Source organism: Stigmatopora nigra, unplaced genomic scaffold (genome assembly GCF_051989575.1).
Source record: "Stigmatopora nigra isolate UIUO_SnigA unplaced genomic scaffold, RoL_Snig_1.1 HiC_scaffold_25, whole genome shotgun sequence".
Lineage (NCBI taxonomy): Eukaryota > Metazoa > Chordata > Actinopteri > Syngnathiformes > Syngnathidae > Stigmatopora > Stigmatopora nigra.
In genome coordinates this window covers 2,730,050-2,790,997 of record NW_027551604.1, presented here as the reverse complement: position 1 = coordinate 2,790,997, position 60,948 = coordinate 2,730,050, and the positions used below count along the sequence as shown (strand labels likewise).

Here is a 60,948-nt window from a genome sequence, read left to right as displayed (position 1 = left end):
GGCTTTTTCTTCAAAAAAACGACATAGTATAGTAAGGCTTTTTCTCTGAAAAAACGACATAGTATAGTAAGGCTTAAAAATGACTTAGTAAATAGTCAAGTGACGACAGGAAAAAGTGTAGCCAAATTGTGGGCTAGTGGTTAACTCACCTGCCTCTTGTCGGGGAGACCTGGGTTCGATTCCCGGTTGGGACACATTTTCACTTAGTTTGTTGTTTCTGTAGACTTCTTGTCAAGACACTCAAATGATTACGATCGGAGCTGTGGTCACTTGGTGGCGTAGTGGTTAACTCACTTGTCTCCCCTCTGGGAGAACTGGGTTCGATTCCCGGTCGAGACACTTTTTCACTTAGTTGTTTCTGTGGACTTTTTCTCAAGAAACTCAAATGATTGCAAAGAGATCGGTGTTCACTTGGTGGAGTAGTGGTTTACTCACCTGTCTCCCGTCTAGAAGACCTGGGTTCGAATCCCGGTCAAAACACTTTTTCACTTAGTTGTTTCTTTGGACTTCTTCTCAAGAAACTCAAATGAATACAAAGAAAAGTGTAGTCTCTTGGTTGGCGCAGAGGTTAGATCACAGGACTCCAGTCAGGGAGATCTGGGTTCGAGTCCCACTGCCGCCATTTGGCTGATCAAGACACCAAGTAGTCTGGAAAATGGAACAAGAAGAAAAGAAAAAAGATAAAAACCTTTTTAATTTATATGAAACATTTAGTCATACTTTTCAGTAAAAGGTTATATTCCGAACTGCCTTCCGCTGGTCAGTCGGCAATCGGCGACACTGGGGATCGATCCTTCAGTCTCTCCGGTCAAAGGTGAGTGAGCAACCCACTCCACCAACTCGACATAATATCGTACGGCAGTAGGTAGTCAGTCGGTTATTAAAATAGCCTTAAAATCGTTAATTTTAAGATTTCTCTCGTATAAGCCGCCGCGTGATTCACAATTTTCACTTTTGAACGGAAAATCTTGAGAAAAATGTGGAATTTCTGAGATACTGTATGAATCGAACTGATCTAGTTTGTTATTTTATCACATTTTATGCAAGATTCAGTTGATTATTTTCTTAAATTGCATTCATAAACATCAAAATAAATGTTGCTTACTGTTTTTTCTAATCTTTTGTAACCGTATCGACCCCATTGCGTTATGACCTTTCGTCTTTGTCACCTTGCAAGTTTTGTGCAAATTAAGTCTAATTTATGCACATATAAGCCGTACCCTTGATCCAGTCATCATTTTTTTGAGTAACAAATACGGCTTAAATATGAGTAAATATTGTACAGTGTTCCCTCACTACTTCGAGCTTCAGCTATCGCGGACTCAGAGCTTCACAGATTTTTTTCAAGAAAAAAACAAATAATAAATTTAAAGATATTAAGTTAAAATTATAAATTACATCATTTTACAAGAGGTGGAAAAAAATATTCAATAAGAATTAGTAATTGCATCAAAGAAATGGTCAAAAACATGGTGAGAGTCCAGGAATCGCATTGATGACGTCATGGCTGTTTACAGGCGCATTTTCAACCCCCAAAAAAACAATGTTCACAACTCCCAATAACGATGTTTTTTACGTGCAAAAAAAACTGCAGAAGATCCTCCATACGGACTACTATGATGTTTTTGCTTGGTGGTGCTTTTGTGCACGTGTTATACGTTTCTTTAAGCATTTTTGAAGGGCCTACTTCGCGGAAACGCAGCTATTGCTAGTGGTCCCGGTCCCCATTAACCGCGATAAGCGAGGGAACACTGTAATACAATTTTTTTTTCTAAACTATAAGTCAAGTAACCACACTGTAGTCCATCAATTGCCTGGCCACATGTAGGGACGTGTCCAGAAGGAATAAATGGAAGTAAAGAAAAGCCATCAATGGACCTTTTGTGTGTGGCCTCTGAATGCTAGCAAATGGAAAGAAAAGTCATCGTAACAGCCTGAGAAATGGCCGCCACACTCCCGAATCAAAGTGGTTTTTACAAGTGGAAAGCTTCAATGTTGTCCACCACCAACCACTTCGACTTGATTGAGCTCAGAACGTGAATCAAACCCTCGACCGACACGTGTCTGTCAATTTGAGCTGTTGGATGTTCGGTAGAAATGTTGAAAGTGGCCGTTTGTTGGCTGTGTGTTCGATTTTTTTTGTGGGATTTATGTGAAAAAAATGATTTGAAATGATGGCTGTTTTGTTGCGTTTAATGAGCGAGTCATATATGGAAAAAGATGGGAATGAAATGAGTAGAAATAACGACGTTTTGACATGATGAACACAAATGACTGAAGTTTATTCTTGTGTAAAATAAATTTAAGAGGAGAGATGAAAATGTGAACAATGCGTTTGTAACACCAAATGTCCTCAAAAGTTGGATTTTTTTGCAATTCATGGCCACATAGATTTAAATAAATAGGACATGGTCATTTTTTTTCAAGGAAAATTATATACTATTTATCCGACTTTTATATTTTTTGATAACACCATTTTTGCTAATGAGGGTCTAGCGGGCAGGTAGAGAATAGAGTAGAAACAATGAGTAGATGGCGAAAAAACAGTGCGCCCCCTAGCGGAAAAATGTTGAATGGCATCGACATTTTTTTTTTGAATTTTTTTAATGCATTTTTTCACTTTCAAATGATCCTGTAGGCCTGATCGAACCTCCTTGTGGGCCGTATGTTGGACACCGATGATCTATTCAACGTCAAAAATACAGTGCTGCCCTAGCGGACTATTATTGAATTGCATTGAATTTTAAAAAAATAAATCTATGTATTTTATGCATTTTTTCACTTTCAAATGATCCTGTAGGCCTGATCAAACCTCCTTGCAGGCCGTATGTTTGACACCCTTGATCTATTCAACGTCAGAAATACAGTGTGCCCCTAGCGAAATATATGTGAATTGAAATGAATTTAAAAAAAACATATCTTTATTGCATTTTTTCACGTTCGAATGATTCTGTAGGCCTGATCGAACCTCCTTGCGGGCCGTATGTTGGAGACCGATTATCTATTTAACGTAAAAAATACAGTGCTCCCCTAGCGGACAATTATTATATTGCATTGAATATAAGAAATGCAACCTATGTCTTTTTATGCATTTTTTCCACTTTCAAATGATCCTGTAGGCCTGATCGAACCTCCTTGTGGGCCGTATATTGGACACCGATGATCTATTCAACGTCAAAAATACAGTGCGCCCCTAGCGGACAATTATTGAATTGCATTTAATTTTAAAAAATGCAACCTGTCTTTTATGCATTTTTTACACTTTCAAATGATCCTGTAGGCCTGATCGAACCTTATGTTTAACACCCCTGATCTATTCAACCCCAAAAATATGTATTAAAACATTTCTACAGTTGGCTGGCAACCATTCTATCGAGTTTTGCTTATCAATTGAAAAATGCTTCAACTCACTCACCTCTGACCCAAATGAAGATAAAGCATATAAAAGGATGAATTCTATTTCTGGCCATAACAAAAGCTTCCAATAGTGTTGGAGTTTATTCGATTCATTGAATAAGAAAGCAACTAACAAGCTGAAGAGTGCTTTTTAATCAAGCCGAGAGCTTTCCGAGCCCTGAATTAACGAGCGGAGGTAGTAATCCTGCACTCCCACGCCGTCGCGTCGACTCTGCTCTTCAGCAAACGATTTCACCGTCGCCTGCTTATTAGCGACGAGAGCGTCGAAGGTTAGCGTAAACTTGCCTATGATGGATCTGGAAAAGCTGGCGGCCAAGCGCCACTTCTCATTGGCCACGCTACGGGTCGCCTTGGAACTTCACGCTCCATTTGTACTTAAATACACTCTATTTAATTTGATGCGCCCACCTTGACGCCATGCCTTGCTCGGAGGCATTTAGGAGGGCTCTACCATGGCGGGATTTGGGTCAAAATGTCTGTGTTGGGAATTAAAAAGGACATTGTGTTGTTTTTTTTTTAAGTAAGTTGCAATTTTACTCGGGTAAAATCACATGGAAATCAATCCCAGGTTCACAGTTTGTGTGGGTTTCCACCAAGTACTCCGGTTTTCTCCCACATCAACTTTTTATCCAATGTCTTTATAGTGACAAAATGACAAGTTTTTTTTTTTAAATGACAAGTTTTTACATTGTAATCATTTAGAAAACGAATAAGCCACATCCCAACTAATAAGCCACACACCAACAAATAAGCCACGCCTCAACAAATAAGCCACACCTCAACAAATAAGCCACACCCCAACGAATAAGCCACCCCCCGACAAATAAGCCACACCCCAACAAATAGACAGCCTCAACAAATAAGCCACACCCCAACAAATAAGCCACACCTCAACAAATAAGCCACACCCCAACGAATAAGCCATCCCCCAACAAATAAGCCACCCCCCGACAAATAAGCCACACCCCAATGAATAAGGCACTCCCCAACAAATAAGCCACGCTCCAATGAATAAACCACACCCTACAGATAAGCCACGCCCAACACACAAGCCACACCCAAATAATAAGCCACACCCGAATAACTCACACCCGATGAATAAGCCACACTCCAACAAATAAACCACGCCCCAACAAATAAACCACACCCCAAAAAATGACCCACACCCCAACAATAAGCCACACCCCAACAATTAAGCCACGCCTTAACAAATAAGACACACCCCAACAAATAAACCACACCCCAACGAATAAACCACACCCCAACGAAGAACCCACACCCCAACGAATAAGCCACACCCCAACAAATAAGCCACACCCCAACAAATAACCCACACCCCAACAAATAAGCCACACCCCAACGAATAACCCACACCCCTACAAATAAGCCATACCCCAACAAATAAGCCACACCCCAACAAATAGCCAACACCTCAACAAAAAGCCACACCCCAACAAATAAGCCACGCCCCACAATTAAGCCACACCCCATTTAGTGGGTCCAAGCTTCAACTGTATTGCCATGTTATGATCTTATCCTCAACAACTTTAATCACAAAAACACAATTAAAATCTGCTCGTTTTTGTCCGATTAATCTCTTAATTCAAATAAAAACACCTAAATTTTAAGTCCAACTTTACAAAAGCTAGCTTTAAGCGATAAAACAAGCAAAAGTCCAATTAGACAAGTTCAAATTGGCTTGAATTGAACATCGGCGCTAATTAGTTTTGGCACCATTAAAGTTCCATTCCTGGGTTGACATGTTCGGAATTGATAACGAGGCTAGACTCAGCATGCCGGTCAACAGGTCCGAGCCACAAAAAAAATAATAAACATGAAATAGTTTGGAGGAGAAGTACGCCATTAAGGGAAAACAACAAGGCGCTTCAGACCGACGGGATGCCGCTACTTTCCTTCACTTAATAATGCCGCATCTTATTTTCCATGCAGATAGCCACCGAGCGTGAAATCAATTTAAAAGCACACAAGTGTGCGAACAATCTCCACCGCGCTGGAATATCTGAATTTCAATATTTTCTCATTCTATAAAACATTCACGCGCTCAGTAATTTAATTTTAGTCGGGGCTTCCTGACATTTTTTTTTTGTGGGGGGTTAGGTTACGCGGGAAAATCAAATTAAATTGGGGAATTGCTTAAACCACCGTGTGAGGCATTAAAAATAGATGATCATAAATCAAAATCATAGGCACCATTCATAATTCCAGATGCTATTTTGAATAATTAAAGCTTTAGAGGCTTAAGAGGCAGTTTTATTGTAATTAAAATAGGCGATTTTATGAGTATATATTATGAACACATGGAGTGCCATTGACGAGCTTAGCCGCCTCCCACTTTAAATCGATTGGACGTCGACTGGTGATAAACTTTCCCATTTCAATTAGATAAAATACGGTAATGAAAATGGAGGTTTTATTGATTAGCGTTAGCCACAATTTGACCTCGTACACGAACATAAAACAAACCAAGACGTAAATAAGCTAAATAACCAAATGATTAATTGTGTTTCTGCCTTTTAAATATAATATATACTATAAAATATATTGTAAAAGTGGCAGATAGTGAAAATAAAACAAATTCCAAGCAAATTCCTAACCTAAAGACCAACTCTAACCTATAAATCTGCAATGAAGTATTTATTGAAAATTAGGCCTAATAATAATAAATATAAACCCTAAAATATACCTACTTAAGTTGTAATTGTCCACACAAAACTAAAGAAGAGCTGAAAATCAGGGTGTGTACACCACAAACAACAACAACAACATAAAGGGCGTATAATATTTACCCCCAAAAATATGAAATAATGAGGAATGCTGGGAAATATGAAAATGTCAATGTCAATGAACTAGACAGAGCTAAGAAAACAAGGTAATATTGTCATGCTTTAAGAATGATATGCACACATCTGCCTTTTCAATATATAAATATAGCATGTCAGTAAGCAATGTACCCAAACCCCAAAACTAGGAAAAATTTAGTGTGTCAGTTAGTCTTTACATGGACAATTTAAGTTTTTGAAGAATTCTTGAGAACCATTTCATTGCAGTTAGCCTACACGGCAAATCTTTAAAGTATTTAAAGTAAAAATATTTAAAGTAATTTATTGCAGCAACCTTTGACTTTGATACAGTAGCAAAAAATATATTTATTTTGAAGTGTAACTTTGCATAGTTTGAGATGTATTATACAATGTGTGGGAAAGCGCTGTTTTTTTTGAAAGATTGTTGAGGTTTTTTTCCAGTATTTTTATTAAGTACATTATTTTTGTAAAACCGATCTATTTTTTTTACCTATTTTGGCTCTAATCCGGATCGTCTTGGTCAGTATATAAATATAGCGTGTCAGTAAGCAATGTACCCAAAAAAGACAATCTGTCAGCGTCATACAGCGACATCTACAGAATCTTGAATTTAGTGCATACAAATTGGCCACTTCGTACATTTTGTAGAACATTTTCGACTTTTAAGTGCGCCCTATATGAGTAAATAAGTACTGAATTGCAATTTTATAGATTCTTATCCCTTATCAAGCTAATTGCAATCATTAATGAGGGGACGTGAGTTAACGTTTTTCAATACAGTGTTCCCTCGCTACTTCGCGGTTCAGCTACCGCGGACTCAAAGCTTCGCAGATTTTTTTGGGGGAAAAAAAATACAAATATTACATTGAAACAACATATTTTACAGTTTTTTTTTGTTATAACATGAATTTCACTCTCTCTACCCGTATTCTATATGGTGTACTGTATACAGGGGGGTAAAAAAATTAAAAAATAAAATAAAATAAATAAAATAATAATCTTAAATTTAAAAAAAATGGAATAAAATTCAAATTAAGCATTTTTGAAGGGGAATCCCTACTTCGCGGAAATTCACTTATCGCGGGTGGTCCCGGTCCCCATTAACCGCGATAACCGAGGGAACACTGTACTTCCACAACAATCAGATTTTCCACTTGAGCTCAAATCAGACGAGAAACTGTTTACCAAGAGTTATTGGCGCAAAAAAAAAAGATTTCCTGCAGTACATCGTTGATCACTCAATCCAAGTAGTACGCCTTCAAGGCTTTTTGTTCCTTTTCCCGTCTGATTGGCTCACGGTTTGTGGATTGAACAAAGCTTTACGGTGCAAATGCTGAACTTTGCGTCGCTATGCTATAAGCAGTAAAGTTAATTGGCAATACACAAGGAGAATTGCGTGCTTATTGCCGAAAAGACAAAACAATTAAAATCGGATGAAGGCTTTTCTGTTTCTAATTGTATAATGTTGCAGAATGTAACATTATGGGGCTAATTCCGCTATTTCTAAACTGCTATACGCCATCTTGTACTGCCGGAAAATAAAATGCACTTTTTTTTCCAATTTAATTTGCTTCATCATCCGTTAATTATGCGCCACAGTAATCTTTGCGATTTTGGTTATGCAATGTATTATAATTGGCGTTGCAATTTTAATATTATTGTATTGATGACTGCATGAAAGCTCCTATGGATTCATTTTTTAATGTAATGTGTTAAGTGGATATTCACAGAATTATTCTAAAATGCATCTGGTTTAAAAGTTTATTAGCAACTGACGTTCTATACATTTAAAGTGGTTGTTTTTTTTAGTGTGACTGGACGTTTGGTCGCCAGTCTTTTGGTCGCCGGTCAAATGGTGACAGAGTTTACTGTTGAAACCAGCTCTCAAAATTATATTCATGAGAGAGAGTTTAATATCTAAGTACTGTTTAATATCTAAGTACTGTTCAATATCTAAGTACTGTTCAATATCTAAGTACTGTTTAATATCTAAGTACTGTTTAATATCTAAGTACTGTTTAATATCTAGTAGTGTTTAATATCTAAGTAGTGTTAATATCTAAGTAGTGTTTAATATCTAAGTAGTGTTTAATATCTAAGTAGTGTTTAACATCTAAGTAGTGTTTAATATCTAAGTAGTGTTCAATATCTAAGTACTGTTTAATATCTAAGTATTGTTTAATGTCTAAGTACTGTTTAATATCTAAGTACTATTGAAAGCAGCTCTCAAAATTATATTCATGAGAATTTAATATGCAAATATCTACTGTTTTCAACAGTACTTACATATTAAACAGTACTTAAATATTAAACTGTACTTAGATATTAAACTCTCTCTCTCATGAATATAATTTTGAGAGTTGATTTCAACAGTAAACTCTCTGTCACCATATGAACGGCGACCAAAAGACCGGCGACCAAACGTCCGAGCACCTTTATTTTAGTGCAAATATGGAAGATGGACAATCCATTATTTAATGGGCAGAAAGTGTGAGGACGGGATATCAAAACTAACCAATAGGAAAGGTGCTTTACATTTTGACTAGAGCGGATCCAAATTGCAAACGTAAAAATATTTCTTTAAAAACAACAAAACAGTTCTCTTGCCACTAGGCAAAACAAAAGAAAGTAAGAAAACAAAACTACAATAAAATGAAGAAGACGTTGACATAACATGGAGGACAACCTCATAAAGACTGAACTGACAACGGGAACTTCTTCGTGTGGGGGTGACGAGGAATTGAGAAACAGGTGGGCGACAGACACGAGAGACACCTGACAGGTGACATGAATAAGTAATCAAAATGGCAAGAAAACAAATCATGGCGCATCAAGTAATCAAACCAAAAATAACACCAAACAATTCACAAATTGTGACAACAGAAAGGAACAGTATTGTCAGTTTCTGGTTTTATTAAACATTAGTATTAGTACATTTTGGATATTACTAGTAGATGTAACTCTAATGTACAATTTATTCATTTTCTGAACCGTTTTATCCTCACAAGGGGTGCTGGAGCCTATCCTAGATGACTTCAAGTATAAGGCAAAGGACAACCTGGATTAGTGGTCAACCAATCACGCTCATACTAATATGTAGGGTCAATTTAGAACACTGGTGTCAAAGTGGTGGCCCGGGGGCCAAATCTGGCCCGCCACATCATTTTCTGTGGCCCAGGAAAGTAAATGAGTGCCGACTTTTTGTTTTAAAATCAAATTAAAATGAAGATTATAGATGTATATTATATTTCCTGATTTTCTCCCTTTTAAATCAATAATTGTCATTTTTTAATCATTTTTTTCTGTGTTTTTAGTTCAAAAATTATTTTGTAAAATCTAAAAATATATTTAAAAAAGCTAAAATAAACATTGTTTTAGATCTATAAAAAAACTGAATATTCAGGGATTTTAATCCAGTTCTTTTAATCCATTTATAAAAAAAATCTAAATATGGTCTAAAAGATGAACCAACCTGGATTCGAGCCCAGAACCGCAGAACAATGAAGCCGACATGCTTACCACTCATCAAATATACAAAGTAAAGATTTTGCATTTCAAAACTTAGCTATACATTACAATGTGTAGTACAATTGTACTTCATCTGTAAACTCGTGACAGCGACTATTAAAAATATTAATCTTAGCTCCACACCATTATAATCCTCTGCAACTTCTTCAATATCCTTCACGTATACCGGCCATTTTTCTTCGAGTGTGGCAATCCGATTGCGTGACAATAAGCGGCACAGCTTGTTGACAGAGGCCGAGCATCGACTGCATTGTCTAGCGGATATCTAATAGCCTGAACAAATGACCTTTCCGCCAAAAGCGGCCCTGCAGAGTGATATAACCAACCGCATGTGCATTTGTGCATTTCTCAAATAGCCAGGCGGCCATTAAAAGTTGCACAAACAACATTTTCAAGTGGAACTTTTTACAGCTGTAAAAGACTGGATTACAGACGCTCCCCTAATTACGAACGAGTTACGTTCCGAGTGCTTGTTCATGAGTTGAAATTGTTCATAAGTTGAAATTGTTCATAAGTTGAAATTGTTCACAAGTTGAAATTGTTCACAAGTTGAAATTGTTCACAAGTTGAAATTGTTCATAAGTTGAAATTGTTCATAAGTTGAAATTGTTCCCAAGTTGAAATTGTTCCCAAGTTGAAAGTGTTCGTAAATTGTTCAAAAGTTGAAATTGTTCATAAGTTGAAATTGTTCACAAGATGAAATTGTTCACAAGATGAAATTGTTCATAAGTTGAAATTGTTCATAAGTTGAAATTGTTCATAAGTTGAAATTGTTCACAAGTTGAAATTGTTCATAAGTTGAAATTGTTCATAAGTTGAAATTGTTCATAAGTTGAAATTGTTCACAAGTTGAAATTGTTAATAAATTCAAATTGGTTATAAGTTGAAATTGTTCATATAGTTGAAATTGTTAAAGTTGAAATTGTTCTTAAGTTGAAATTGTTCATATAGTTGAAATTGTTAATAAGTTGAAATTGTTCATTAGTTTAAATTGTTCTTAAGTTGAAATTGTTTATAAGTTGAAATTGTTCATAAGTTGAAATTGTTCATAAGTTGAAATTGTTCAAAAGTTGAAATTCTTCACAAGTTGAAATTGTTCAAATTGAAGTTCATTCAGTGCTATATTTTGTATTATAATTTATGTTTAAGGCCTATATAAGTATATTGAAGGTTTATACGAGTGCATTTGTATGTTTAAGGCTTGCATAAGTAACCAGCATTGGTTTGTACTGAAAAAAACATTTGATAAAATGGAGAATACATACAGTACTGTATACATACATTAGAGAGATTTCCACATAATCGCAATTTGCACACATGTTCGTATGTGCCGTTTGTTCGTAACTTGAATGTTCGTAAGTAGAGGAGCGTCTGTATTCCAAAGCTAACGCACTGCAGGCTAATGTTGACGCTGCGGGTGACCTTCAACGGCACATTTTTACTTCCATCGAATGCCCGACTCGTGTCAACACGATTGACCCGGCGACCCTGACACGCCGCATTTTCACTTTGAATCGTCCGGGTGCGAATCAGAGAGCGTTAGTCTCCTCCATCTTATCATCAGCTGCTAAGTGATGGAATATAGAGGTCAGGGCGTATACGGGCAAAGACGTGACTTGTTTCCACGTCGGGGGATAATAAGCAGCCTGCCATGGAGGGCTTCACGTCGACAGCCCCTCGCCTACTCCCGTTCCGATCATGAGAGGGGATCAGACCAACATTTTTTTTTTATTCCTTCCCCCATAAGAGGAGGGGAGGTGAATTTAACGTGCCTTTCGGAAAGCTATTTCCCAGAGCTCACCTCACGATTTCGTCCCGAGGTCGTTTTTGCACTCCACTACCAAAGAAAATAAAATATATTACTAACTTATTAAGGTTTTCTGCTTGTTCCAAGGCTGAGTTGTAGAGTTTAGGGTTTTTTTTTTCATTATGTTGACTACTACTCATCTATTATGTTGGATTTTACTTGGGGTACTTAATTATTCATTATCTATTGATTATTTATTGGTCTGTTGTTATTTGTGCAGCTTTAAATGTCATTATAATTGTATAAGACAATAAAAGCATTCAATTCAATGGACTACTTATTTAATCTTTAATTATTGATTACATAGCTGTTTGTTTAGTTGTTTGTTTGTTGTTGTTATTTATGCATTTATTTAGACTACAAATGTATGTATGCACTTATTAAGACTACAAATTTATTACTTTGTTATTTATATTATATTTATTTGTATTTCTTGTTTAGTGATTATTTATTTGTCAGTTTGTTGTGGTTATTTGTGCACTATATGGTGAAAACTTTAAATCTCATTATACTTGTATATCGACAATAAAAGCATTCAATTCAATTTATTTTATTTAATTCAATTCAATGGACTACTTATTTAATATTTAATTATTGATTACATAGATGTTTGTTCAGTTGTTTGTTTGTTGTTGTTATTTATGCACTTATTTAGACTACAAATGAATGTATGCACTTATTATGACTACAAATTTATTACTTTGTTATTTATATTATATTTATTTGTATTTATTGTTTATTGATTATGTATTTGTCAGTTTGTTGTTATTTATGCACTATATGGTGAAAGCTTTAAATCTCATTATACTTGTATATCGACAATAAAAGCATTCAATTCAATTTATTTAATTTAATTCAATTCAATGGACTACTTATTTAATATTTAATTATTGATTACATAGCTGTTTGTTTAGTTGTTTGTTTGTTGTTGTTATTTATGCACTTATTTAGACTACAAATGTATGTATGCACTTATTAAGACTACAAATTTATTACTTTGTTATTTATATTATATTTATTTGTATTTCTTGTTTATTGATTATTTATTTGTCAGTTTCTTGTTATTTATGCACTATATGGTGAAAGCTTTAAATCTCATTATACTTGTGTATCGACAATAAAAGCATTCAATTCAATTTATTTTATTTAATTCAATTCAATGGACTACTTATTTAATCCTTGTTTATTGATTATGTATATGTTTGTTTGTTGTTGTTATTTGTGCACTTCCCTATTTATTTTGTTGACTACTCATTATGTAGAATTATTCTAACTATAAATGTATTGATCAATTATGTATTATTTCTTGTTTATTGATTATTTGTATGATTGTTTGTTATCTTTTGTGCACTTTATGGTGAAAACCTTAAATCTCTATTCTTGTATAAAGACAATAAAAGCATTCAATTCAATAACAATGGATTGAATTGACATTTTCAATTACTATAAATTGATTTGAATGCATTTATTGTCATTATAAAAAGGATAAAAATTGAAAGCTTTACCACAAAGTGCACAAACAACAACAACAACAAACAGACAAATTAATAACCAACAAATAAATAAACAATAAATCAATGGATCTTTTTACAGCAAAACCGACAACAACAACAAACAGACAAATTAATAACCAACAAATAAATAAACAATAAATCAATGGATCTTTTTACAACAAAACCGACAACAACAAAAATCAAAGTACGCCAAAAACAAGCCTATTTCAAAAACACTCCGAAAAAACTTTCTCCAATACAACATATTTTCCCTAAAAATCACATTCTATCAAAGTTAATCAACACCCAGGGAACGATTTAAAAAGGAGATAAACTCTAAAAGTACATATTGATTCAAGTCGAAACAGTGCAATTTTCTTTCTCCATTAAAAAACTGCAGTTTCTGTCCTTTGAATGTTTCTCCAATACAGTGTTCCCTCGGTTATCGCGGTTAATGGGGACCTGGACCACCCGCGATAAATGAATTTCCGCGAAGTAGGGATTCCCCTTAAAAAATGCTTAATTTGAATTTAATTCAATTTTTTTTAAATTTTTTTTAATTTATTCATATATTTTTTACTGCCCTGTATACAGTACACCATATAGAATACAGGTAGAGAGAGTGAAATTCATGTTATAACAAAAAAAACTTTAAAATATGTTGTTTCAATGTAATATTTGTATTTTTTCCCGCCAAAAATCCGCAAAGCTCTGAATCCGCGGTAGCTGAACCGCGAAGTAGCGAGGGAACACTGTAAACCCTCAAAGAACATATTGATTCAAGTGCATTTTTCTTACATAATATAATCTCCATTAAAAAAACCTGCAGTTTCTGTCCTTTCCCTTTGAATGTTTCTCCAATACTTCAACAAACCCAAAAGTCCAGAACCCATCGCCATATGCAAATCAAAGACCCCTCAATCCATTCCCTACAAGTTCTTTGAATAGTATTCACCTCTCCCAGACATCACAAAGACACCCGATGCATGTCTTTCGTCAGCTTCTACATCTGTTACTCTCTACACCACATCTGCTTTATGGCCGCGAGGGTGTAAGAGCACTTCTACTTGCATCGCGTGGCATGCCGGTGACACACGGTGACCACCCCCCACCTTCATCTGCCTCGGGAGTTAATTATGGATGCTTCTCCACATGGGGTCTCCAACCTGTGTGATGCTTGGACATTTTAATGGTCCTTATCGCTGAAAAATACTAGACTTGAAACTGTAGTACAGGCGAGTACTACTAAAGTGGTGTATTTGAATGTTTTTTTTAAAGTAATTGGGCCTAGCTTGTGGCTAACACTCAATTAGATATTTTTCTTCGACAGTTTACTTTTTTTTAGGTGATAGCTATCTGAAAAACTGTATTTTCCGACTGTTGTTCTCCCGTTTTTTATTGTTAATGCATGTTGTACTTGGTTTTTGATGAAAAATTGTCCTCCGAAAAATCTGACATGTATTTTTTGGGGTTTTTCGTTGTCTTTGTGAATTGTTTGGCTAGTGCGACTTATACTCAGGTGATACTTATAGTATAGTACAGTAATCCCTTGAATATCGAAAATAATGGACCAATGGCCACAAGAAGACAAATATATAAAAAAATTGATTTATATCAAGGGGGGAGGAACTATTTTTACAGTTTGAAGTAGCTACATTTTTAAATATATACCAAGTATTTAAATATTAACACATTACAGGCGTTTGACATGCTTATAGCTGTAATATTTAATCAGTATACAGTTTGATAATTGTACTTGTGTACTTGTTTATTTGACATGCTTATAGATGTAATATCTAATAAGTGTACACTTTGATAATTGTACTTGTGTACTTGTTTTTTGACATGCTTATAGATGTAATATTTAATAAGTATACAGTTTGATAATTGTACTTGTGTACTTGTTTTTTGACATGCTTATAGATGTAATATTTAATAAGTATACACTTTGATAATTGTACTTGTGTACTTGTTTTTTGACATGCTTATAGATGTAATAGTTAATAAGTATACACTTTGATAATTGTACTTGTGTACTTGTTTTTTGACATGCTTCTAGATGTAATATTTAATAAGTATATACAGTTTGATAATTGTACTTGTGTACTTGTTTTTTGACATGCTTATAGTTGTAATATTTATTAAGTATACACTTTGATAATTGTACTTGTGTACTTGTTTTTTGACATGCTCATAGCTGTAATATTTAATAAGTATACAGTTTGATAATTGTACTTGTGTACTTGTTTATTTGACATGCTTATAGATGTAATATCTAATAAGTGTACACTTTGATAATTGTACTTGTGTACTTGTTTTTTGACATGCTTATAGATGTAATATTTAATGAATATACACTTTGATAATTGTACTTGTGTACTTGTACTGAGATAGTTATAATAGGGGAGATCCAACTTAGTAGTTTTTCGTTTATCGCGGCCATGTCTGGTCTACATTAACCACGATATTCGAGGGATTACTGTATAGAAAATGAGGTCATATATATTAAAATATTCATAAAATTTACGTATATATTGATTTAGTAGATAAATATAGTCATGCTCTGTGTTTTCATGTTCAATTATGCCATTTGGTACATTTAAATAGCATTAAAATGAGGGTGTTAAATGCTTTGGTGGTTTATGTGATTTGGGTAGTCATGCTTTTGAAGCAATATCTTATTGGTTAAAACTGGTTAAAACTGAATTTAATGACACATTGTGTTCAAACTAAAACAGTGAGACTATATGTATATATTTTTTAAATTTTTGTATTTGTATGTTTATTTTTATATATACCGCTTTACTTTCTACACTATTTTTAAACTCAATTTTATTTGATAGATTGCTGGTAGCGGGTTCGGGTTACAGTTGATTCACTTTGTATTGGTATATATATATATACTGTATAGATTTATGAGTCTATATCTGTCCAATTAATTTGATCTGGGAGAGGTTGGCAGCCCAAATGGATTGATTTTCTACCCCCCATCTATGGCTCTCAATGAGTTAATATCCACTGCTTATGAAAAACTTTTTTCCCCCTTGGAAAAGACAAGTCCCAATCCCCACCTCCGTTTAAAAGAGCGACTGCCAGAGGGACTTGATTCCTATTCATCTTTCCTTTTTTATATTCATGGAGGGAATCAACAAAGTGTTTGTTTGGAATGCAACAGGGGAGATTGAACACAAGGAATAACAAAGCAAAATTAGGCCACAGTTACGTGAGGGCAAAACAGACTCAATTCAAAGACAATCCATTTTCTTAGGGTACCCATTAAGATCTGGGTTTTTTTCTGATGGACTGGTCTACCCAAGTGATACCTACCGTATTTTCACGACTATAAGGCGCACTTAAAAGTCTTACATTTTCTCCAAAATAGACAGTGCGCCTTATAATCCAGTGCGCCTTATATAGGGAGAAAAAAAACAAAACCAAAAAATGAAAAACCACCACTGTCGGATATTAAAAAAACACAAACGCCTGAACTGAAACAATACTGTTAAATATGCAGATGCTACCTTAGTTTACAAAATCTTCCATCATATAGCTCCTCCCCCACTGCACGATTTTATACAAAAAAATCCAAAACATCAACAATGGCTGGCTCTAGAGGTGACTGTAAAGTACTGAGTGCTTCATACCTGGAAGTCAATAGCAATTACCGTATATTCACGACTATAAGGCGCACTTAAAAGTCTTAAATTTTCTCCAAAATAGACAGTGCGCCTTATAATCCAGTGCGGCTCTTATATGGAAAAAAACAGAAAACCAAAACCGAAAAGCCACCACTGTCGAATATTTAAAAAACACAAACACCTGAACAGAAACAATACTGTTAAATATGCAGATGCCATCTTAGTTTACAAAATCTTCCATCATATAGCTCCTCCCCCACTGCAAGATTTTATACAAAAAAATCCAAAACATCAACAATGGCTGGCTCTAGAGGTGACTGTGAAGTAGTGAGTGCTTCATACCTGCAAGTCAATAGCAATTACCGTATTTTCACGACTATAAGGCGCACTTAAAAGTCTTAAATTTTCTCCAAAATAAACAGCGCGCCTTATAATACAGTGCACCTTATAATGCGCCTTATATATGGAAAAAATGTCATTCATTGAGGGTGCGCCTTATAATACAGTGCACCTTATAATACAGTGCGCCTTATATATGGAAAAAATGTCATTCATTGAGGGTGCGCCTTATAATGTGGTGCGGCTTATAGTCGTGAAAATACGGTATATATCTTTTAAAGAAAAAAACACAAGAACCATTGGTCAATTTTGCGAAATATTAACTGGCTGGAAGAACTGATAAATAAACGCAAGCTATTTCAAGTTCATTACGAAAAAGAAAACTATTCTTTCACATTGTTTTTCAGTGTGAATGATAGCGAAAACAATCTAAAAAGCTTTTCTGACTACTTCAGACCTTCAAAGTAAGATTGCTGTATTGTCTAATAGTACGTTTGGAGTGCAAAAAAAAGACAATTTATTAAACGACTGAAAGCTATTTTACGTTCAATTGAATAAACAAATCTCTCAAGATGAAACACTGACGATGGTTTGTCTGTGATTCTACTCGGTCGGAGATTGATTGATCTGGCGAGACTTTTGTATTTAATCAAAGCACAGCGACGTAATGCTAAAAAAAAAATAGGAAATATATTTTTTTCAGCCCAGATGAAATAAAAAGCTTTATCAATCACAATCAGACAGAGTTTAGTAAGACTGCCACTTCAATTTACTGGATGGAATTTAAAAAAGGAGAGGAAAGAAAATGACTCTGTTTTGATCGACTAATGTGAAGCCGAGTAACTTCAGATATAAATTGTATTTTTTTCAATCTAATTTGATGCACTTTACAACAAACATGGGCACATTTAAGCCTTACCATTGATTCAGTCATCATTTTCTTTAGTTGCCAATACGGCTTATATGCGAGAAAATACAGTAAATATCTATATATATTTTTAAAATTCTAAATGTAATGAAGGGCTACTGACTTCACTAAACATTTTGATTAACTTAATTTAACGAAATTTCCAATAAACAAGGGCACATATAAGCCGTACCCTTGATTCAGTCAGAATTTTCTTTAGTTGCAAATACGGCTTATATGCGAGAAAATACAATACATACAATTTTCCATGAATAACTTCAGATATAAATTGAATTTTTTTCCGATTTAATTTAACACACTTTTCAACAAACAATGGTACATCTAAGCTGTAGCCTTGATTCAGTAATCATTTTCTTTAGTTGCAAATACGGCTTATATGCGAGAAAATACAGTAAATACATTTTTCCACGAAAAACTTAATAGATATTTTTTTTCAATTTAATTAAAGGCACTTTACAACAAACAAGAGCACATAAGCCGTACCCTTGATTCAGTTATCATTTTCTTCAGTTACAAATGCGGCTTATATGCGAGTAAATATGTTAAATATTATATATTTTTAAAAATAAATCTAATAAAGGACTCTCGACTTCACTAAACATTTTGACCACTAGTAACCTCAGATAAAATGTTTTTTTCTATTTATTTGAACACATACGGCTTATATGCGAGAAAATACAGTAAATACATTTTTCCATGAATAACTTCAGATATAAATTGTATTTTTTTTTCAATTTAATTTAACGCACTTTCCAACAAACAAGGGCACATATAAGCCATACCCTTGATTCAGTCACCATTTTCTTTAGTTACACATATGGCTTATACATGAGAAAATACAGTAAATATTAAATATTTTTTAAAATAAATCTAATCTAAATCTAATCAAGGGCTACCAACTTCTCTAACCATCTTAACAAAGAGTAACCTAATTTAACGCACTTTCCAACAAACAAGGCCATCTCCTTGATTGAATCATCATTTTCTTTGGTTACAAATACGGCTTATATGCGAAAAAAAACAGTAAATATTATATATTTTTAAAATAAATCTAATCTAAATCTAATGAAGGGCTACCAACTTCACTAAACATTTTTCTACGAGTAACTTCAGATATAAATGGTATTATTTTTCAATTGAATTTAACGCCATTTCCAACAAACTAGGGCACATATAAGCCTTACCCTTGATTCAGTCATAATTTCCTTAGTTCCAAATACGGCTTATATGCGAGAAAATACAGTAAATATTATATATTTTTTAAATACATCTAATCTAAATCTAATGAAGGGCTACCGACTTCACTAAACATTTTTCCACGAGTAACTTCAGATATAAATTGTATTTTTTCCAATTTAATTTAACACACTTTCCAACAAACAAGGGCATATAAGCATTAATTCAGTCATTATTTTTCTTTAGTTACAAATACGGCTTATATGCGAGAAAATACATTAAATACATACATATATTTTAAAAAATCTAAATGTAATGAAGGGCTACTGACTTCACAAAACATTTTAATTGAATTCGTACCCAAAACAACCTACTAACTCACTTCTAAAAAGTTAACACCATAACAATAACTTCACATTTCTTCGTCTGGGATCCATTATTCCCTTAAAAAAAGTCTCTCCACGCCATTATAGAACTCAAACCCGCTCTCATCCAGGAGATAACGATCATTCGCTAATAATTCCAACAATATCCGTAAGCTTTGTGAAAGCAGATGTTCCATTCCTACCATCCGATTCCGAGAACACATTGTTCCCCTTTTTTCCTGCTCCTTGATCATTTTGTCAAGACGGAATCCATTTGTTTAGAACGCCAATGATTTTTACCGGTAAAACTCCAGCTGGCCTTGTTGGGATTTGACGGAGGAAACGACGCCAGCAGCGTACACCGTATGAACCGTTGAGTAATGAGCAAAACCCCCGACAACAAAAGGAACAATAGTAGCTTCTTCTTATTTATTTTTTGGTTCGAGTTTTCCAATAATCTTAGTACAACTTCATCCCATGGGTTCGCAACAGTGTTACTGTTCGAGAACTTATAATAGGTTTGCTATTATATCCAATACGTGGAAACTCAGGGCTAATGCCGCAAGCTAGCTTTACTGTGTAAACAAGGGCATAATAAAGAGCATCTGGTGCCAAACGCCTGCCGTTGCACCTTGATGAAGTAGACGTATGAATAATAATGACGAAGAGAAGAAAAAAACAAAAGTGTCTCTATTCGCATTGCGCATTGAACAAAAAAAAACGTGTTTTCTAATCATGAGCTCTTTTAGATTCACGTGGTTTTCTCACCAAAGCCAAAATGATTCAGAAATGTCTTATTAAAGGGAAAGATCATGTTTTGGGCCGTTTAAGGGGATAGACGTCTAATCTATAAGAGGTCAGAAGGCCTAAGCAGGGCCAGGAACATTGTCAGGGACCCATACCACCCTGGTCACAATCTGTTTCAATTGCTGGCCTCTGGTAGACGTTATAGGTCCCACAAAGTACAGAAAAATAGGCTTAAGGATACCATATTTTCACGACTATAAGGAGTACCGCATTATAAAGCGCACCCTCAATGAATAACATTTTTTCCATATATAAGGTGCACTGGATTATAAGGTGCACTGTGTTATAAGGCGCACTGTCTATTTTGGAGAAAATTTAAGACTTTTAAGTGTGCCTTATAGTCGTGAAAATATGGTAATTGCTATTGACTTCCAAGTATGAAGTACTCACTCACTACACAGTCACCTCTAGAGCCAGCCATTGTTGATGTTTTGGATTTTTTTTGTATAAAATCTTGCAGTGGGAGAGGAGCTATATGATGGAAGATTTTGTAAACTAAGATGGCGACAGAGGTGGTTTTTCGTTTTTGGTTTTCTGTTTTTCCATATATAAGGCGCACTGGATTATAAGGCGCACTGTCTATTTTGGAGAAAAATTAAGACTTCTAAGTGCGCCTTATAGTCGTGAAAATACGGTCGTTTATTTATCACATTTATTGACTATCTATTTGTCTGCTTGTTTGTTGTTGTTATTTACAAATGACTAATTATGTATTTATCGTTATTTGTTTTTATTATGTATTACCTATTTAGCGATTATTTGTCATTTTTTTGGTATAATTATTATTTGTGCACTCTGTGGTATATCTTTAAATCTCATTCTACTTATATAATGACAATAAAAGCATTCCCCTCAATATTTAAGGCATTTAAAATACTTAGTTTGTTCATTTGCTGCCAGCCCTCCCACTTCAAATTCACCTTACACAAAAACCTACATTTAAACATAACTACACAGTACATCATAATGAAACAAAATACATTGGAATCTTTCGTTCTTTCATCTAACGCTTCACTTTTATTTGTCTCATATTTTACAATCGTTTATTCCAGAGTTACACAAGGGAGAAAATCCAATGTGTCTTATTTGCAAGAAATTGTCTCCGTCTACAAATTACGTGCCAGATAGAATATAAATCAGGTCAGTTTTAATGTGGAGAAGCTCAATTTCATATTGATTACATTTCCATCTTGCATGGGAACCTGGGATACATATATATATTTAATTCTCTGCTTCCGCAAATGCGAGAAGTTCGAATTACACAAATTATCCTTTTATTTGTTTTACCAGAATGTTTTCTTCCTGAAGTCTTTCCGTAGAGATTACACACAAATTCCAACACCTCCACACATTGTATCAAGGGATTTTTTTACGGAAATTAACACTACCCACGTATACCGAAAAAAAAAAAAAAAAAAATATATATATATATATATATATATATATATATATATATATATTACATCTGAATCATTTATTTCATGCAGACGTCAATAAAAATCTCAATTATTCCGTAATTGAAAAATCGATGGCTAAATTTCTCTAATTTTTCACGTTATTTTCTTTTTGAAAAATATTGCAGGACTACTACAGTACTACAAGGGGAAAGAAGCCCTATAAGTACTAGATACGACGTACCAATAGCTACTTCAAATCTAGCTTTAATTTATGCTTTTGTTATTAAAATGGCCAGTGTGTTTCCCAGATTAATATGTAGAGTAGTAGTATCCTACTAAATATTAAGGTACTCGTCGAATACTGTTAAATATGCAGATGCCATCTTAATTTACAAAATCTTCCATCATATAGCTCCTCCCCCACTGCAAGATTTTATACCAAAATATCCAAAACATCAACAATGCCTGGCTCTAGAGTTGACTGTGTAGTTCCCTTCAAAAAAGCAACTACGCACTTAAAAGTCTTAAATTTTCTCCAAAATAGACAGTGCGCCTTATAATACAGTGCGCCTTATATAAGGAAAAAATGTCATTCATTGAGGGTGCGCCTTATAATGCGGTGCGCCTGATAGTCGTGAAAATACGGTACGTATATTCCTTAGATATACTAGGCTACTTCTTACCCATTCAGCCTATACTTGTAGTGTGTAAAAATAACTTCCGATGATGGGCTATAACACATACATGTGTTTAAGTGGAATCTGTCTGTTAGCATCTCGTAGTATTTCCATAAATTATCCAGATTCTTCTTCACCACAAGCCAAGACGATAACATGATTAAATGATGAAATGCGGTAGTTCTGGTAAATTAAAACTAACTAAACATTGCCCAAATCTTAACAAGATTAATAGAAGATTAAATCTGGATTGGCATGACTGGAATGCCATTGGTTAGCAAAGGTTTGGAAGTCTCCCAGCCCTTACGTGGACGCCATTTTGATAAGAAGACGCCAAGGGAGCTCACAGAAGGTGCACAACACGTAACCCTACACGTACAATGGCAATGTAACAACAAGTCGGCACTATTTTTAGATGGAACCATTAAATATTTATCTCCCACATGGTGTCTTTGACAGTTGCCTTGTGATACATTCCTTGGCATGACTGCAATTATCACCTTGTGTTTGTTTGTGGTATGATAAGATAGTTCAGAATAGCATGATTAATATATATGTACGCAAATTTACAGTAGATGTATCATGGGTAGGCTTGGTGTTAAGTGGTTAGCACATAAGCAAACTACGGCCCGCGGGCCACATCCGGACCGTGAGGCGTTTTAATCCGGCCGACCAACATTTTCCAAATATTTTTTTATTGTTTTATTTTTTTTATCCCTAGATGGCGCCGTTACGCAGAAGCCAGTGTCAGTAGCTTTGTCCACTCATATTTGTTTTTTGTGTTTTACAGCTCCTCAATCTTTTGTAAATTTATATTTTAATATCTTTGAATGACATTTTAATATTTCTTAATACATTCCTTTACTTTGTACTTTATACTTTTGTCTTTAATGATGAGTATGTTAATACTTTAGTCCTTTTTTTCTGTTTATCTTTCATATGTACTGTTAACGGATGCACTTTTTTATATGTATCGTATCTTGTGCTGACCCCGCCCATCTGTCAAATTTTTAAAGTCAATATGGCCCCCGGGCCCAAAAGTTTGCCCACTCCTGGGTTAGCATGTTAGCCTCAAAGTTCTGGGGTCAAAGGTTCGAACCCAGGTAGGTTATTACTGTTTTAGCATGGGTTTTATATGGGTACTCTAGTTTCCCCCCACATTTCAAAACATTCATGCTAGGCTAGCTGCTCATACACTCTAAATTGCCATTAGCTATGATTGGATGTCCTTTTCCTAGTGCCCTGCGATTGGCTGATCACCAAGTCAAGATGTCTGGTCCTTATAGTAAATTTGAATAGGCTCCATCACCCCCCAAAATGTTCTGAAGTGCAATAAAAACTGAAAAAATGGATTAAATTTCTTTGTGATTGATTTAAAGTCCATGTTTTTTTTTCAATGTATTCTCTTGACAGCTTTGAAACGCAACATCAAATGATGAAACAATCTGTATCCATCAGAAACAATAAGTCAACCAAAAAAAAACATGACTAAAGTTAGCGTTAAAAGAGCAACTTTGACTCAAACGAAGCGAAAAGACATGAAAAGGCTTCACAAGATCATCCATGCGTGCCAGTGACGCAGTTACTAAAACCAGGAAGGTCGTACAGCTGCAATTCCAAGCTGGAACAAGAGTTTAAGGCCATGCACAGCAGATGATGTAGGTGTCCTAATCCCCAGGTTCCACAGACCTCCATTCTGGCTCCAAAGTAGGCCATTAAAAAAATATATAGAGGAGAGCGAGAAAGAGAGAGATAGAAAAAAAAATAAAGAGGCCAACAGCTGACTCGCCTGTGGCGGAGCATCAAGCGCACGGTGGGATTGCAATATGTACGGCCGGGAAAGAAAAAGCAAGGGAGAAAAAAGGGACCCAATTGCTCAATGCACCAGATGATGTCTTAATTATGAAATTGTTACAATGATTCTAAAGACTTGAGGGATCTTAAAGGGTGATCTAATGAGAGATTTAAAGGGTCGGGTAGTAATTTAGTAAGAGATTTGAAGGAAATTTGGCGTCAAACTCTAATTTGAAGAAAAAATAATAGATAAGAATTATAATGTGTAGCTAAGTTTAAAACCCAGATTTGAAGATTGAACAAAAAACTAAAACTGTGGCATGAAAATGGCAATTAGTTTAAAATCTGGGAATAAAATTTAGAGGTAAACTCCAAACTTTTTTCCAAAATTCTATTCAAGAATTTGAAAAACTAATCATTTATTAAACCAAGGTATTTATTTTACATATAATGGTATCTCTACTTACATCAAATTAGAGATAGAAATGACCAGGTAGTTTTTTAGTCAGAGATTTGAGGGAAATTTGGCGTCAAACTCTAATTTGAAGAAAAAATAATAAATAAGAATTATAATGTGTAGCCAAGTTTAAAACCGAGATTTGAAGATTGACCAAAAAAACAAAATTGTGGCATGAAAATGGCAATTTGTTTAAAATCTGGAAAAACCTTTTAGAGGCAAACTTTATCCAAAACTCTATCCAAGGTAAAACCAAGGTTAAAAAAAATGTTTTTTTTTTACATATAATGGTATCTCTACTTACATCTAATGAGAGATAGAAATGACCAGGTAATAATTTAGTAACAGATTTGAGGGAGATTTGGCGTGAAACTCTAATTTGATAAAAATAAATAAGTAACGACTAAAAAGTGTACCCAAGTTTAAAACCCAGATTTGAAGATTGACCAAAAAAAAAAAAAAAAACTGTTGTATGAAATTGGCAACCCGTTTAAAATCTGGAAATAAAATTTAGAGGTAAACTCCTAATTTTATCCAAAACTTTATCCGAGAATTTGAAAATCTACTCATTTAAACCAAGGTAAAAAATAAAACATGTTTTTACATATAATGGTATTTCTACTTACAAAATTATTGGGTCCAAAAAGTAAAGATGTATCATGTTAAAACCCTAATTCAATCAAATGTCCACAATAAACCGTTTAAAAATGATCAAATCGTCCAATTTTGCTAAAATATGTTAAAAAATATGCAAAAAAAAGAAAAAAATGGTTAAAATGAATAACAATGACAAGTTGGAAACCCAAACCATTATTTGGTACAATATATTTGTTTTGAAAACCCAAATTCTGCCTTTTTTTTAGTTTTTTTTTTTTAAATAACTCCCATTTTTGGGCTTTTTTTGCACTGATGAAAATAGGCAAATGTTAATATTAAGGCCAACCTGACTCAAAGTATAATTTAAATGCAGGCACACACAAAGCAGATGTAAATGCAATATATAGATTTCCACCAAAATAAATAAATAAAAATCAAATGTGATTTTGAATGTGTATGTGGGAGTGAGGATTATTATTTTCTATGTATTATAATCCTTTACATGTCAAGCGCCTGCATATAGCTGGTGGGTTGAACACCTTGCCTACAGTCATCCTTTATTCCACCCTCATATTAATGCCTTTTTCAAAAACATATTTTTTCCGCGATTACTAGAAATCTAGTCAAATGAACCATATTAAAAAAAAAAATTATCTAACGTCCTCTTTTCAGGATTCGATCACTGTGATTGGCTAAAAATAAAGGGAAATTGAGTGTGGTTCCTGGTCATCAAAAACTGAGTAACCGGACGTTTGGTCGCTGGTCTTTTGGTCCCTTTAAGTACTGTTTAATATCTAAGTACTGTTTAATATCTAAGTACTGTTTAATATCTAAGTACTGTTTAATATCTAAGTACTATTTAATATCTAAGTACTGTTGAAACTAGCTCTCAAAATTATATTCATGGGTGAGAGTTTAATATCAAAATATTTACTGTTTTGAAACAGTACTTAGATATTACACAGTACTTAGATATTAAACAGTACTTAGATATTATACCATACTTAGATATTAAACACTACTTAGATATTAAACAGTACTTAGATATGAAACAGTACTTAGATACTAAACAGTACTTAGATACTAAACAGTACTAAGATATTAAACAGTACTTAGATATTAAACAGTACTTAGATATTAAACAGTACTTAGATATTAAACACTACTTATATATTAAACAGTACTTAGATATGAAACAGTACTTAGATACTAAACAGTACTTAGATGCTAAACAGTACTAAGATATTAAACAGTACTTAGATATGAAACAGTACTTAGATATGAAACAGTACTTAGATATTAAACAGTACTTAGATATTAAACACTACTTAGATATTAAACAGTACTTAGATATTAAACAGTACTTAGATATTAAACACTATTTAGAAATTAAACAGTACTTTGACATTAAACAGTACTTAGACATTAAACAGTACCAAAAAGACCGGCGACCAAAAGACTGGCGACCAAAAGACCGGTGACCAAACGTCCAAGCAACAAAATTTGGAGGAAATGGTCATAATTTATTAATTTTTCAAGTAAAACTGTGGACTTATGTCCTGCCATGTCGCTAGGAGTGCCGAAACTCATAATACCGCTTCTTTAATATGAAATGAGGTTATCTCTCATGAGCAGAATGCCTCTCATGAGTACACCTGCGACGAGTGAAAATAAATAGAACAAAGGCAACAAAAAAAACATGTTTTATAACTTCCCAACTTGCAGCGCAAAAAAAAAAAAAACAAGCACGCAAATGAACTCGCATTTTAAGAAGTATCATTGACCAAAAAAATGGAATTATCTTTATCGTCCAGGGAAGATTCTATTTCTCTAATCCTCTAATACGAGTGTGTATATGTGTGTGTGTGTGTGTGTGTGTGTGTGTGTGTGTGTGTGTGTGTGTGTGTGTGTGTGTGTGTGTGTGTGTGTGTGTGATTTTAAAACACCACGGCACATCTAGGAAATAATGTTTAATCTTCTTTTGGATTTATTGAGCAGAAAATTGAGCCGCGGTGATATTCCAGTGTGGGAACATTTATTAAAAAACAAGCCATATTTGAGTGGAATTTAATATTGGCTGCTTTTAATGTTGCTCCTTCATAAATGTTTATGACATGAGAGCAGATCACTTTATTGCATCTCCACTTTCATATTTGTAATATTTTTTTGTTACCAAAAGGACGAGGAAATCTTAGTTTCTTGTATTACACTTATTGTTTTGTTTTATACCGAGGGGTATTGTGTTTGATTTTATTTTGGCGGGGTCAATGCAGTATTACATGAGTCTTTAATGAATAGCTTTTTTTTATAGTTTTGATTGTTTGATATAATGTTTTGTGCTTTAATTTTTTTTTTTAAGAGAGATTGCTTTGTTTACAAATTATTTTGTTGGTGTATCGGGTGTTCGTAGTACATTTGAGGGTATTTTAAGGAAATAATTGTAGCTTAACACTTGATTTTATCATTGTTTGTTAAATGGCATTTTTTTTAAGGCTTTATTTTCCCATGACAAGAAAATATGTTTCTTCTATTACTTTTGCTTTTATTAAATTGTTAAAAAACTGACATTTTTTGTAATAAAAATGATCCTATCTGGTATAAGAACCCTTCAGAAAACACATCAGTTCAAACATCATTAATTCATGTTCTGTAATTCCATAAAACCGTATTTTAAACCCTTTCAAGCCTCCCTAAAGCATCATATCACTTACTTTTTCTCACATTTAGGCCGCATTTGTCGCTAAAAAAATGACTGAATTGAGGATATGGCTTATATGCGCATAAATTAGACTTGACATGCAAAAAACAGCAAGATGACAAAGACAAAACGCCATAAGGCAAGACAATGCGGGCGATATGGTCATTCATTTCAAAATAAAGTAAAAATAAACAGATAAAACGCTAAACAAAATTTCTTTCGACGTTTATGAATGAAATTCAAGAAAAAACAAACCGTATCTTGCATAAAACGTGAAAAAAAACTCACTGACGCCAGCCATTGGTCGCTCAAACGCCACCATCTTACTACAGGATGACAAACTAGACCGCTACAGACACACTTCCTGGTTGTACTGCTCACATGACTTCCTTTTTTAATTAGTATACATGCAAGCAACATTTTTCGGAATGTGCAATCCAGCAATCGATTCATACAGTATCTCAGAAATACCATTTTTCTCAAGATTTCCCCTTCAAAGTAACACATTTGTACTCCCTATTAAAACCATGAATATGGAGGTGAAAATTGCGAATCAGTTGCCGGCTTATATGAGAGAAATTGTAAAATTCAACAATTTTAGGCAATTTTAAGGGTGCGGCTTATACGCGGATGCGACTAATATGCGAGAAAATACATGAATACAATGTTCCTCGTATATAGTAAATGTATAAGTGGCTCCTTTCAAAATTCAATGATTTTAAGGCAATTTTAAGGGTGTGGCTTATACACAGATGCGACTAATATGCAAGAAAATACACAAATACAGTGTTCCTCATATATAGTAAATGTATAAGTGACTCCTTTCAAAATTCAACGATTTTAAGGCAATTTTAAGGGTGTGGCTTATACACAGATGCGACTAATATGCGAGAAAATACATGAATACAATGTTCCTCATATATAGTAAATGTATAAGTGGCTCCTTTCAAAATTCAACGATTTTAAGGCAATTTTAAGGGTACGTCTTATACGTGAATGCGACTAATATACAAGAAAATACATGAATACAGTGTTTCTCGTATATAGTAAATGTATGAATGGCTCCTTTCAAAATGAAACAATTTTAAGGCACATTTTTTTACTCCTATTAAAACCATGAATATGGAGATGAAAATTGCGAATCAAGGGGCGACTTATACGAGAGAAATCGTAAAATTCAACGATTTTAAGGCCATTTTAAGGGTGCGGCTTATACGCGAGTACGGCTAATATGCGAAAAAATACCATAACTATATTCGTAAAAGTACAATTCATCTGGGAATGGAAGGGGGAGGGACTAATATACTTTTCATCAACAATACATGCACCTACTTGAGGGTGTTGGACCATGAAAGACGAACTTCACTACTGACAAGATTCATTGCATTGAATCTCATTGGATAGTGTGTATGTGTGTTTGTGTGTTTTCACAGTGCTATTGCTTAGACAAAAGAGTGAGCTTACCTTGTAGAAGAATCCCAGCTTCACTCCCACACGAAAACACTGTCACGCTGTGTCCCTTGGCTTCGTTTTTTTTGGGCCCGGTGTGTTGTTGTGCCAGCCACTGACCCATGTGACGTTGTTTTACCTGCCAACGAGAGACATAATGAACACGCCATGGCCAACTCACGCATCATTTGAAGTACGAGGCCGAGTTCGTAATGAAACGAGTTGTCATCTTGATGCATTTTGAATGTATTTTTAACTCAGAGTATTTTCAAGCATGCTTAATATTCAATAAATGGCCATTAAAAAGAAAAGTTTAGGATTATATAAGAGAAATATTCTGGGGGATGTTCTGTTTTTTATAAACATATGTCAAAAGGAATCATTGACTAATTAATAAGGGCTTAAACGTAAAAGGTTGAAAGTAATACTTTCGTCACTTTGTGGTGTAAATTTTGGCATTTTGCACCAAGTTGACATTTCATTATTATAGCAAACACCTTTGTGAGATAAAAAAAAGGATAAAGGAGGAATAATATTAAAGATTTTATTCAAGGAGAGGAGGTTTTTCGATGAATATTTGGTCAAATATGGAAGCCAATCAGAAGATAAATAGAAGTTGGAATGTAGTACAATGAGATTGTTGCTAATGTTATGGAAATAAAAATGGAGGCCATAAAATGTTATTCTGGTAGGAAACAAATGTAAACTATGACTTAGATCACATGTGTCAAAGTGGCGGCCTGGGGGCCAAATCTGGCTCGCTGTATTATTTTGTGTGGCCCGGGAAAGTAAAATTTTGAGCAAACATTCATCTTGAGATACGAGTCAAATTGTGAACAAATGTTTATCTTGAGATGCGAGTCAAATTTATCTCGAGATACGAGTCAAATTTATCTTGAGAAACGAGTCAAATTTCGAGCAAACATTTATTTTGACATATGAGTCAAATTTATCGAGATATGAGTCAAGTTTCGAACAAACATTTATCTTGAGATACGAGTCAAATTTATCTTGAGGTACGAGTCAAGTTTCGAACAAACATTTATCTTGAGATACGAGTCAAATTTCGAGCAAACATTTATCTTGAGATCTTGAGATACGAGTCAAATTTCGAGCAAACATTTATCTTGAGATACGAGTCAAATTTTGAGCATACATTTATCTTGAGATACGAGTCAAATTTTGAGCAAACATTTATCTTGAGATACGAGTCAAATTTATCTTGAGATACGAGTCAAATTTATCTTGAGATACGAGACAAATCTATCTTGAGATACGAGTCAAATTTATCTTGAGATACGAGTCAAATTTATCTTGAGATACGAGTCAAATTTATCTTGAGATACGAGTCAAATTTCGCCTTATATATGGAAAAAATGTCATTCATTGAGGGTGTGCCTTATAATGCGGTGCGCCTTATAGTCATGAAAATACAGTATATACTACTCCTCGTTGGCAAGCAGTCATGCATTATCCTATTGTCAGTACATTCATGTGCATCATTTTCAGAATATTTTAAAGGTACTACAAAAGCAAACAACCCACAATAGGATACATCCGAAAGTCATGGTGGAGGCGGAGCAAATACAACCAACCCAAGTTCACCAACCTTGCTTTAGATCCTTATTTTATATAAGCACTGTAAATGAATTGCCAAAACCAAGCACAAACTACACGGGGAAACACGTATCAAAAACAACAGTGCAAATGGAGCCTTATTACTTTTCTGATGTTTTCATTTTGGTCGTGATAACCTTGCACGCCTGGTGCTCGCAGCTGTACGCCATCAACTAGAAACATTACAGCCCAAGCCTAATGTTGCATCCTCCTACCCTCGCCTCCATCGACACCTCCCGTCCGCCGCCATCGAGTGTTAACGGGGGTTCGCAGCAACCCATAAATGCGACCAAATTGCCCGTGCAAGCTAAGGTGCTTAAACACAAGCGTGATAATCTACCAGTCATGAAAAACATGACACCATGTATGGAATTAATCCCAGTTTTAAAAAAAGGCAGGCCAAGTTTTTTAAGTCAGTATTGCAGTACTACTCCCTCCCACTCTATGCCACATTGGGGCTGTATGCAAATAATACAGCACATATTTGATCTGGAATAATGTAGTTCATAGCCAGAAGTGCTACGCAAGAGTACTGTATATATTATCGTTGGAGATGGAATTTAACACAGTAGTGAGTGCAATGTGTGTTTGCTCATTAACATGATGATCAGTGGCACTGAGTTACTCTCTTGTTTATGTTGGCACTTTTCTGGAATGGTTTCATTCGTTTACTGTGTTTTTGTTTTTATTATATACATATTTCAACACGGAACTGGCCCAAAGCTTTTGGAAAAAATGCTGTATAAAGTCGACATTTTAAATATTCTCTCTTCTTTCCTTAGATGATAGGCTATTTAGTGTACAGTGTGACTGGACGTTTGGTCGCCGGTCTTTTGGTCGCCGGTCTTTTGGTCGCCGGTCTTTTGGTCGCCGGTCTTTTGGTCGCCGGTCTTTTGGTCGCCGGTCTTTTGGTCGCCGGTCTTTTGGTCGCCGGTCTTTTGGTCGCCGGTCTTTTGGTCGCCGGTCTTTTGGTCGCCGGTCTTTTGGTCGCCGGTCTTTTGTTCGCCGGTCTTTTGGTCGACCGGTCTTTTGGTCGCCGGTCTTTTGGTCGCCGGTCTTTTGGTCGCCGGTCTTTTGGTCGCCGGTCTTTTGGTCGCCGGTCTTTTGGTCGCCGGTCTTTTGGTCGCCGGTCTTTTGGTCGCCGGTCTTTTGGTCGCCGGTCTTTTGGTCGCCGGTCTTTTGGTCGCCGGCCTTTTGGTCGCCGGTCTTTTGGTCGCCGGTCTTTTGGTCGCCGGTCTTTTGGTCGCCGGTCTTTTGGTCGACCGGACTTTTGGTCGCCGGTCTTTTGGTCGCCGGTCTTTTGGTCGCCGGTCTTTTGGTCGCCGGTCTTATGGTCGCCGGTCTTTTGGTCGCCGGGCCGTCTTTTGGTCGCCGGTCTTTTGGTCGCCGGCCTTTTGGTCACCAGTCTTTTGGTGACAAACTACAGACTCAGTTCAACCTTATTTTTTTATGCGTACATAATTTGACCAGCTTTAACCCTTCACTGACTATGTAATTTAGATTTAAACAAAAATATTTACTGTATTTTGCGGTTTAATATACCCCCATTTAGTATACCCGAGTATATTAAATGGGGGGGGAGGATATATTAAATGGTACACAAACGGGAAGGTACGATCCACTCTGCACTATTTATGCTGTAACGGGGTGCATCAACATTTTGCAGTAAAAAAAATACTTACTGCTCAGGTTAAAACAACTTACTGCTGTATAAAGTGGGTTGATTATAACCCCATGAACACCAAACAAATCTTGCCAAAAAAGATGAGTTGCCATTTAATATACCCGGGTATATTAAACAGCAGGGGTATATTAAATGGCGCACAAACGGGATTCTCAAAAAAGCAAAAATCATTAATATACCGGGTATATTAAACAGCAGGGGTATATTAAATGGCGCACAAATGGGATTCTCAAAAAGGCAAAAATCATGTAATATACCCGGGTATATTAAACAGCAGGGGTATATTAAATGACGCACAAACGGGAGGCTCAAAAAAGCAAAAATCATTTAATATACCCGGGTATATTAAACAGCAGGGGTATATTAAATGGCGCACAAACGGGAAGCTCAAAAAAGCAAAAGTCATTTAATATATCCGGGTATATTAAACAGCAAAATACTAAAAAATACTAAAAAATCTACCCACAATAATAACACTTGCTACACAAAAGTAGGACGTCAACAAATGTGGACATCAAGTTTCAGTAATAATTATTTTAGAGCCTTCAAGTCTGAATCATTTATCAATGACAGCCAATGAGTTCAACAAGTTAGCACTATAATGCTACAACCCCTAGGATGGGTTCACTATTTTCCAAACAACACCCGCACCTTATAAAAAGCCTTAAAGCGCAGAACACTTCTCCAAACACGGCCATTCATCAACATCTTATAAAATCCATAGTGAAGGTTGAAACAGAGGTTGGCTTGAGCCATATTGTAGCAAATTTTGCATCGATTACAAACGTCCCTTGCGACAGCCTTGCAACGCTATGATTTATTGCCCTCAATCAGGGCCCCAAAACAAAACTTACCGTATTTTCACGACTATAAGGAGCACCCGCATTATAAGGTGCACCCTCAATGAATGACATTTTTTCTATATAAAAGGCGCACTGTATTATAAGGCGCACTGTCTATTTTGGAAAAAATGTAAGACTTTTAAGTGCGCCTTATAGTGGTGAAAATATGGTAATTGCTATTGACTTCCAGGTATGAAACACTCACTACTTTACAGTCACCTCTAGAGCCAGCCATTGTTGATGTTTTGGTTTTTTTGTGTAAAATCTTGCAGTGGGGGAGGAGCTATATGATGGAAGATTTTGTAAACTAAGATGGCATCTGCATATTTATCAGTTTCAGTTCAGGCGTTTGTGTTTTTTTTTAATATCCGATCGTGGTGGTTTTTCGTTTTTGGTTTTCTGTTTTTTTTTCCATATATAAGACGCACTGTATTATAAGGCGCACTGTCTATTTTGGAAAAAATGTAAGACTTTTAAGTGCGCCTTATAGTGGTGAAAATACGGTAATTGCTATTGACTTCCAGGCATGAAGGACTCACTACACCACAGTCACCTCTAGAGCCAGCCATTGTTGATGTTTTGGATTTTTTTGTATAAAATCTTGCAGTGGGGGAGGAGCTATATGATGGAAGATTTTGTAAACTAAGATGACATCTGCATATTTAACAGTATTGAGTATTCAGTTCAGGCGTTAGTGTTTTTTTAATATCCGACAGTGGTGGTTTTTTTTTTTTTTCTTTTTTTTTTTACATATATAAGGCGCACTGGATTATAAGGCGCACCGTCTATTTTGGAGAAAATGTAAGACTTTTAAGTGCGCCTTATAGTCGTGAAAATAGGGTGAGTCCTAAAACCTGGCATTCAATGCCCAGTTGTAACTTTCTATGGCATCCGACATCCCACAAAAGCATGACCCTTGCAAAAAAATTGAGGAAAAAGCCGTTTAAAGACTGACGAGTTAAATCTTGCCTCACTTTTTAGAGCACACGCAAACGTTTTGATCTTCGAATGGCGGCGCCCTTTCCCTTGTTAATCGTCATTAAATGTTTCGGGAGATTATACATTTTAATGTTAATTAATGCTGACCGTCAGCCTCAATCTGTTGCAAGCTGCTGCAATCTTGAGAAATCGTGCTCAGTCCAAAAGGGGAAAAAAAATGGAAGTTAAAAATTGAGATCCGTCTTCATGGTCTTTTGGTCGCCGGTCTTTTGGTCGCCGGTCTTTTGGTCGCCGGTCTTTTGGTCGGGGGTCTTTTGGTCGCCGGTCTTTTGGTCGGGGGTCTTTTGGTCGCCGGTCTTTTGGTCGGGGGTCTTTTGGTCGGGGGTCTTTTGGTCGCCGGTCTTTTGGTCGGGGGTCTTTTGGTCGGGGGTCTTTTGGTCGGGGGTCTTTTGGTCGCCGGTCTTTTGGTCGCCGGTCTTTTGGTCGCCGGTCTTTTGGTCGCCGGTCTTTTGGTCGCCGGTCTTTTGGTCGCCGGTCTTTTGGTCGCCGGTCTTTTGGTCGCCGGTCTTTTGGTCGCCGGTCTTTTGGTCGCCGGTCTTTTGGTCGCCGGTCTTTTGGTCGGGGGTCTTTTGGTCGGGGGTCTTTTGGTCGGGGGTCTTTTGGTCGCCGGTCTTTTGGTCGCCGGTCTTTTGGTCGCCGGTCTTTTGGTCCCATTTCAAGATGCGAGAAAATACGGTGGATATATCAACGTATGCTTGATCGTAATAATACATTATTACAACTTAACTGCTTTTGACAGCATTAGATTAAAACCTAAAAATGTATTGGAGTTGAATGCACACATTTTAGTTGTCACCAGACGTCCAAGAAACGTCAAGCGCTCCTTATTGCCAGTGAAAGTGACATTTTTTTCCCTTCTAGAAACTGTAATAACCTGCAAATCCTGTCATTTGCGTATTGAATCGCTATCGTCAATTGACAGCTGAGCCGAACCCGGCTCCGTCATCGCCGATGATGCAGCAACATTCGTCACGCATTCCTCTAAATCAGGCTGCCAAGGCATAGACTTATCGCTTGATGTCTTTCCAAAAAAAAACACAAAAAAATAGGGCGAAATTGCCTCCAGATGGCAACTACGAACTCTAAAGTTCCGTCCGAGTTTCAGCTGGAATTTCAACCTGATTAAGCAGCTTCTGTATTAAATAACAAGTCATACGTGAACAAAGGTTGAGGTGATAATTGCTCATTTGCTGTTATCCCCCTTTGAGCCAAATTCACAAACGTTGCCTTCATCTCGCCAATGAAGGGACACGGTGGGCCGCATCTAATTGACTTAGGCGCAAACTGCTGACAGGCAGCGACGAATAAAGGCAAATGAATTCCGCTCACATTTTCACAACGCCTGGCAGATTAAAGCCTGCCAGCTAAGGGCCGGGGTATCATGAAACCAGCTGTACACCAAAGCGATGTCTGATTCGTAGTTTTTCATGCAGGCCATCAATAAGCTTCCTCGCATATTCCGACCTGTAAAGGCAGTATTTATGGTAGTATATGTTAAAACTGGTCAAACCGGATGATCGATGTCATCGTCAGTACAGTGTTCCCTCGCTACTTCACGGTTCAGCCACCGCAGACTCAGAGCTTCGCAGATTTTTTTTTGGGTGAAAAAAAATGTAGTAAAATACAAATATTACGTTGAGACAACATATTTTACAGTTTTTGTTTTGAATACCATGAATTTCAGTCTCTCTACCTGTATTCTATATGGTGTACTGTATACAGCGGGGCAAAAAATATATATATAATTAAAAAAATAATAATTATATATATTTTGTTTATATCTGGAGACACTACACATATGAAGGACATTTGTACTAGGGATTTTTAGTCTTAGGTTCAGTTCCGAGTTCCCCACCAACCGATTGTGTTGAAACTGGTGCTCGGATGTTTGGTCGCCGGACGTTTGGTCGCCCGGGACGTTTGGTCGCCCGGGACGTTTGGTCGCCCGGGACGTTTGGTCGCCCGGGACGTTTGGTCGCCCGGGACGTTTGGTCGCCCGGGACGTTTGGTCGCCCGGGACGTTTGGTCGCCCGGGACGTTTGGTCGCCCGGGACGTTTGGTCGCCCGGGACGTTTGGTCGCCGGACGTTTGGTCGCCGGACGTTTGGTCGCCGGACGTTTGGTCGCCGGAGGTTTGGTCGCCCGGACGTTTGGTCGCCCGGACGTTTGGTCGCCCGGACGTTTGGTCGCCCAGACGTTTGGTCGCCGGACGTTTGGTCGCCCGGACGTTTGGTCGCCCGGGACGTTTGGTCGCCCGGGACGTTTGGTCGCCCGGGACGTTTGGTCGCCCGGGACGTTTGGTCGCCCGGGACGTTTGGTCGCCCGGGACGTTTGGTCGCCCGGGACGTTTGGTCGCCCGGGACGTTTGGTCGCCCGGGACGTTTGGTCGCCCGGGACGTTTGGTCGCCCGGGACGTTTGGTCGCCGGACGTTTGTTCGCCGGACGTTTGGTCGCCAGTCAAATGCTATGCTTAATTGACTCAAAAAGTGATTTCCAAGACAATAACATTCAAAAATCGCAGTTTTTTTTTTTTTTTTACAAACGCAGTTCTCCTGAGTAAAATTGATGTATTTCCTGACTCTCATAAATACACTAAAAAGTTTTTGGTCAAAAGTCAGGGTTCGTACTTTAACTCTTGCCTAAATGCCTAAAATAATCTTAAATAGTCACAAGAAAATCACAGAATTATGTGTAAAACAGATGACTATATTGCGCAAAATTTGCCAATATAGATGAGAATGCTAGCATTCATTCTGTTAAATTAGCTATAGCTTAAACAGCCCTATTATTTTGTAAAAGGCCAAAACTATACGTTGTGATCCGTTGAATGTAAAGCCGTCAAGTAGCCGAGGCAAAACACCCTGATTAGAAAAGGCGTTAACGTCCTCTTTTTTTATTGATATGGCAACGCCATCCAAGGGCTTAGCATACGATAAAACAAATGCTCCCCTTTTTGAACAGACGACAAGCACATTTCAAAAATGGATTGCAGCCTTCACCTGAGCCTGGTTGTTTCATGTACGTAGTACATTCTATTCTGAAAATTTCCACTGATGATGTATCCTTGCCTGGGGGTGAAATATTCTCTCATGTGAGAAAGGTTTGGATGAGGAGTTGTTCATCAATCCACACTGGGAGGGATAAAATGGGAACGAGGCGTTTGCTAAAATAACGAGACTAATACTGTGGCTGAGTGCGAAAATAAAATTGTTTTGCATCACTCTTTACTTTCTCTAGAGATATTGAATATTTCCCAAGTGAGGGGAGAGAGCATCATCACTGGCTTTCAAGCATTGAGAGGCCTCCAGAGGCCACAACATATGGAGCGCGATGACATTTTGGGGGGAAAAAAAAAAAAATATATATATATATATATATATATATATATATATATATATATATATATATATATATATATATATATATATATATATATATATATATATATATATATATATATATATATATATATATATATATATATATATATATATATATATATATATATATATATATATATATATATATATTGAGTTCATGTAACATACATGAATGATAAGTGACCGGATGTTTGGTCGCCCGGACGTTTGGTCGCCCAGGGGAATATAATTTTGAGAACTGGTTTCAACAGTAAATATTTAGATATTAAACTCTTTCGGATGAATATAATTTTGAGAGCTGATTTCAACAGTAAACTCTTTTATGTTGTCAAACGTCCGGGCGACCAAACGTCCGGGCGACCAAACGTCCGGGCGACCAAACGTCCCGGGCGACCAAACGTCCGGGCGACCAAACGTCCGGGCGACCAAACGTGCGGGCGACCAAACGTCCGGGCGACCAAACGTCCGGGCGACCAAACGTCCGGGCGACCAAACGTGCGGGCGACCAAACGTCCAGGAGACCAAACGTCCGGGCGACCAAACGTCCGGGTGACCAAACGTCCGGGCGACCAAGCGTCCGGGCGACCAAACGTGTGGGCGACCAAACGTCCGGGCGACCAAACGTCCCGGGCGACCAAACGTCCGGGCGACCAAACGTCCGGGCGACCAAACGTCCCGGGCGACCAAACGTCCGGGCGACCAAACGTCCGGGCGACCAAACGTCCGGGCGACCAAACGTCCGGGGCGACCAAACGTCCGGGGCGACCAAAAAAGTCCGGGGCGACCAAACGTCCGGGCGACCAAACGTCCGGGCGACCAAACGTCTCGGCGGCCAAACGTCCGGGCGACCAAACGTCCGGGCGACCAAACGTCCGGGCGACCAAACGTATTTGCATTAACATCATTTTTAAAAAATCCCTAAAAAGTATAAATATATAGGAATAAATAATTTGCATTAACGTATTTAATTTAAATCACTAAAAATAATTACTTGTTTAACAAACCCCAACTAAAGTCTAAATATTTTGGTTCAAAAAATACAAATCGGTGGAAATACAGTGACAACATTTCTTGATCTTGTACGAGATGGGGTTTTTAAAAACTACACCCTCAAGTTGGAGTGTGGGAGGGCAAGATGTCACCGTCTCGGTGGATAAAGATCAAACCGGGTCTCTAATCATGATGTAGACAACCGCAACTAAGGCACTCGTGTCCGTGTCGGTGTGGCGTGAGGGTGACTCACCGCATCTGTGCTGGCCTCTGCTCGCTGTCAAATCGTTGCTGACGGTTAACCCGCAAGTCATCGCGTGTGTTCAAACGCCAATTGAGAAATGGCCGACGATCCAAAATCCACGCCTGCGAACCAGAAAACATGCAAAATCATTCGCCATAAAGTAAAAACTAAAGCCCACATTTCAACCCTATTTTAACTTGAATTTCTCAATGCAATATCCAAAAAGGGAAAAAAAAAGTGGTCTTATTGTTAGTTCTATGTCATTTTGCAATGAGTTTACTGGTCCGGCCCGCTTGATCTCAAATTAAGCTGTATTCGGCCCGCAGACCGGAGGTTTGACACCCCTGTTCTCATCTAATGGGAGTCAATTTTCTGTCATTTTCAGGGTACTTCCAAGTCTGTGGGCCTATGTTAAATACAGTGTTCCCTCGCTACTTCGCGCTTCAGCTATCGCGGACTCAGAGCTTCGCAGATTTTTTTCAGGAAAAAAAAACAAAAATTTAAAGATATTAAGTTAAAATTGTAAATTACATCGTTTTACAAGAGGGGGAAACAAAATATTCAAATTAGTACAATTTTTTTGCAATCATTAATTTAAAATGAGGAAAACACAGGAAATAATCTACAATATTCTGAATTTCATCATAAAACAAAGTCGGCACTCATCATTCACTTTCTCGGACCACTTAAAATGATGCAATGGGCCAGATTTGGCCCACGGACCACCACTTGGACACCAGTGATCTAGAAAACCCGGCAATGTATCCAAAGGGCCATTGACTGCAGTACAACCCCAAAATTTGAAGTCTAGCATATCAGTGGCAGTCCTAAAGTATTCTTTTTGGTCAAATCTTTGAAGACCACAGTATTAGATTTTTGCAGAATTTTTTTGTGAGTACTTCAGCGCTTCAGCTATCGCGGACTCAGAGCTTTGCAGATTTTTTTCAGGAAAAAAAAATTAAAAATTTAAAGATATTAAGTTAAAATTATAAACGACATCATTTTACAAAAGGTGGAAACAAAATATTCAATACAAATTAGTAATTACATCAAAAAAAGGCCAAAGAAATGGTCAAAAACATGGTGAGAGTTCTGGAATGGCATTGATGACGTCATGGCTGTTTACAGGCGCATTTTCACCGCCCAAAAATGTTCACAACTCCCAATAACGATGTTTCTTACGTGCAAAAAAACTGCAGAAGATCCTCCATCCGGACTACTATGATGTTTTTGCTTGGTGGTGCTTTTGTGCACGTGTTATACGTTTATTTAAGCATTTTTGAAGGGAAATCCCTACTTTGCGGAAATTCACTTATCGCGGGTGGTCCCGGTCCGCATCAACCGCGATAAGCGAGGGAACACTGTAACACAAATTTCCCCAATTCATTACGATGGACTTCTAATCCCCTTTCCATGTAAACACGTATTTAGCCATTCATCTCCACACATTAAAATAGCTTCCCGTTTTCCCATTTTCAAGCAATCGGTGCATCAGCCTCTTATCGGCGACCACACGGAGCGCCACGATGATGTTTAATAGTTGGTGTTAATTCCAACATCACAGCAGGATGTGCGATTACCACCTGGGATGATCGCCCGGTGCACAAAGCTCGCCGTGACACTGAGGCGGCGCGATAAAGAGAAATAATGATTCGGTGGGGGAAGAAAAAAAAAAGCCGGGGGTAGAAGATATGGGGGTGAAAAAGGGCAGACTTGTTTGCATGTGTTTGATAGCGTAGGGTCATTAGATCTCAAAATCATTATGGAGGATCTCATTGGCTTTTTCTTAGTGTGAGATATTAAGAAAGTAGTAATGATGTTTCTCTGGGAAAATGTTGTTGGTTCGAATGCTGTCCTGCCAGGGAAAGTTATTTGTTTTAGATTCTGATGAGAATCAGAAGATGTAATGGTTGTGTTGAAGGTTTGGAGTTATATTATTATTTTTTTGTTGGTTTGAGAGGATATTATAGTGTGTAGTAGGGGATGGGATAACATAGTTTACGACTGAAAGTATGATTTAATGATTTAGATACAATTCTTAAGAGAGTGTATTTGGAATGTAGGCTGGGTTTGGAAGGAGTGAAATGGTTGTCATTAAAGACGGGTGATCGGACGTTTGGTCGCCCGGACGTTTGGTCGCCCGGACGTTTGGTCGACGGTCTTTTGGTCGCCGGTCTTTTGGTCGCCGGTCTTTTGGTCGCCGGTCTTTTGGTCGCCGGTCTTTTGGTCGCCGGTCTTTTGGTCGCCGGTCTTTTGGTCGCCGGTCTTTTGGTCGCCGGTCTTTTGGTCGCCGGTCTTTTGGTCGCCGGTCTTTTGGTCGCCGGTCTTTTGGTCGCCGGTCTTTTGGTCGCCGGTCTTTTGGTCGCCGGTCTTTTGGTCGCCAGTCAAATGTTGACAGAGAGTTTACTGTTGAAACTATTTAAGAGAGAAAGTTTAATATCTAAGTACTGTTTAATATCTAAGTACTGTTGAAAACAGTTGATATTTAGATATTAAACTCTCTCTCATGAATATAATTTTGAGAGCTGGTTTCAACAGTACTTAGATATTAAACAGTACTTAGATATTAAAGAGTACTTAGATATTAAACAATACTTAGATATTAAACAGTACTTAGATATTAAACTATATGTCACCATTTGACCGGCGACTAAACGTCCAGTCACAAAGACTTTGGTATGAGAGTCAAAGTATGAAACCATAATTTTGACCAAAAAACTTTCAAGTATATTTATGGGATTCAGAAAACAACAGTTTTCTAAAGCGAATAACCAAGTTGTAGCAAAACCACATTTGTTTGCACACACCCGCACACCAAATGCACCTTAAACGGATTACATTTCTGCCCAAGAGGATTTCTGGCTGGTATAAATCTGGCTTTAAGATAAAGAAGGATTGTGAACATGGTTGCCTGAATCGGGAGGAGAAAATCCATCTTGGGTTATTAGCTTAGCACACAACCTAGCCGTGTGGTGCCCAAAGTTGAATATTTGTTAGCTTCATTTACATACGCAGTTTTAATCAAAAAAGAGGATATGTATTATATATATCATGTTTTTGAAAATGTGTTGACTTACAGTGAAAAATAAAAATAAAATATTTTAGATATAATATTTAGAATGTTTTTCTTGATAAGGGAAAACATCTTTTAAAAATTTCAAAATATTTTGTATATGTATAGAAATATTTTTAAATGTATAGTATTTTTATATGTATAGAAATATTTTTATATGTATAGAAATATTTTTCATATTTATAGGAATATTTTATATGTATAGAAATATTTTATATATATAGAAATATGTTTTATATGTATAGAAATATTTTATTTGTATAGAAATATTTTTAATCATATTCAATAAAAAAAACAGGAAAAATACATTTATTTTAGCTTTTAAAAAATGTTTTCTGAACTAAAAAACACAAAAAACAATTTTTGACTTTAAAAAAATGCAATTATTGATTTAAAAAGAGGAAAAAAGAAGGAAATATTCCCCACACAACTATAATTTTAAATAAAATTTGATCATAAAACAGAAATTATGTTTTCATGATTTTCTTTGGGACCGCACAAAATGATGCATTGGGCCAAATTTGGCCCCCGAGCCGCCACTTTGACACCAGAAATTTCTATCAAGTAGTACAAACATATTTATGTGACAAATTATTTGCATTTAAAAAGCAAAATTTGGTCAAATAATATCATATTTTTGCAGTTTTCAAGGCTCAACAGTACATATAACAGCAGTCTTATAATCTTTTGCTTTTGAGTGTACTGGGACTTTCTGGCTTTTGCATCAGCCTTATTCCATTCCAAAATAAACCCCTCCCCCTCCAAAAAAAAAGCCATGTAGCGACAGCACTGTGCCCTTCGCCAACACATCTCAGTAGTGGGACCCCCCACATTCCAGTGATCCAGTCGACTGGCAAAAGCTCCCTGGAGTATTTTTTGATCTGTCAGCCGCTTTATAGAAAGAGGCGGGGAGCAGTCCTTCACGGCAGCCCAGATATGATCAAACGTATCAGGAGACAATGTGAGAGGAGAACGCTGCCTCCACATGTCAAGACGAGGAAAGAGAAAGGTCAGCGCATTCAACCTCGGGCCCAGTGTCAAATCAGCCAACGGAATTTGGCAGCAGGGAGGTTCGGATTCTGTCACTCTGATAGAAAACGAGTAGAACTTCTTAGAACTCCCGCTGATGCTCATATTTAATATAAAACCCAATTGACGACTAAGAAAAATGACCTTTCATTTAAAAGGTAGAATGATAAAACCTTTTTAAAATATGCATATGTCCGTAATTGGACCAGCAACCATTTTTTTACAAGAAGGATCCACTCACATATTTACTATATATGAGGAAAACTGTATTTTCTTGCATATTATCGTATTTTCACAACTATAAGGCGCACTTAAAAGTCTTAAATTTTCTCCAAAATAGACAGTGCGCCTTATAATCCAGTGCACCTTTTATATGGAAAAAACAAAACTAAAAATGAAAAACCACCATTGTCGGATATTAAAAAAACACAAACGCCTGAACTGAAACAATACTGTTAAATATGCAGGTGCCATCTTTGTTTTCAAAATGTTCTATCATATAGCTCCTCCCCCACTGCAAGATTTTAACCAAAAAAATCCAAAACATACACAATGGCTGGCTCTAGAGGTGACTGTGCTTCATGCCCTGGAAGTCAATAGCAATTACCATATTTTCACCACTATAGGGCGCACTTAAGTCTTAAATTTTCTCCAAAATAAACAGTGCGCCTTATAACACAGTGCGCCAAATATATGGAAAACATGTCATTCATTCAGGGTGCGCCTTATAATGTGGTGCGCCTTATAGTCGTGAAAATACGGCAGTCGCATCCGCGTATAAGCCTTTACCCTTAAAATTGCCTTAAAAATTGTTGAATTTTACAATTTCTCGCGTATAACCCGCCCCAATATATCTTATTCTATGAAATATATTTGCCACAAAGTCAGGTAAAAAGGAATGTATTAAGAAATATTAAAATGTCTTTTAAAAAAAGATAGAGGGGCTGTAAAACACGAAAAACAAATAAGAGTGGACACAGCTACTGCCACTGGCTTCCGCGTTACGGCGCCATCTTGGGGAAAAAATAATAAACATTATTTGGACAACCTCAGCGGGCCGCATTAAAAGGCTTAGCGGGCCTGATGTGGCCCCCAGACCGTAGTTTGCCCATGCCTGTTCTATGTTCTAATAAGTACCAAAACAGTTACAAGTCCCTAACCCAGACTAACAAAGTAAGGAACGGAATATACTCCAAAAATACTAAATCAAGTACTGGAAAAAATAAATGCAAATATAAGAGTCAGGTAAACAATGAAGAAGAATATGAAAAACAAAGAATAAAAGCAAAAGTTCAACTACCTAGAACTGATTTTCAATAACCTTATTTTCCCTCCAAAAAAGAGCCATTTTGAATACATTTTTTTTCTACCAGAAGACATTTTTTGTAAGTTTTTTTTTTTTTTGAGGAAAGCAACAACCTTCACGGTTAAACAGTCAGGGAGATTCAAGTTGTGAAAATGACTGTCATCACAAACCACTGCGAAAACAAAAAAAATCCACATGATGAATTTATGGATTAAAATGTGCTGTAAAATGACCAGCAAGGCGATGAAGGTCAGATCAGACCAAGTTTTGTCTTGTTTTTTTGTGTTTTTTTTTACTACAGGGAAATAGAGATACATTTGACTTGTCAGTTGGGAATAGGCTCTGAGTGGCTTCTCCCCTTAAATAGAAGGCATTCATGCTGAAACTCTGGGCTCAAAACCCCTCTCCGACTGACTGATGTGTCAAAGCATCCGAAAAGCCGATTTTTTGTTTTTAACGGGGCTGTTGTGCTCATTGACCGTGTAGGGTTTTGCTTCAATATCTGTCAAAAAGGCGCTAATACTGATAAAGATAACTCTGGTCAACAGTTTTGGTAGTCTGGGGAGTAAAGTATCATGTTAAGGCCAATGTAAGTATTGAAGAACTGACCAATATTTATCGGCCGATTTTGGTTGTTTTTACATTTTTTTTATGGTTATTTTTTTTATAATATAATAAGTTTTGTTATATTTTAACATTAAGCATACAGGTGCTCAGAAAATGAAATGTATTTTAGTATGTAGTAAACAAAAGGTGTAATTTTTTGGTTTTTGGTCAATTTTTTTTTTTGGTCAATTTTTTTTGGTCAATTTTTTTTGGTCAATTTTTTTTGGTCAATTATTTTTGGTCAATTTTTTTTGGTCAATTTTTTTTGGTCAATTTTTTTTTTGTCAAATTTTTTTGGTCAATTTTTTTTGTTACAGTTTACGTAATCTTGTGATAATCCTTAATGGTGGACCTTTTTTTGAGAGACTGTTCAAAATATGGTAAATTACTGAGCTTGAATCTGAATTTGTTGATAAAAATAATGCAACATTTTGCCAAAATCGATCAAAAACCTTTTTTCTTCTTTTAAAATCCCCGAATTGTTAAAAAAAGCTTTTAATCATTTTTGAACGCCTTCAAAGCTTTTTGACATTTCAATAAATAATTTTTTTCTTCATCGTAACCATACCAGCAAGTTCCAATTCTGACCAATAGGTGTCCATTTTTTGTCTTTTTTTAAGGACAACAGATAGTTAACTAGCCACTTCTGATTATACATTAATATAATATAATTAAAACCTCCAGATTACTGAGTGACTGTGCGGTAACCTCAGTCTCAGTCTGCAGAAGGTCCCCACCTTGTGGACTTCCTGAGTATGGCTCCATTTTTTTTACCTAGCTCTACAATGTCTTCTGTGTCTGTCTTCCTACTGCAACCAAGAAATGTCCCAAATACAGAATGAAATAAACTTCTAACCTAACCTAACCTAATTTGTCACCAATGCCTATTTAAAAACACATGTAATCAAAGTGTCACAAGTCCGAGTTCAATTCCCCATACAACACTGTCACAACTAATACAAGTGCTCTAATTGCAGTGTGTACAGTCCTCTAACCCGTTGAGAAATTAGCGACATTAGCTTTGAGAACGATTTATCACTAAAAACCAAACCGCCTGTGTAAAAAGGTCCCGGTTAATTCCACATAATTCCAGGGTACGAGCCAATGATACCCAACCGGTCCTTATTACGATAGTCGTGATTGACAGGAAAATAAGTGGAAGCCGTTCCACCTGTGAAAATCCTTTTTCTGAACAGCTGACACAGGAGTGCTCCTCACTTAGCTCGCCATTAAAACGAGTCGGTTCTCCGTCATTACGTCTGGCCTCGCAACAGCGTGAAGATTAGCAGGCGTCTGCTCACATTTCTAGTTTGATGAGGGGTGCCAGATCCATTTCGGTCCAACAGCACCCCCATTTAAGCTCCCCCCGGGCGCCCCGTAAAAAAAAACAGTCGTCAAGCAGCTCCCTTGTGAGAACATCTGTCCTTACAGCCCATTTCCAAATGTAAGGGATGACTTATTTGCCTTTTAATTAGATGTAGAAGTAGCTACAACACACGTGGTGGCTGCTTATGTAACACTATTAAATTTCGACCAATGGCGTGGTCCCCAGAAGGATCCGATTGTCACCCTAGTCCCTCAATGCCCTTGGCAGTTAATGAATCAATTGATGTGATTGAGTACTCTCCGTGTGCTCGCTGTAATGAGCTCCTGATTAAAATCATTACATAGCGACTTGTAGACATGTTTGCGCCTCAACGGGTCTTGCAATGCTACCAAGTTTAGCTAACATTAGGTAAATTGGCCTGATAAAAAATAGTATTGTTTCATGTGGTAGTAGATCCATGACAGGACGTTTGGTCGCTGGTCTTTTGGTTGCCGGTCAAATGTACTTAGATATTAAACAGTACTTAGATATGAAACAGTACTTAGATATGAAACAGTACTTAGATATGAAACTGTACTTAGATATGAAACTGTACTTAGATATGAAACTGTACTTAGATATGAAACTGTACTTAGATATTAAACAGTACTTGGATATTAAACAGTACATAGATATTAAACACTACTTAGATATTAAACAGTACTTTGATAATAAACACTACTTAGTTATTAAACACTACTTAGATATTAAACAGTATTTCGATATTAAACAATACTTAGATATTAAACAGTACATAGATATTAAACAGTACTTAGATATTAAAAAGTACATAGATATTAAACAGTACTTAGATATTAAAAAGTACATAGATATTAAACAGTACTTAGATATTAAAAAGTGCATAGATATTAAACAGTACTTCAATATTAAACAGTACTTCGATATTAAACAGTACTTAGATATCAAACAGTACTTAAATATCAAACAGTACTTAGATATCAAACAGTACTTAGATATTAAACAGTACTTAGATATTAAAAAGTACTTAGATATTAGACAGTACTTAGATATTAAAAAGTACAGATATTAAACAGTATTTAGATATTAAAAAGTACATAGATATTAAAAAGTACTTAGATATTAAAAAGTACATAGATATTAAACAGTACTTAGATATTAAACAGTACTTCAATATTAAACAGTACTTCGATATTAAACAGTGCTTCAATATTAAACAGTGCTTAGATATCAAACAGTACTTAGATATCAAACAGTACTTAGATATCAAACAGTACTTGGATATTAAACAGCACTTGGATATTAAACAGGACTTGGATAATAAAAAGTACTTAGATATTAAACAGTACTTGGATATTAAACTCCCTCTCTTAGATATGACTAGCATCAAGCCTGTGTAAAACAATAGCATCTCCCAGATGAACTGCTGTTGATCCGATTGTGGACAAATGTGGCAGAGTGTAGAAATATGGTGTAATAAGTTCAAATTTGATTAAATAACACACGTGGGGAAAAAAATTGGTCATCCTAATCCATGGATTTATCTCTAAAGGCATTATGTGAAAACTACAAGGAGTCCATTTGAGAAGCTTTAAAGTGTTTCTCTACATTTCGATTCAACCCTAATCGATGTAAAGTTTTGCATTTTCTGCCCTGCCAACTTGAAACAGTGAGTGCTTTAAAATAGGGATGGATTTTTTTGTTTTTTATTTAATGCCAGTCAGTTAAAACTCACAAAAATAGATTTTTTCGTGGGCCATTAAGCAACATTTTGGGAAATTCAATTCCTGACAAGTAATCGCTGTGTACTTTTGTGTGTTTTCCCTTTTTTTTTGATGGGAATGTATACATTCCATTACACAAAAACATTATAAAAAACACAAAGTATATACATACTATCATTAGCTGTAAGAAGATTGCTTCCAAAAGCCTGCAGGCAAACAAAAAACACAATTTCAAACCCACCTTAGTTACGCTAGCAAATAAATGATACATTAATAAAGATGTCCATAACTTGTTAAACTTTTAATTATAAATCACAAGAGTAGGCTGCTCTTTTTAAATGTTAAATGTACTATTTGTTTTCAAAATATGAAAAGGGTGTAAATCATGAAGATGTGCTGTCATGTATTATTCACGAAAAATGTGAAAACACGTGCCAATTATGACTGGTCATTAAAAATTCATCCAAAAAGTGATTCATATTTAGTCTAAACAGTGCCTCTTATAAGGGTTTTTTATCATTACTATTTTCAATTTGGGGCTCAGAGATTAGCACGGGATATGTGTCATTTAACTTTTAAAAATAAGAATCTAATTTTAAAATTCATACTACTCTATTTTATGTGGTTTGATGGTCATTAATTTGGGATTTTGGGACAAAACTTACAATTCCAGTTATTGGTTTTGGTTAAAAAATATTCCGTATTTTCTTGCATGTACGTATTTGTCGTTAAAAAAATGACTGAATTGAAGGTAAGGCTTATATGCGCAAACTTATTTCGCATAAAATGTGAAAAAAACACTTTTAGAAGCTATTCCTCACTCAGGGCGGAGCTATCTTACCGAGGGATGACAAACTAGACCACTACAGACTCACTTCCTGGTTGTACTGGTCACATGACTTCCTTTTTGAATTTATTTACGTGCAGGCAACAGAAGACAATCCTTTCTATTGATACAGTATCTCAGAAATACTACATATGATGATTGTTGTTAAGATTTACCCTTCAAAGTAATACTTTTGTACTCACTATTAAAATCATGATAATGGAGGTGAAAATTGTGAATCTGGGGGCGTCTTATACGAGAGAAATAGTAAAATTCAATGATTTTAAGGCAATTTTAAGGGTGCGGCTTTTACGCGGAGGCGGCTAATATGCGGGAAAATACAATAAAAATATTTAAAGAGTAAAAAAAAAAAAACTAGTTTGCTAGCTTGCCACTGCCAAAGTACCCTTAAGCAAAGGATCATCACAAAACATCAATCAGGGTGTGAGTTAATTCCTCCCTGACCGTCTATAAAAGCATAAAAATCATTAAAAAAACAAACTGTACAGCAGCTTTTTTGCTACTGGCAATAATGAATAAAGACAAAATCATATTTTGGAGGCCACTGATTACGTTTCTGACACTTGCACTATCAGCAGAAATGCATCCAAGTAAATATACGACGATATTGATTGACCGTGCATTAGCATTTCAGTAGATTACGTGCAAAACTGCAAAGGAAGGACGAGTAATATTTTATTTTTTTATAGTGCTGTCAACACATCAAGTCTCAGAGCAATCGACAACGTGTGTAAACTGACAAAAATGAACCGATCTTAAAACATTCAATATTTCATGACTGATTATTTTGATTTCCATTATTTTTTAAAATACACAACAGCGATAGTAAACATTTCTTTTCCAAGTGTTTTATAGTTGTCACTCTTGTCACAATATAATTGAATTGACTTCTTTGGTTTTGAATTTCGAATACGGGCAGTAAAAATTGCTAAAGTTTACGTACAACCCAAAAAATCGGAAATAAATACTTAAGAACAAAAAAATGGAATAAATACTTAAGAGGAACAAAAAATAATCTGGAATAAATATTTAAGAGGAATAAATAAATAAAAAATCTGGAATAAATACCTAAGAAGAACAAAAATAAATCTGGAATAAATACATAAGAGGAATAAACAAAAAAAATCTGGAATAAATACCTAAGAAGAACAAAATCAAATCTGGAATAAATACTTAAGAGGGATAAACTAAAAAAATCTGGAATAAATACTTCAGAGGAACAAAAAATAATCTGGAATAAATGTTTAAGAGGAATATATAAATAAAAAATCTGGAATAAATACCCAAGAAGAACAAAAATAAATCTGGAATAAATCCTTAAGAGGAATAAACAAAAAGAATCTGGAATAAATACCTAAGAAGAACAAAATCAAATCTGGAATAAATACTATAGAGGAATAAACTAAAAAAATCTGGAATAAATACTTCAGAGGAACAAAAAATTATCTGGAATAAATATTTAAGAAGAATAAACAAAAAAAATCTGGAATAAATACCTAAGAAGAACAAAATCAAATCTGGAATAAATACTTAAGAGGAATATACTAAAAAACTCTGGAATAAATACCTAAGAAGAACAAAAAGAAATCTGGAATAAATACTTAAGAGGAATAAACAAAAAAAATCTGGAATAAATACCTAAGAAGAACAAAATCAAATCTGGAATAATTACTTAAGAGGAAGAAACAAAAAAATCTGGAATAAATACTTAAGAGGAATAAAACAAATCTGGAATAAATACTCAAGAGGAATAAAAAAAATCTGGAATAAATACTTTAGAGGGAACAAAAAAAACAAATATTGAATATTTTCCTGCTGTAAGCACTCCAAACACGTGCTTGTTTCTTGTGACTGTCATGCAATCCATCTCGCTAGTTTGACAGAGGCACCAACACCCCGGCACCCCCATTTCTTGATTACCTCCAGCGTCATTTGCATGCACTGTGCAGCTCAGTCATGACAGCTGAACGCCTTGACAGATTGGACGCACCAGAAGTGACACAATACTCTGCATGGCGAGGCTTAATGGAAGCTCAGCCGTCAGCCATCTTCAAAAAAACCCGGCTGGATACGTTCGGCTACGAGACGGCACCCCCACCCAGCACCTTAAAAAATGGATGAACTCGAAAATGAGAAGGTTAACGTGATACATGTCGAAACATTGGTACCGGAAAGCCCATCCAAAAACCCCGCCGGAATTCATTTGTTCATTGGGCAGAGCGCCATGCCGTTCGTCACGGCGCTTTTGCCTCGCAACGAGTGACAGGTTGTCACGTGGATGCTAATAACGCTGTATGCATTCACGATGTGATTGCGCAACCTAATGTATTAATGGTATGGGGGTCATTCACCCTGAAAAGTTTTCTTCTGTACTCATTTTGAAGGGTAGATTGTCAATAATACGTTTTTGCAATGGTTGCTCTACAATGGTTACAACATCCAAAATGGTTGACTACAAGGGTGTCAGACTCGGGTTGGTTCGCGGGCCGATTTAATGTTAACACGATTTAACGTGGGCCGGATCACTTTAGATATAATATTTAGATTTTTTTTTAATATAAATGGATTAAAAGAACTGGATTAAAAGCCCTGAATATTCAGTTTTTATAGATCTAAAACAATGTTAATTTTAGCTTTTTTAATATATATTTTTAGATTTTACAAAATGATTTTTGGACTAAAAACACAGAATGAATTGATTAAAAAATGACAATTATTATTTAAAAGGAGGAAAATCGGAAATTTAATATACATCTATACTCTTCATTTTAATTTGATCCTAAAACAGAAAGTTGGCACTCATGATTGACTTTCCCGGGCCTCACAAAATGATGCGGTGGGCCAGATTTGGCCCCCGGGCCGCCACTTTGACACCTGTCATTTACTCGTCATTACATGGTTGCCTTTGGAAATGGATCATGACAACGACCCAATCAAAATATACCAGCAAAATTGTAGTTGCCAGAATTGTATCGCTAAAAAATGTGGTAAACTGCAAATTACAATGATTGACTATTCTATAAAAGTTATTTAGTTATTATAAAAAACACAATAGACTTTTGTAATTTTAAAAAATATATGAATGTTATACTGTTCTCCATTCGTAACCATGAGAAGTCAAGCGTGCTGACTGCTGAGCTAATGATAGCCAGATATTTAAAATTGTACTCTGTCGCAGTTATAAACAATGATTATAATGATTATAAACAATGATTCAAATGTACTCCTTTTTACATTCTTTTATTAATTTTCCAATAAACTCTTTATAGTTTTCTAAGTACATCTGGCAACCAAAGTTGCTAGCATTTTGACAATAAAATTCAAGATATTTTTGTGTCAATATTTGTTTTTTTTTAATCTGTTGTTGGTAAAATATCAGAGATTCAATTTGATGTGGAAAAAAAAGAAGTATATGTGCTTTAAATCATGAATGAAATTAATAATCATCGTGCGTTTACAGTACAAACTGTATGTGCGGGTTTGACACGTGTCAAAACGTATATCCCTTATCTTCACCCAAAGGAGTCGTGAAAGGACGTACGTGCATGTTATCGTTAAAATGAGGAGGCTTCATTTGTGTGCATTAGCGGAATTACGTTTCCTGAAGTGGGCCAATTAATGAAGCTGTCACTCTCTTTGGTGAACCCAGAGAGGGACGAACTGATGACCTCTCAACAACGTGATGAAAAAACTTGCCTATTCTGAATACTAATTTGTACGAATTTCCTCCTATCGTCTAAAGTAATAATAATAATAAAGGTAACATAGTAGGTAAAATCGACTGGAGGCAGTCAATCAGGTTTTTCATTTTATTTTTGTGATTATTTTCATCGTATGCTTTTTTTAAATAGGAAAATCGAGTAGAATTATGTAGAAAAATATTTTTAGAACTATTTTTTTGTATATATGGAATACTAAAAATATATTTTTGTACTCCCCTGATTGAGTAAGATTCCAAATTCCAAATTCCTAAAAAGAAGCATAAAAACTACTAAAAAAGAACCAATTGAAAGAACTATTCATGAATTTTACGATGCAGACGGGGTGCAGACACTTACAGAATCCTGCTTATCAACGACTTCCGGTCAAATAATAATAATAATAATAATAATAATAATAATAATAATCGAACATAGGCTTTGTCATCATCATTGACTTGACAAAAGCTTAATTGTCATCATACCAAGAAACTGCGAAAAACTAAATTAGTAGGAGAGCATAAAGCCACTGCACCCGTGCGCCGCCATCTTGGATCAAAATATGTTATTTTCATGAAAAATAAAGTATTTTAGTTAAATACAAAAACATATTTTGTTTTTTTAATTAGAAAAACGATATGGGCTTTAATAAAAGCAGATTGATTCCTTTTCTGGGTAATTTATCCTCACATGGGTCGCAAGGGGTGCTAGAGGTTACCCCAGCCAACCATGGAGGACACCCTGAATTGGAAGCCACCCAATCACAAGGCGCCAAGATACAAACAGTCAATCACAAACAAACCCAGAGTCAATTTAGCATCGAATTAGCCTAGCATGCTTGTTTTAGGGATGTGGGCGAAAAGTGGACTACCCAGAGAAAACCCACGCAGTCAGGACCGACTTCACAATCCTAAAATCGCTAGAAACTCGTCCAATGATAATCTTTGTCACGGAGTAGATCTTGCGCAAAAACAACCTTGGACTGTGTTGGGTTTTTGCCCTGATCAATGTTTGTAAGGCACTGTAGTTCTCTTAGTTATTTTACTATAGTTTAATTTCTAGTTTTGTCCAGTTTTTGTGTGGTAAACTTGTCCGAACGAATTTGTTCAGAAAACAAGAAATCGCGTGGGCTTAGCTTGAAAAAAAAATGGAGTAAGTAAATCAGTGAGTAGCAGCTGGTCATGGAAGTAAACAAATCCCGGTGTGTCATCCTTGCAAACAAGCCCTCAGTGTCCATTCAGACGTGCCCGTACATCAACAAGCATCTCTTTGTTGACATCTGCACTCAGAAGCCTGAGTTTGTTTAAAAAAAACAAACAAAGATGCTTTTGATGGCGACCACTATCACTCTACGAAATGCGGGTTTCGATTCACGGAGAAACCGAACGTCGTTAAAGTAGTCGTACGCCAAAAGTTTTTGACTTTGATGAATTATCTTTGCAACAAGGCCAACAAGGCTGGAGGGCTGCATGTTGGATGTCTTTTCGCTCCAGAGGACACGCAACAATTATTCGTTTTGACTCGACACAGTCCTGATTAGGGCGACTGACTACCTTTGCAATTGTCGTCGTCGCCAACAGTGGTTTGATTTTAACGCTAAATTAAAGATGAGGTTATCAACAAAACGTAAAGGTTGAAGTTGAGTTCAAATGTAGGAAATGGGAAGCTCAGGTTCAATATTCGAGTTGATTTTCTTTATCAGTTGCTAAGTAGTAAGGCGAACAAAGTGAGGTTATTCATGGTTCCGCTTGCGGCTAGTTGGCGTCGAGCCAATCCCGGCGGAATTGCCTGGATGTCCCTCAAGGTATGAGCATCAAATGTCAACGCTTCATGCATATTTCACATGCAAACCTTGGCCTACGGTAGAAAGCCTCGTATTGTCGTCTTCTGTTGCCAATGTTACCAAACATTTTTTATGTGCTTTCTCCTAGGGAACAATGGTTACCATATGGTAACAGCAAAAATGAGTAAAACTAACTTTTTTTAGTAAAACTATGTTTTTTTTACTTTACACTCACATGTATCTCTCACATATATCATTCACAATGTATTTTTGTCCTTTTACCACTTTTAAAGTACAAAAAGTCTCAAAATTCTTAGGTCAATGTTGTTATGCTGTTGCTAATCAATGAGTATCAATGAGTATCAATGAGTATCAATGAGTATCAATGAGTATCAATGAGTATCAATGAGTATCAATGAGTATCAATGAGTATCAATGAGTATCAATGAGTATCAATGAGTATCAATGAGTATCAAAGAGTATCAAAGAGTATCAAAGAGTATCAAAGAGTATCAAAGAGTATCAAAGAGTATCAGAGTATCAGAGTATCAGAGTATCAATGAGTATCAATGAGTATCAAAAGGTATCAAAGAGTATCAAAGAGTATCAATGAGGATCAATGAGGATCAATGAGGATCAATGAGGTTCAATGACTATCAATGACTATCAATGACTATCAATGACTATCAATGACTATCAATGACTATCAATGACTATCAATGACTATCAATGAGCGAGTATCAGCGAGTATCAGCGAGTATCAGCGAGTATCAGCGAGTATCAGCGAGTATCAGCGAGTATCAGCGAGTATCAGCGAGTATCAGCGAGTATCAGCGAGTATCAGCGAGTATCAGCGAGTATCAGCGAGTATCAGCGAGTATCAGCGAGTATCAGCGAGTATCAGCGAGTATCAGCGAGTATCAGCGAGTATCAGCGAGTATCAGCGAGTATCAGCGAGTATCAACGAGTATCAACGAGTATCAACGAGTATCAACGAGTATCAATGACTATCGATGACTATTAATGACTATCAATGAGTACAATGACCATCAATGCGTATCCATGAGTATCCATGAGTATCCATGAGTAACCATGATATCCATGAGTATCAATGAGAATCAACGAGTATCAAAGAGTATCAATGAGTATCAATGAGTATCAAAGAGTATAAATGAGTATCAATAAGAGAATGGATGCAGAAGACTCGGCTCTCTCACCACTGGTTTCCATATCTTATCTCAAAGCCATATGCACCCATTAAAAAACCACATGTGGCTCCCGAGCAATAGCTTCCCTACCCCACACCAACAGACAACTATACATAATATATGTATTTTTGGATAGTTTAAAATTCAGTAAAAAAATGCATGCAGTGAATTCTAGTAACATTTGCATGGTTGCCCTTGGCAAATTGTTAAAGGATATAAAATATGTATGGACTCCAACATGGATTGCTAATTTTCATTTATATCACAACTAAATTGCTAAGCTTCTTCTATTTACATCAAGTTTATGCTACAAAAAACTATTAACAGAAAAAATACATTCATTCAGTTTCCAAACCGCTTTGGTCGGGGGGTGCTGGAGCATATCCCACCTAACTATGGGCAATAAGTGGTGTTCACTCTCAGTTTACAGCCAATCACAGACCATTAAAGCACATACTTTTAATCACAGACAATTTAGAGTGTTTATTTAACTTACCGTGCATGTTTTGGGGATGTGGGAGGAAATCGGAGTACCCGGAGAAAATCCACAAAGGTCCAGGAAGAAGATATAAACTCCACTTGGAGATTGAACCCTCGATTTCAGAACTGTGAGGAGGATTTGCTAACCACTCGAGCGCTATGCCACCTAGAAAAATGAAAAATGTAATAACAAATAATTAAATAAACATTTCCAACCCTCCACAAAATATTATTCAACTTTAGACTTCTGAATTAATAACAACAAACAATAATGATTTAAAGTTAATACATGTTTTTCTTCCACTAAGTCGTTCAAAAAAGCTACATCCAATAAAACATTATTTTTCAAATTCGTAGAATCTGACTTAATTTTTTTAAGTGTTTCTTAACAACGTCCAAAAAAATACAAGTGTAATTTTACAATGATTTTCAGTAATATTTACATTGACTTTCCTTTGTAGAACTTAATGCTACCGGGAATGTTACTACAAAAACGTTGAGATAACGCTAAAAGGCACATAACTCTGAAACTTTGCTGTAAACTGTAAAAACCTATAAAATGGTAAACAACTTGGCATATTTTTTCTGCCTTGCTACCCAAAACAAACCAGAAATTGGCCCACAAAAGCACATGCTTGTCAACAGTGGATTTAAACCGTGAATCTTGAAGACCCCCGAAGTGGAAAGTGGTCCAGACTTTACGAGTAGGGGTCTTCTATGGGTGGCTACACATATAGTTCGCTTCAACAGGACCTGTCCAAGCGTAAATCTCCACTCTGATGCATTATAGTATGTGCGACTACATTATGCTAAAGAATTGACCGCTAACTGGCGGTTATAGTGTTGTTGTGTTATTGTTTTACGGAATTATGGTAATGTCAGTCATAGTACAAGGGTGTCAGACTCGCGTTGGTTCGCGGGCTGCTTTAAGGTCAACTTGATTTCATGTGGGCCGGACTATTTTAGATATATTTAGATTTTTTTTTGTATAAATGGATTAAAAGAGCTGGATTAAAAGCCCTGAATATTCAGTTTTTTATAGATTTAAAACAATGTTTATTTTAGTTTTTTTTTAAATATATTTTTAGATTTTACAAAATTATTTTTGAAATAAAAACACACAAAAATGATTAAAGAAATTTCAATTATTGATTTAAAAGGGGGAAAATCAGGGAATTTAATATAATATTTAGATTTTTTTTAATAAATGGATTAAAAGAATATTCAGTTTTTTATAGATCTAAAGCAATGTTTATTTTAGCTTTTTTTTAATATATATTTTTAGATTTTACAAAAGGTTTTTGAACTAAAAACACACAAAAATGGATACAAAAATGACAATTATTGATTTAAAAGGGGGAAAATCAGGGAATTTAATATAATTTGCATTTTTTTAATAAATTGATTAAAATCCCTGAATATTCATTTTTTTTATTTTAGCTTTTTTTAAATATATTTTTAGATTTTACAAAATGATTTTTGAACTAAAAACACAGAAAAAAATGATTTAAAAATTACAGTTATTGATTTGAAAGGGGGAAAATCAGGAGATTTAATATACATCTATACTCATCATTTTAATTTGATCCTAAAACAGAAAGTCAGCACTCATCATTTACTTTCCCGGGCCGCACAAAATGATGCGGCGGGCCACATTTGGCCCCCAGGCCGCCACTTTGATACAGTATTACACAATTACACTGTATTTATAGAACCAGACTAATGAGCAGCAACATTTTCATAATCTCACCTGTAACCTTATTAGACATCATAAAAAACATGACCAAACCAAATCAATCATACTCAAAGATATCGATTTAATAGCATGTAGTGCCTCGCTACTGATTGCACTCCCGTGCTAATGCTAGAGGAAAATCCAAGATACTTTATCACAATGTAATTAAGAAGTTAATTGCTCACTGAGGAATGTCGTACTTATTTAGAATTGAGAAAGCCGGGTCGGATTCTCAATATTCTGACTGGCAAATTGAATGTGTGTTTACCAGCATTGAGCGCGTGGCGCTCCCCGGCTAACAAATGTTGACTTTTCTGCCTGGGTAAACAAATCCAACAAGGGCATAGCAAAGCAATGCTTAAAATGACGCTTGGTTTGACAAAAGTAAAAGTTGTCCGACTATACCGTCTGTCAAGGATTTGTACGACAGATGAGATGAGAGATCCGACAACAAAATTACACGACAAAGAGTATTGTGAAAAGGCAAAAGTACTCCGACAAGAGTTGTACAAATGTGTATAAAGTCTTGCAAAATAACATTTGGGCTTCAATCGGCTGCTTGTTGCAAATTTTCCGACCCAAATCAAAAAAATTTGACTAGGGTGTCCTTGAGACTTTTTCACAAAAATGTTACGACGGACACGTCAATCAAATTCCATATAAATAAGACCAACATTCTGGTAGACAGTAATGTCTAAGTTCTGTTTTATATCTAAGTACGGTTTAATATCTAAGCACTGTTTAACATCTAAGTACTGTTTAATATCTAAGTACTGTTCAATATCTAAGTACTATTTAATATCTAAGTACTGTTTAATTTCTAAGTACATTTGACTGGCGACCAAACGACCGGCGACCAAACGTCCGGCCACCAGACGTCCGGCGACCAGATGTCCGGCGACCAGATGTCCGGCGACCAAACGTCCGGCGACCAAACGTCCGGCGACCAAACGTCCGGCGACCAAACGTCCGGCGACCAAACGTCCGGCGACCAAACGTCCGGCGACCAAACGTCCGGCGACCAAACGTCCGGCGACCAAACGTCCGGCGACCAAACGTCCGGCGACCAAACGTCCGGCGACCAAACGTCCGGCGACCAAACGTCCAGGCGACCAAACGTCCAGCGACCAAACGTCCAGCGACCAAACGTCCGGCGACCAAACGTCCAGCGACCAAACGTCCAGCGACCAAACGTCCGGCGACCAAACGCCTGTCGACCAAACGTCCGGCGACCAAACGTCCAGCGACCAAACGTCCGTTCCTGCAGGGTATACACATATCAACCATCTACAAAAATGGCTATTGTTCCGAAACATTCAGTGTCAGAGGAATAAAATGTCCGATTTCCCAGTTTTTGCGAATGCAACATGAGCTACAAGCATTATGAAACAGCGAACTATTCAATAATGTTTTGTTTATAACTGGCGGGTATTGGGAAGTGCGCAGACAAGTGTGTGTTTTTGGGGGCTTTAATGTTTTCTATTTTCGCATTTCCCTCAATGGAAACAACAGCAAGAACATAAATCAATGGACTTTCTATTTTTTTGGGAGCTTAGAGAAGGAAACTGGAGGTGAACATCACGCTGCGTATTGCGCTGTTGCCCTGTTGGCCCTCTCGCATTCCACAAGCTGTTCAGAAAGCCATTTGAAGTGAAGCACACAGGGTTTTAACAAGCACCCGAAACTAGTGTGAATGGCCTCCTCGGGCTCTCTCGCTCTATTTGGCTGATGAAACGGCTTATCCCCTCAGTGGAACATCACGCTATTCTGGCCTAAGTGTTTGAAGAGGAGTATTTACACCACACAAAAGAAGGTGCTTCATCCGCCGGCACAATTTCTAAATCAACACGTTCCAATTTCGCCTGGAGTGGATATGTTTGCCATTCAACTTTTCACTTCCTCAACTTGGAAATCAAATTGAGACTTGTCTTACAAATGTGAAATTAAGTCAATCAATGAAGAAATGCCAGACTAATATGACCATTGCTTGCTGACACGCTATATTTATATAGTGAAAAGGCGGAATGACAATATTAGCAATCGAAGATGACGTTTTAGTTTCATACTAGTGACTGAAACGATCCGGTTTTACTAAAAACATACTTCTTTTTAAAACATTTTTCCCGTACAAAAGCTGTTATGCGGCGTATACTATTTGAAATGTTAAAAATACGTATAAAATATGGGAAAAATGTATGAGTTGACAGGTATGTTATTCTTACCCAAAAGAATGTGCGAAATCGGTTTTACAAAAATCTACTTTTTAAAAAGACATTTTTCCCCGTACAAACATTTTCAAGCGGCGTACACAATTTAAAATCTAAAAAATCGTATAAAAATGTGAAAAAACATAAATTGAGAGGTATGTTATTCTTACCCGAAAGCATTTGCTAGCATAACTAAGCAACTACCTAACATGAGCACGTTGCTAACTACAGCACCTTATTTTCACAACTATAAGGCGCATTGCATTATAAGGCGAACCCTCAACGAATGACACATTTTAATTTTTTTTCCCATATATAAAGCACACTGGATTATAAGTCGCACTGTCTATTTTGGAGAAATTTTAAGACTTTTAAGTGCGCCTTATAGTCATGAAAATACAGTACTTTACAACTGAACTCAGTTTTACTTAGTTTAGTTTGCGTATTAGAATCCTTGCATTTGGTGCATGCAACTATAGAATACTATACTTTTACTTTATGTTGCGCCTCATAATACGAAGATATTTGAATCTCTAGGTATGAGTTATCAGCAAAATATGTAATATTGAGATTAAAATCATCCAAAACCCAAATAGATTTCTATTCTATCTCCTCCTCGTCCTTTTATCATTACATTTCCACTCCGATACAGACCTCAAACTTTGATTCACGCCTCCAGGTTGGGTTTTGCTTCAAACACACTTCATGCCAAGTGATTGAAGAGCCTCATAAAGCACCACATATCATAGCCACATACCCCCCT

General features: G+C 36.2%; 1 long non-coding RNA gene across 1 annotated transcript; it reads right to left on the bottom strand.

The window, feature by feature from the left end:
• Window positions 1-503: 503 nt before the first annotated feature.
• LOC144191978 (uncharacterized) lies at window positions 504-56,409 on the bottom strand. Its single transcript, XR_013325020.1, has 4 exons — window positions 56,260-56,409; window positions 39,154-39,266; window positions 29,405-29,528; window positions 504-648 (listed from the first exon to the last, which is right to left on the bottom strand). It is a non-coding gene; the product is annotated as an uncharacterized LOC144191978 (long non-coding RNA).
• Between the last annotated feature and the right edge of the window lie 4,539 nt (window positions 56,410-60,948).